Source organism: Oryzias latipes, chromosome 16, assembly GCF_053564925.1.
Source record: "Oryzias latipes strain Hd-rR chromosome 16, Olatipes_Hd-rR_3.1".
Taxonomy (NCBI): Eukaryota; Metazoa; Chordata; class Actinopteri; order Beloniformes; family Adrianichthyidae; genus Oryzias; species Oryzias latipes.
In genome coordinates this window covers 20,096,802-20,167,847 of record NC_136252.1, presented here as the reverse complement: position 1 = coordinate 20,167,847, position 71,046 = coordinate 20,096,802, and the positions used below count along the sequence as shown (strand labels likewise).

Genomic DNA, 71,046 nt, shown 5'->3' with positions numbered 1-71,046 from the left:
AGTTAACATGCCAACAAAACTCTGGTGAATGTCAAACCCCCCACCATGGGTGTCTTGGTCCTGTGGGGTATCCAAAGTGATGAAGGATGAAAAATAGGGGTTTAATGTTTTGTGCACTGTTTGCAAATATGCAAAAACAATTGAAAAGCATTTGACAAAAATACATTTAGATTTTAAGTAATTATTACCTGTCCTAAAATAGCCTTGACTGTCCCAGTGATGGATCCAGAGATGATAAATCTTCTGATTGAAGGTAACCCATCAAACCATATCTGTACCAGTCCAGTCACAGAGTCCCATGTGGTGCAGATCGAGTGCCACATGTTTGGCTTATAGTCCCATCCTCCATATTCAACCCTTTCACTTTTGACATGGGGATCTATCTCTTGGTTCTGCCATAAAATCAGGAAAGCGCTGGTGTCAAAGGGAGTTGCCAAAGAAAAAAAGGTGTGGTCTCTCTTGAGGTCTGTGAAAGATCTGTTGGAGGAGACAAAAACATAAGTTGCTAAATTCAAATCAAATCAAATCATGCAAATGCATTACATTTAAACATAATCAAATTTAAAAACAAAAGGACAAGACAAAGAAATATTTTGTCTAAAACCTGCACAATACCCCCCCCACACACACACACACCATGATAAAAAGAAAGATAAAATGATGCAATGTAGAAGCGTGGCTTTGTACTGAACTGGGGAAATGATGTTTTGGGGACATGTCCACCTCAGTGACCCCCCACTCAAGCTCACAGAATACACTACAACAGCACCCCCAGATCTAAACAAAGAGCCAGACCAAAATATGACGGGTTAATGTGAAGTTCATAGATTTACCTGTGACAGACAGTTACAGCGTTGTAATCCTGTTTAATTGGGTTCAGCCTCACGTGAGCTGTGTCTGTTTCTCTGGGAAAGGTAAACACTTTTCCGGAAAGATCTAGAAAAAGACAGCAAATGACAAAATGGACAAAAACCCTCTTCAACTTCCTCTTCCTGTTCTCTAAATTCTGAAAACTAACCACAAAACCTTAAGTGGCTTCAGACATAGGACACTATGTACAGAAAATGAACAATGTTTTTATCATTTATTTATTATAGTTTCATCTATATGGTCAACAAAAATAACATAACCAACCTTGAATCTCTGCAGATACTGTTCCCATGACCATAAGGAAAAGCAACAACTTCATCTGTTGGAGAAAAGTAAAACATAACATAACATAAAAAAGTGGCACAGAGAGTCCTGCACTGTGTGACAAACTAAAATTTGAAACAATACAAGTAAAATATGGAAGGAAATAATAAATGTTTAAAAAATAAACATCTTTTAATGTAATAAAATGAATCATATCCATCCACATTAAGTGCCGCAATCTTGCCTTGAATGATCTTCAAGCTTTGCTATCTGTGAAGGTTCTGAGCTTTTGTACTCTCAGTCTTCTATTTTTATCACTTCTCTTTCACGTACCCCTTTCAGTTCTCCTTTTTTTTCCCTTTTTTGAGCCCTTAAACTTTCTTTTCCTAACAGACATTTGTTTTTTATCAAAAAGATTTATCCTCTGCCATAATTATAGGAATGGATAGAAACCAAAGTTGTTTAATTTGATCTTAAGTACAATTGGTAATCAGTGCAACATGAGAAATAGTTATGTTGTCAACTCCAGTCCTCATTATTACTCTTTACAAGTTCTGTTGTTGCATGATCTAAATCTTCTTCCGCCTGCATGAGTAGAGCAGGGATCCAAGCCAATATGGTGAAGCACAGAGGTGAAGAAGAGGAAGAAAAGAAAAGAAAAATGTGCATTTCAGTTTCTTCCACTCCACTTTTAACACCTATTGATGCAAATATGCATCGAACAACTTCAGCTCCAAAATTATTTTCATTTAGCATCTACAAAAAAAACCAAAACATGAGTGACATTTTGAGTTTTTTAGAGGAAATAAGTTCATCATGGGGTTAAGGGCCAGACAATGCCAAAGCTTCATTCCTAGTGGAAAGGATTGGAGAAGGGCTGGTGAAACCGTCTTGAATGCAGAGTAATAGACATCTTTGAATTTATAGGCAAAATATGTTTGTGATTGGCCGTAAAGATACTGGACAATTTAGCTACTGGTTCAGTATGAAAGTGTTACGAGTGGTATGTGTAAAACGTAGCCCAAAGTTCATGGAGGTATGCTGGATCTGCTTCATTAAAATTACTCCAGTGTCAAATTATGATTGACATGTGTTTTTTACAAGCAAAAAGAACCATTGCAATGTTTTGGAGAAGAACCTGTAGGCCCAAGTTGACTCACTGGGGGAAACAGATGCTCATAGTTTTTCCATTAGAAAGAATGATATGTATTAGGAAAGGAAAGTTGGAACTGTTCGAAGACATGTGGGGTCCTCTAAAAGGTTTTGTGAGGAGTCTTAATTTGGAGAATGGATCTGTGGATGACCAAGACGAACTAAGAATACTCTGTAAACCTTCACTATTTAAAAAAAAAAATGCAGTTGTATTTGAAAAATGTATCAAAAGATGGCTTTCCTTTAATTTCCTGATTAGTAGAGGTTGATCTGTTTTTTGTTCTTCTTGTTATTGCTTAGTTTTTTTTTCTCTGTTATATTTTATTTATTCTATTTTATTTCACATGTACACATTGGGTGTAAAGCTTGTGATTATGTTTGATAATGTACCAAAAATTAAACTAAAAACAATATTACAAATAAAAAATTACTCCAGTGCTTTACAATTCTATGGATTTCTGGCATAAACTTTTTGCTTTGTTTTGTTTTGTTCCCAGGTACTACGTGAGATACCGGCTTGCAGCTCACACTATCTCCCAGGTAGGGAACCTTACAAACTTGTATTAACCTATAAAAAACATCTTTTTAATGTTTTTTTTACTTGTATACAAAAAAACTAAACATAAATTATCACTCTCTTTTTGTTTTCCAATAAAGATAAGGGAGAACAAAACCTCACCATTTGACACCACCATGGCCTGGCGCACAGACACGTATTACTCCATGGGAATCATGGGATTCTGCTTTTATCTCCTGTTAGGAATAAGTTCTCTCCCTTCTGTCAGCAACGCTCTCAGCTGGAGAGAGTTCAGCTTCATTCAGGTAAATACCGTTTTTCTGAGTCACATAAGTTTTAAGTGTTCTGGAGTATTTTAGTCACATGTAGAAATTACGGACTCACATCTTATTTTGAAGTTGTGCAGCCCAGCGCAGTTCACTTCAATCCCTGTAATGTGTTGACTTAATGAAACAACACAAGCCACATTTGCGGAAGTCTAAATGTGGAATAGTCCTGAGGTTTTGGAGTAGTGGTGTCCAAAATAAGAATCACTCGTGTGTTTCTCTGTTGTTTTTATTTTATTTTCTATTTTTTTACAAGGATTCTTGAAAGAGATAATATCATGTTTGGAACTGTTTTCAGAACACCTAGTGGGAAGTTATTTTCTAAATTACCTAGTGGGCATTTTAGGAGCACATTAAATGAGCATAAAATAACAAAAAGTGAAATAAAGGACACACGGTAACATAAAGTGCAAGGCCCAAGAGCACAACTGGAGCTACAGGGCACCTGTGTCACGCACCGCAGCCACATTCCCATCAGGAGATGCTCATCAACAGCCCCCTGAATTATTCATTCATTCATTTGTTTTCCATACAAGCTTAATCCTGTTCAGGGTCATGGCAGCAGAGGGATTAATTATTCATCCAACTACAATATCATGACTTTGGGAAGAGGGGTTGACACAGACAGAAATCAAAATATTGCTCAGCTTGAGCAAGAAAGATGAATATTTCTAAATTTTTCCACCAGGTTTTAGGAAAAGCGAACGCTGTGGAAAAATAATGATCTTGTCAGGGGTTTAATAACAGCTCAGTGATGTGCTAAAAAGAAAAAAAATAAACAGATTGAAAAAGAAGAATCTTGGGGTTTGATTATCTTCCCAACTTCTCTAATATTTCTGTGGTTGTTCGCTCGCATGTGTTGTCTCCCTGTTTCCCTAAGCTGACCACTCAGACAGGAAATGAGCCCCACCACACATTCATAAATGTATCTGGGTCATGTCACGCAAATGTTCTCACCCTCCCCCCTCTCCAGTCCAAATTAGAGCAGCGCTTTAAATGTTAAGTTATTCATCAAATGTAATTTGGCAGCATACATTACCCTTGAAAACAATATTAAGGTTTTCTTTGTGCGCACACACACCTAAAAGTGATGACCGGACACACACTTGCATTATGTAGAGATGGAGTTATAGAAAAGAAATGAGTATGCTCTAAGATAAGATGGAGTCTACCCACATGCATTTAGAGAGCTTTTTTTCCTGCTAAAGGTCAGTTACATTTTTGAGCTCTTGACCTATTCTGAAAAGTTCAGAAGTTTATAGTCATATTTTGTTGGGATGTCATCAGGATATTTATATAATTGTGTTTACATGTTTTTTTTTCCAGTCCAAGCTGGGATACATCACATTGTTCTTCTGCACCTTTCACACTTACCTGTACGGTTGGGACAGATTCCTCTACCCCTCTACCTACAAGTGGTTCAGTCCTCCTGGATACATGCTTTCACTGGTGGTTCCCACAGTGGTGCTGGTTCTCAAACTGTTGCTCCTCCTGCCCTGTGTGGACAGAAGCCTCACTCGAATTCGACAGGGCTGGGAGAGGACTGATCCTGAAGAAGAAAGCACAAAATCACTGCTTCGGTAGAGCCGTCACAATCACAAATTCAGTATATATAAACCGAAAACACAAAAACAAAGTGATTTTATTTTTAATAGATTTGTACACCTACACAGCTACATATTCATAATGCCAAAGAGAGTCAAGTCCTTTTAAACCACAATAAGGCACCTGATTTACATTATACTACAGTGCTTCTTGTATTTGTTTTGTATCCCTTATTTTGTAAATTTCATCATTTTTTTCTTCTTAAATTGTATAACCAGTTTAACACATGTAAAAAACAAAGACTAAAGATATCTATAAGTCTGCAGAGCTCTGTCTTTCTTTTCTTTTTTTCGCCAATCCCAAATCTCTTTTTATCTGGATGTTCAGTCCAATGTGATCATTTCCCCTGAGTTGAGTGTGCTCTGGTTAATTATCTGCACAATCCCTCTCCAGACTCCATTTCTTTCAGCTGAGCATTTTCAGAAACATGTGCTGTGAACAACCATTTTAGATATTAAAGCCTATAGAAAACTTGTTATTTAATTGTTTTTAAATATTTAATAATAGAAATTAGGAAGTGACAATTTGGTTTTTTAAAGAAAATAAGTCTATTTCAAAACAGAATGTTTTTTAATTTTTATTTGCATAAATCTTTATTTTAAACTGCCTTAATGCTTTTTAGTTGTAATAATGTTTTGGTATATGTTTAATTGTATACATGCTGTGCTTTCCTTGTTTATTTAATTTTTAATGCAGACAAAAGTCACTGTTAACATTTGTTATTTACTACTACTTTATAGACTAGTTTTAATTTTTCCACTGCAATTAACCAAATAATTTAAACAAATTACTTTGAAATTTGTCCTGTGATTTAAACAAACTTTGCTCAAAACAGCCAATGGATAAATTATAGTAGATTATCAGCCAGAATAATGCTTCATTAGCTCCTTTAACAAACTAAGAAGACTTCAGCCTTCTGTAGAATATTGTTCATGCAGCACACATCTGACTTTGTGGTTAGAAAAATCCTTTTTTAAAACCTTTATTGCTGGTTGGAAAGCAGGACAATCTTTGATGCAGAAAGCCCTTTGGGATAAACCCAAGAGCAGACAAGCCCATTGTTTGAGTTGATTCCCTTATCTTTAGAACACCTTTGTTGAAGAAATGTAATACTAAAATAAAAAATGAAAGGGCACAAAAAATGAACAATATCACATGTTTGAACTTTTACTCTAGAGCTTTTTCTTTACAGCAAAGCTGAGGTTCACAGGAAGCTCTCTTGGGAAGCCAAAAGGGCTGAACGATTGTCATTGTCAGTAATGTGTTAAAGTGGAGGGTGCTGGACAAAGACATAACTTGACTTCCATGACAAAAAAAAAGTGTTACAGCTATTTCTTTCCACATTCTTGCATTTTCTTTTATCACTCTTTGTGACACAAAAAGACCTTGAAATAATACAAAGAAGAACATTCTCAAGCCAAAGAGTGTTTGCTCTTCCTTGAATTGTATTGTAATTTCAGTGAATTTTGCAGAATAATTACCAGATTCCCGCCTGTGATATGCTGAAGGCAGAGAGTTAGTAATAAAGTCTATTTGTCCCTTCACAGGGTCACAAGTAAAGAGTCTGACAATGGACTTAGCACTAAAAATCCTCCTTTGCCACTGGAATGACAATTGCTTTCCCCCCCCATTCTTAGCAGTTATAATCTTTGTGTTTTTTTCAAACTGTACTTGACCAGACATAGTTATTATGGTTTCATACTGCAACAGTTTTAAAAAGCACCGAATTACTAGTGCACCTTTGTTGTAGTGTAAAAAAATAGACTAGTGGTGGCTTTTATTAACCACTAATTCCCACCTGTGCTATAACTAACAATTATGTTCGCTTACATTGCTCAATTATGCAATTCAGCAACCTAAAATCCTCCTCAACTGTCTTTAGCAAAAATAATGTCTTTTTTGGCTATCCTGCTTTTACAATGATTCAGTTCTTTCAGTTTTCAGTGACTGTGTTGTTACTCACACGTGGAAGGGCTTCCCTAAAGACCTGAGAACTTTTCAAGAGTTTATAGCTCTTATTGCATGTATATATGCTTTTTAGTAATTTACTTATTTGACTTAGTGGATCAGGCGGTTGAGCAGGTCGTCCAAGTGTCGGCGGTTAGATCCCGGCTCCCTCCAGTTAACTGTTTTTGGGTCTTTGGACAAGAAACTTCCCCCTCCCTGCCTCCAGTGTTTATCCATTGGTGTGTGTCATGGTTTGGGTTTTTTCCCTTAGGTTTTTTACTCCATTTGTCATGATTTGAGTTCTGTTTCCTGTTTTATTTTGAAGGTTTCTTGCATGTTATGGTTTTCAGTTTTACTTCCCTGGTTCCAATCTCTCCTGATCGTTGTCACCTGTGTCTTGTCAGTCCTGTCTGTATATACTGTAAGTCTTGTCTCTGCCTTCCTCTTGGGCTGGTCCATACTGTCTCTTCCATGACCGGCATTTCCCTGTCCGTCTTCCCACAGTTAGTTTTGTTTTGTTTCCCTAATCTGCAGCGCTTTTTGTTAAGAACAAATCCCTTGCCATGGAACTGTGTGCTTCCCGTCTCTGCATTTTGGGTCCTTCATGCTCTCCAGCCCTCCCCACCTCAAAGTGTGAATTTGTAGGAATGTCCCGGTGATGGTCAGAGGGGGCCGTATGGCGCGAACTGGCATCACCAAGTATGAATGAGGAGTGAATGAATAATGGACACATTGTAAACACTTTGAGCGTCTGAAAAAGCGCAGATATATTCAATAATTTTATATTATATCATTATTATTATTAGCTATCTCATGCTAACATATGGACCAGGGAGGAGCAGCATGGACAACTGTGTTGGGGGAAAATATGGGTGACGATAAGTAATTGCCTTCTTGTTTTGTCAGCCACTTGCTAAAAGAACCCTGGCTTTTCATCTGCCAAATCAGTAGATGGTTTTATTGGTGGGTTAGTCTTTAGGGGCTGAAGCTTTAGCTCCATCCACCTGTGCTTCATCAGCAGCTGATGAAACACAGGTGGCGCTAATCAAGCAAAGTCAGACAGAGGCAGATCGAGAGTGAAAGTCAAAGCAATACTGACAGACAAGGAGATGCAAGGACAATAATATTGTAGTTCCTAATAAATTATACTTTAAAAACTCTCACAATATAAAAGTTAAACTTGTTTGATGAAGCTTTAGCCAGAGAAAGTGGACATTCCTTTAGTTGTGTCCACTGACGGACTCAGCAAATTGGGGGCTACAGGGGAACAAAAACATGGGGCCTAGGGGTGTAACAATTAACTAATTAATCAATAAATCAATTTCTATACATAGGAACAAACTAGATCAATCTGTCTGAGGCAAAATCTAATTGAACCGACCACTAACATTGGATTGAATTGTGGTTAAAATGGGGGCCTCTGCAGCGGTTGTTTTACTATGTATTTTTTTAATTCTTCCTTGGGGTAAAATGTATATTGAGTACAGGTAACTTGTCCACTGGTCCACTTTTAAGCATCATTTACACCGTCCTCAGGAACGAATGTTCAAGCGACCATTTTAATGAACAATCTTTATAAACGCACATCTATGAACTTTTTGGTCTTCCATTCTAACGTTCACGCATTGCTAAGCCCATTTTCATGACTTATTTTGGGCTTTAAAAACTTATGGCCATTGAAATGTTTAACCAGGTCAAACTTTAATGCTCTGTTTTTTTGCAGAGACTTCAGGAAAATGTCTTTGTTATTGTGTCTTTTGGAAGTGTAGATTCGGACAGCACTACAAAATGGTGAATGCACAACACAGTAAAGTGCATTATGTGTAGAGAGTAGTGAAAGAATTCGGACACAACCATATTCATTTCTCTCTGCTCGCTAGCTTGCTGTTGACAGAATCGTCCATTGTTGCAGAGGGATGAGAGAGGACATGAAACTTTCACATAAGCAGTCTTTTGCCATTTCATTGATTTGTGTTTGTTTATTTGAGAAAGTTAAAAAATAATAGCAAATTATTTTAGACATTTTTATTAGGTGTTCAGTTCGGAGGCCTCAAAGGGCCCAGACAATTGCCTACCTTTGCGTAATGGTAAGTCCACCCTGGTTGTGCCAACACTTGAAGGGCTGTGTGATGCCCTTAACTGTCATTTTCTTGATGTCCAAGCAGGCATTTGTCTTCCAAATTCCATGTTTTCTGTCATCATATAATCTCTCACTCTTTCTAGTCCTCTCTGGTGCAAAACTTTTAGCAGCCAGTGACTCTTATTTTCAATCGCGTTTCTTTCATTTTAGTATAAATCATTTATTTTCAATGCAGCCTTACTCATGTTTAACATGCTGGAAAGCACCAAAAGGTTTTCTCGCTTAATTTAACAATTATGTCATTAAACACATTTTTGATGATTTGATCCTTATTAAAGAAATTTACAGTAATCAAGTAGAATGTAATATTTTTATTCTTCTTTTGCTTTCTGAGATTCTTGAAGCCCTATCCTTAAATCAAATGGATATTACCAGTTTTTTCTCAGCTGTGGTCTCGTCCATTCGACTTTATTAGCCAGAGACCTCAGAGTTCCCATGACAATCAAGAAAAGAAATCGTTTGAGCTGCCTGCTCCTTGCTCTCCATTTTACTTTAGCCATACACCTAGTACATCTTCTCTTCTATTCATCTGGGATGTAGGGTCTTATACCAAGCAGTAGTCAGGCTTGAAAAAAGCAATCACCTGCTCCCTCAAGTAAGAAGCTCTTTTACTGGTAACCCACTTGATAAAGAATATGAGAAGTATCAGCTGATTTTATACCTTCAGGAGTACAACATTTAAACAAAATCTACAGTTTTATCAGTACATAAACACAAAATCTATCATACTGGCATAGATTTACTAGTGCAAAGTGTTTGTTTTCAGAAAGCCAAGATCTCTGTACAAAAACATTAGTAATGTAAAAGACAAATTGCTGCCTGTATATATGATTTATCAACAGATGCAAAATAAGTACATAACTAAAGACTGAAAAAAATGGAGACAAATGAAACTCATGAAAGGTTCAGAAACCCCTAATGTTTTCGCTTCAAACTGCCACGTATGCTGATTTTTTTTCAATGTGGCAAAAGGTAAAATCTTTATTCTGAAAAACAAAAGTCTGTCAGGAAAAGTCAGTTTAAGGGCTCATAAAAGATGGAAAAAAAGGAGAACTGAAAGAAGGAAGTGAAAAAAGAAGGGATAGAAATGCAAGAGCGATTGAGTGAAAAACTTAAGACCCTTCAGCGACGGCACAGCTCGATGATCATTCAAGGTAAGATTCCAGCAATCAATATGGACGGATATGATTTATTTTATTAAATGTATGTTTTATTTTTCCATTGTTGTCCTGCTTTTTATTTAGTTGTATGTTTTACTTTCTCCAACAGATGAAGTTGTTTCTTTTACTTGTGGTCATGGGAACAGTATCTGCAGAGATTCAAGGTCGGTTTTGTTCGTGTTTTTTTTTTCTTCCCCCATATTGATACAATTATAATGGCTCTCTTAACTTTTTAGTTGGTCCACTTGAAACAGTATGACGTGAATAAAACATTGATTTTTAAAATTTAAATTAGCTTTTATAGTATCCTAGGATAAGTAATAACTGGGCAAAACATTAACAATAAAAATGAAAAAAAAAATCAGTTTTTGATTAAATATTTAGGTTAATTTCTGTATTTTTAAATGACATGAGACATGTATCACACTTTTAGTTTGACCAGTATCTACGTTTATTTTACTCATGAGAACCCATTGCTTAATCCAACGAAACCCATTTCAAGAATGTTGTTCAGTTGAACAGAATTCAAACTATTGTCAGAAGCAACTTTAAGCTTAATTTTTAGTGTTCATAATTAATTGATTACTGTATTAAGACCCTGAAAAGGATTTTTTTAGATTTTAAGAGAAAAAAACATGAAGATCAGGAAGAGGGGAAAGAGGAAGTTGAAGAGGGTTTTTGTCCATTTTGTCTTTTGCTCTTTTCTTTCCAGATCTTTCAGGAAAAATGTTAACCTTCCCCCAGCAAACCAAAACAGCTCATGCAAAGCTGAGGCCAATTAAACAGGGTTACAACACTGTAACTGTCTGTCACAGGTAAATCTATGAACTTCACATGTACCTGTTATATTTTAGTAACTTATAGTTTTGTCTCCCCCAACAGATCATTTACAGACATTAAGAGAGACCACGCCCTCTTTTCTTTATCCACACCCTCTTCTCCCAACTCCTTCCTGATTTTCTGGCAGAATACAAACGGTCAAATACAACCCCATGTCAGAGAAGGAAAGGCTGATTATGGAGGATGGGACTACAAGCCAAACATGTGGCACTCCGTCTGCACCACATGGGACTCTGTGACTGGACTGGTACAGATATGGTTTGATGGGTTACCTTCAATCAGAAAATATGTCACCACTGGATCCATCACCGGGTTAGCCGTGGCTATTTTAGGACAGGTAACACTTACACAAAACCTACATGGTCTTTGTTAACAGCTTGACAGTTATTTTGCATACCTGTGTACACTCATCAGAACATTAAACCTTTGTTTTTCCTCTTTTATCACTTTGGATACCCCACAGGAGCAAGACAGCCATGGTGGGGGGTTTGACATTAACCAGAGTTTTGTTGGCATGATAACTGATGTCCACATGTGGGACTACACCCTATCTCCATGTGAGATCCAGCACTACATGGGTGAACTGAGCTTCACTCCAGGAAATGTGCTGAACTGGAGTGCACTAGATTTTGAGATTATTGGCAATGTGCTGACTGAAAATAAAATTACAGTTTGTCACTGAACCTCAAAATAATCAAGTTGTCGTACAATCTTAAATGATCCTTGTTTGGAAAAAAAAAAGAAATGGATTAACATAATTCTTCCAAATGTTGTTTATTGACTTAATTGTCAGAGTTTTGGATAATCACATACTGCAACAGTTGCAATTCCTTGTATTTTGCATCATAAAGATTTTTCTTAAACTGAAATTTGTTATCTAAAGTTTTTTCCCCATTTTGGTAACCTCCGTTAGGAATATTCACAGCATATCATCCTTTATTTGGCTTCTGTTTTATGAAAGATGCCTCTCCTGACCCAAATGTCTGCATTTACCCGGACTTGGGACAAGCACCTAAACACTGAAGTCCCCTAATGCAGTTGTTGTAATTTGAACACTTTGTAGACCCTATCAGTCTCCATTCAAAGACCAACCCCACACAGCCTTTCTTGGATTAGGAGTTTAGACACAATTTGGATGGTGGCAGACTGACTGTTTAAAATTTATTTGTACAAGCAAAAAAAAATACAGAATAATTAAGAAAATTGTGTATATTACACAAACTGTACTCTTTATTTTGCTTAGCATCATAAAATAAGGGTTCAGACTTATTTTTTTGCATGGTACTCACTTTTTCTGAACCATCTATTTTAACAAGATGTAAATGCATCCCACTGTATTTGGGTGTCTGAAGCACACCCATTTTTAGGTCTCAGGACCCGTATTGGCGGATTTAACAACAATGTTGGTTGGCTGTTTGTGTAATTCTCAGCACAATTGTTGCAACATAGGATAAATCAGTTTTTTAATCATCTCTGATAACTTCTTGTAGGATCAGAATAGCTGTGGGAGCTGACAGTAATCATCCCTTTAATGAAATGATTACAATTCAGAAATTTCAAAACCATTAAAATTATTTTGTGCTTTTCAATTGTTTCTATTCACATCTATACCAAATCCAAGTTACTAATGGATGTGGTACTTAAATTTTCTGTTTCTTCATGAGTTATTATACTACTTGTGTGCTTTTTAAACAAACAAATAAAAGTAATACTTTTAAAAAGAACATTTAGTATGACCGCTAAAAAGATGTACATAAATAGCTATGAAAAAAATAAATAAAGAAAAACACAGTTAAGACAGTTATAAAATGAAAGCAGTAAAAACATAAAAATAAAAAACAACAGCAGAGCAGTTATACATCATGTCAAATGCTTGTATAAAAAGGTTTTAGGACATGTTTTAAAATGGACAGTAGATACGTTTGGCCAACATTCAGGGATATAGAATTCTGCTGTTCAGATAGAAAAAGGTTGTTTTCCCTCCTGGACCTCCGTACTCAAAGGAGAAGCTGAGCTGAGGCAACATATGTGGGAAAGGAGAAGCTCAGGGAGGGACTGCTGGGCAAGAAGGATTTCAAAACAAATACGATTTCTAAAATGAACTCTAAAATGCACAGCCAGTCAGGAGGGAGGTCAAGATTGCCATAAAATAGTTTACTCCAACCAAACACCATCACTTTACCCTAATCATTTAAACTTAAAAAAAATGTAGTGTCAACAGATCTTTAATTTCGTGAGAAAATGACTTTGTTGAGTTGTTTAAACTCGACCTTCTCAGAGCAGTGCAAATTACTTGATACATAAATATAAATATAACAATGTGTTAATGAAAATTAGATTTAATAATGCATGCAAATCATTATGTGTAGTCCACATAGCAGAAACATTTTAATGACAGGCATAGAAAGTTGTTTTATTATTCGACATGATAGAGGATCTAAGAGACGAGCTGATGGTTTAGCAGTAATTGCACTGACATTAGTTCAGTTAGGTCAGCGGAACAGAAAGGTCACACTATTCTACATCGCTTAGTGATGAATGGTGCAGAAGTCATTTCTACATGTGTGTGCAAATTGGAACTTTTTTTTCTGCTGGATGAACATCAGTTATTAAAAAAAGGAAAATACAGCTACTTAGTGATGAATAGCTGTAGTTTGCTAATTAGTGCTGTAATTCCAATACCCCAAAGGTCTGGTATGCTTGACAAGTTTGATTGCTTTATTTTATCCTTGGGTATGACTTGGTTTTGCTGTGACTTAAGACGAGGACCATAGTACAATTCAGCCGAAACCCTGGACGGACATCTGCGCACATCAGCGAATGACGAAAGCAAGAAACACACATGAATTACGTATGTCAAACATGTATCTCGGAAGACTGAATTTTCATACGTGGAAAATGCACAGATGGTACATATGACGGCAGTACTCTGAATAAAATTCAATAAAGCGCAGGTTTACATGTTCCTCGCATGGTTAATTTGTACTTCTTCTGTGGTTTTAACGTGGTTCTTATGTGAAACATCTTTCAAAATGTCAAGTGAAGAACCACAACTTCTCTCACTTTTTCCAAGATATTCACGTATGACCTGTTTTTATCTGAGGACAATGCAACACTTTATGTAGCGGAAGTGTGACCTGGACCTTTATATGAACAGCTATTAACAGCCAGGGATCATTATAGAAACCTGAACTTGGTGTGACTGTGTTAGCGGAAAACCAAATATTTTGGAATTTCATAGAAATTCAGAAATTTCCATTTTAATGGAAGTCTCAGTGTGGAAAAAAAAAGGTAAAGACCAACTAAATGCCATAGGTTAAAACAAGACAAATAACATTGCTAAACAAGAAAATGTATTGTTTTAACATCTTACATAAAGAAGCTGACTTAGCTTGAAAATAAAAATTCATAGTCCATTTTAAAAACATTTTAGTCATCATTAAAATTGTGTCTATTATTTGTTAATAGTTATGCACAACTGTTCCAACACACATGAAAGTATTAGGGGTAACAGTGCTTTCTAGGTATAGAAGAACTTAAATGTGAACAGAAATAGGCTGTGATAAGTGATCTTATTTCACAGTTTCCCTGTAAGTTGTCATAATTTAATACTTTTCCCAGGGCAAACTTTGAGAAAACTTTGTTTAATATACCATGGAGTGCACTTACACACACATCCACACATATCTGAAGACAGCCCAACAGCAGGAAGGAGGCTAAAATCAACAGCAGCTCTTTGTTAGCAGGAGCATAACACAGTGTGAGAGGGTGAATGAGATTACAGATTGTGCGAGGAGATAATGATTTTAGATGCAAGATAACAAGATGTCTGACTAAATGTTTTGCTGTGGGCATGAAAGGGAAGGCACATTATTCATTTAGTGCCATGCTTTGCCAAAGAGACAGCTACTCCATCTTCTTCTGTTTCATCTGCTATCTCAGCATCATTAGTTTTAGCAAAACAAACATCTCTTCACCAGTCTGCACTTTTTTTCATTAGCCTTTTGACAAAGAGCTTCATTTCTGTTATCGACTATCCAATCAGAGAATTTTTGTCTGCTCATCTGCTCTCCTTTTTTTTTGTTTACTACTGCCTAAAACGTTTCTTTCTCTGAAACCAATTTGTCTCTGAAGATTTTCTTAAACAATAAAATCATCTATCCATCTCTGTGCTTTGCTCTGTCACTGCAAAATATGCATTTCTGTCTGAACACGTCCTTATTCTGGTGATGGAAGTACAGTGTAATTAGCTTAACAATGCCATATTTCACATGGTGAATATTTAGACGCAGCACAAGTGTGCAAGTCTCAGGGTGTGCATTTGCATACTCTTGAGTGGGAGACGGGTTTAGAGGGAGTATTTGTATCAGAGGGAAGATCAATAAAACCTGAAAAGAAAGCAACTTGGGGGACGTAATAGCAACACTCTCAGGGAAAGAGAAGTGGAAAATAAAAGCTACTGCCCGTGTTTATCAAAACAGTACATTTTCACAGGATATCAATCAATTTTCATCACACTGGATGAACAAAGATGATAGATTCCTTTCATGTCCAAACAATGTTGGTACAAAAATATCTGAGATCTACCCATGAAATATGAAACTCTGTAAAAGTAAACCACTACGTCAATGGATTAAAAAAACATTAAAGTCAAACAGCAGACTTTTTTTTGAAATACATGGCAACCAAAAATCTGTGGGCAAACATCAAACTTCCCAAGTTGGTGATTTCGTTTTTATTTTCTCGTCTAGTTCCTCTTTTAGCCATGTCTAATGTGAGTGTGTGATCCATGCAGGGCAGGAGAAGCAGCGGTTTGAGCAGCAGCACCACAGAAGGCTCGGTCAGACAGAGCATGCAGCCCGGAGGGGTGTACCATTTGTTGGTGTGGGTGCAAAGAAATGTATTCCGTCCAGAGATGTAGCTGCGTGCCGTGCATAAGAACAGAGTTAGGGACCCTAGTTTAGACCAAAAATTACAAAACACTGCCATGTTGAACAAAAACATAGATAACAACAATTAACTGAATTGCACTTTTGTTTTGTGTCATTGATAGTCAAAAGATTTAACAAATCTTCCCATTTGTGGGAAAAACATCAACACCCATCATTTTCGAATTTCATTATTAGTTAGAAAACATAACTAAAATTAGGTTCCATTACTTTTTTCGCATTATGGGGTGATTAAACGGTGCACCGTCAATAAATTGATCTATCTTTGCACTTTTGTAAACACGTTAGCCATATTAGCATACATCCAAAGTACCCAACCTTGACTGCAACTCCTAAAAAACCATACTGACATTTCGACAGAGCGCTGAAATCGCTTCAACATCAGTAAGAACAACCTAATTATTCAATAAGGCGCTTTGAATTATGAAGCACACTTTCATGGTTTGAAGAAAAGCAACTAAGGCTTTTAAGTATGCCTGATAGTGTGGAAAATTAAGTACTTTGTAACCTTGACATGGGAGAGTTTTGATGGTCTTTTAAGAGATAAAAATAATTTAACATTTATTTTATTATAATTTCACATAAATTTATTTATTTAGACTAGTTTGATTCTTGAGGACCTCTTTCTATTTTTGTGTAATTTTCTTTTTGTTTGTCACACCTGGTTTAGGTCTATGATGACCTCGGCTGTTTAGTTAGATTATCCTTCTGCAGTGTAGATTGATCTTTTTATAGCAGATCCTCTTGTGCTTTAATCCCTTTCTGCCATGTTTTGGTTTTGTTACAAAATAAAGTTTGGGCCCTGATGGTAGATGATTGCTCATAATTTTTGAACAATCTTTGTGAACTCTCTATTGGATGTATCACTAGTTAAAGATTAATTGAGAATTGCAGGCACTGCCTTAAAGGTTTTTGAGCTTGGACACTAAACAAACACAAAGGTAAACAAAGGTAGAACGCAATGCACTCTTGTGGGAGCTGCAGTGTGGTTGTATTTACTTATCACCAACATCTAAAAGTCCTTAAGAAAGGAAGAATGCAATTAGTACGCAACCAAATGGGATTATTCGGAGATTGATTGCTTATACATATATATTATCCTGTCCTATATTTCCATTAAATAAGACAGATTTTTAGAGCCGTGAAAGAAAAAGAAAAAAGCCATGAAATTATAAGAAAAAAAATCAACATTTCACATGAATAAAGTATTAAATTATAAGGGAAAAAATCATGATTTTACAATGAAATAGCCATGCCTTTTCGACAAAAAAGTTATTTATGTAAGCCTTCATCCACTTTACGTGCCGACTAAATCCATCAATGCACCCATTTATGGTGATGCCATAAAGCTTTAGTTTTCCACCTCTGCAGCTGTACTGCTCTAAACGGCTCGCCCACCGGAAATCCACTCCTTGTGGGTCAAGAATCTTCTTCTGAAGAGACAGAGTTTTTTTTTAAAAATAATTTTCAGCTACATTTGACATACTAAAAGACTTAGTATTTCCTTCTTTGTCAAACCATTGCTAAAGGAACCACCTATAATGTGCTCCATCTTTTATACTACAACATGATATTGGTTCTTTTTTGTTGTTTTTGATCTCTTCCCTATTAAACAGGCTTTTGCCTCGTAAATAATTGAGTTTACAGTAATCTTGTAAAGTCTCAATACATAACTTATAAAGTTTTAAATTTATTATCTTAAAATATGTACTTTTTTACTCATAATTTTACAACTTTATTCTTGTAAAATCTTGACATTGTTTTTTTTATGGTGGCCCTAATACTCTGTCGTATTTTAAAGTCGATGTCCGAAGTAAATCATTATCTTCATCATCAAAATGACAATAAAGATAGATAACCTGGACAAAATGTTTGGCACAGTTCTCCAGTATCATAAATGTGCTTGTTATATATTTTTTTAAAAACATCAGTAGCTGCTGACATTGGTTGAGCAAGCCCAGTAAGATCTGGAGCAACAGATCATGACCTCCTCCTGTTCAGTAGGATTAGATAAAGTTAGCTTATTTTTTTCCCAGGAGGAAGAACAATGTGTTTGTGGTGAAGATACTAGGCATGTCCAAAAAAGTAAACTAAATAGCCATAAAATTAAGGTAACAAGAGAAATGTATGGACTGATCAGTTAAAATTTACAACATAAAAACAATTCGATTGGAAGATAACCTGTATATTTAGGTGTGACAACTTTGTAATTAATTGGATAGAGTAAGTTCTCCATTAAAAACCCAATCTCAACAAGAAAAGTTTGTTTTGCATCTGAAACGCTCATACAGAAACTAAAACAAGCTCACTGAATGCAGGAAAAACAAAGTTACAAGATCTGGTGAAAAGCATTAGGGGCCTATTTTTGTACTTTATTGTACAGTATAATGGGCATTTCAGTAAATTCTGCTGTTGTGGAAAAATAGATTTTCTTTAGATGAATAATGTTTTACCAAACAGGCAATTTTTAATCACAGCTTACAATTCAGTTGCTTTTAAATGAAGGATAAAAATAAGAATGTCATTTTTTTTGTGCTTGTAGAAGACTTAAGTGCAACAATGAGCTAAAAATACAAAACCCGTCTCAGCCATTCCAGAATAATTGGGTTTTTTAGCACACCAATTGCCTCTGAGACTCAGTTATCGTTAATTACCTGGATAATGCGCTTTCAGTTACATTTTTAGCATTTGGCAGCTGATGTGTCGAACAATAAATGCAAACAGCACAGAAGAGGAACATTTATAGCACTGCAATGTGCTTTAACCGTCCCGCCTTTATGATGATAAACCAGAGAATCTTCTTTAATGAGTTTAGAGCTTTGACCATTAACAATGATTCATTATTCTGCAAAACACTGTGACAGGAACTAAAAACACAAGTTCATGTTAACTGTTATGTAATGTATTTTTTTTACACTCCTTTTTTCCAGATCATATAATCTCTATTTTGTCCTTCATCTCAGAGCCTTATTCTCTTTCAAAGACCATCTGTGGACTTGACCTTTACACAAATGGGCATGTGACCTGTTTTAATGACCTTCCCGCCAAGAATTTTACCAGGTATCATAATTCTATTTAATGAATAACTTAACATTTAAAATTCTAGGCAGAAGTCCACCGGGCTTTCACTATGTGTGCCTGCGTTAGGTGGTTAGTCAAGTCAGCTCCTCAGAGAGGAGTGCCTGTGATATAGTGCTCCTGAAACATTTTAATAGCTCTGAAAAAAACTTTGAAGCGCAGGACGTTGATTACTAAAAGCCGTTAAATGATACTTTTACTAATATCTGTACACTTAAAAGTAAATTAGGAAAAAGACTTTTCCCACAGCGCCTGACCTGAACAAAGCTGATCTCCTGCTGAGGGTGGCACCCACAGGGAGCAGAGATGTTGACCGGAGCAGGGCAAAAGGAAAGAACCCCAGGATTTTCACAGCTGGAAGTTTGTCAGAACTCCAAGCCGTGGTAATATTAAAGAAAAGTGAAAAGTAAAAAATGAAAAGAAGACAGAAGAAGCACTGTTTTCTGAATAAATCTACCACAAACCACATGTGATGTTCTTTATTATAAAACAGGAGCACAGGAGCAGTTAACTGTACCTGATCGAGTGCAGGTGGGATACTTGAAATAAAGTTTTGCCTGGTGGGATAGCAAATACAGAGGGGAAGCGTGGAGGAAAGGAAAACTCAAGGCACAGGATCTAGCAATGTAGGCACTGGGGGAAAAACATTTAGAATATTTAAACTTCACAGCCCCAAGAATAAGGCAAATGTCAATCGTGTCAACTAAGATTTATTATTATTTTATATATTCATTTATACTAGATTCATATAGCCACCTGTTTGTGTGTAAATATGTGTATGTATGATAGAATGATAGCAACTGTATGATTTTTTCTTAACTGTGTTAACAATCTTGTTTTTCTTATTTTAAACATATGCATTGTTGAGATTTCTAATCATCAGGTATAGGGAGAAGAAGGTAACTGCTCTACTTCCGTCTATCTGCAAAGGCATCCTCCATTCTGGAGACAGTTGCAGGGGGAACCCATCCAGTGCTTGAGCTGCCAACAGAGACTCTTTATCTACAACGGCGATACCCAGCTTGGCTGCCATCTGTGCCACTGCCTTCTTTGTTCCTACAATCTCCCCACACAGCAACACCTGCTTCAGGATTGTAATTGTTAGTTTTAACATTTTTAAAATAACAAGACTTAATAAGTAATATCCAAAAAATGCATAAATTAACATGAAATCATTTGTAACATAATATTTGATTAATCATCATATGCGTCTCTCTTTGTTTATTAATTTGGTTAAATAATCGTTGGCTACCCTTTGGAGAAAAATAATAAACAAATGCTTAAATAGTTTTAAAAAATACACGTTTTCTAACACCATTTTGAGTTCTTTTGTTTCGCTTTGGGTAACTTATACTAAATGTTTTGTTTTGTTCTAAATAAATCACACAGATCTTACATTTTGACTATGAAATTGCCTTTGGGGGAATTTTGTTGAGCAAACAAAAATTATGTCCTTCACAGACCTGTAATTGCTTTAAGAAACACTTCTATACTTTGCTTATATAAATGGCTCCTATTTGAACTTATCGTCTGTATAAAAGACACCTGTCCACACCCCTAAACAGTCAGACTACAACCGCTCCACCAAGACCAAAGTGCTGTCAAAGGACAACAGAGACAAGATTGTTTACCTGAACAAGACTGGAAATACAGTAAATAAGCAGCTTGATGAGAAGAGATCAACTGTTGGAACAATTATTACAAAAGATGCAAAAAGATCTTGACAACTGTGTAGAACAAGCCTAGAAAGGGAAACTGGTCCGAGAGCTGAGAGCACAACAGTACCCTGCAGTGCTCACATGCTCCTCCTACTTGACCAGCACATGTCCAGGTCCGGCTAAAGTTTTCCAGAGACCATCTGGATGATCCAGAGGAGGATTGGGAGAATGTCATTCAATTCAATTGCAATTCAATTTTATTTGTATAGCCCAAAATCACAACAACAGTCGTCTCGATGGGCTTCGATGTGGTCAGATGAGACCAAGCTATAACTCTTTGGTATAAATGCCACTCACAATGTTTTTAGAAGAAAGGACGACAAATAGCATTTCAAGAACACCGTCTCCACTGAAGTACGATTTTGGAAACATCATGCTTAGGACTTACTTCATCAGGGGCATAAACATGTCTGGATCTTCCAGTATGACAGTGATCCCAAACACATCATCTTAGTAACATTAAACATTAAACATTGTTTTATGTGTTATAAAACGTGGTTACTTTGTTCTGTAAAATAAAGTGTTAGTGAAGTTGTTTTTATGATGAGGATATGTACCGGTATATTATCTTGAAATTTGGCATTGCGGCTCTTATCTATTTGTTCTGCCTCAGCTGGAAAGGACAATTTAAAAAAAGAGTTTTGTGTCGTCGTGCAAGTAATTTTTGAAATGCAACCCATGTAGGTGTTTGACTATGTAACGACACATGTCCCCTCTAAATACACATACTCAGTATGTAATCCCATTTGTAGATCTTGGCTTGCTGAAACTGATTACCATACTTACAGCTAAGACGATTAAGTTGTTTGTGAAAAAGAAGAGATACCGACTGCTGGAGAGGGTTTGTGGAGGTCTGCATGACAGGCATATAAGGGATTGAGTAGTTTTCCCCAGGTGTGTATAAGTGGACTGGGCAGCCAGCCATGTCTCCCTACATTACGGCACCAGTAACAGCAGGGGACGGCCGACAGACTAAATCTCCATCAGAATGTAAATGTGACAGAGCCGCAGCCCCGATGCGGATCTAATCAAATTGCCGGCCAGGGAATAGTGCAAACCTACGAGCACATGTGTGTGAATCTATACTGTAAGTACAAGACACAGACCCTCAAACCCACCGCTGCTGTTTGGGAGCAGTTTTCAAAGAAGTGGAGCACTGCAGTTGTGTGAGGGTATGTCAGCGTGTGAGTGTGCTTGTGTCTGCGTGTGCATCTCTGAGAACTTGTTTGTGTTGAAGAGGATTTGAGGCAGATTCAGGTTTGGTCTCCAGAGGTTCCGGTGTTTGTGTTTCTTTTTGTAGCAGTGAATCGAAGGCTGTGGTAAACAGTTTTTTTTTTCTTTACTAACTTCGTATCATCACAACGTGTGTTTGTGTGTGTATTTTTAAACAATGTCCTCATTTTGTCTGTCTTACATTTGCCGAAATGGCAATATCCATCATCAGTTATAAGAAAAAGGAGCTGTTACCTGTTACTCAATGAAGTCATCTATTAAAATACAAAATCAGGAAGGGTTTTAAGGTTTTCTGTCCAATAGGTATAGCTATAGCTATCTTACCTGTCAGTGCTCTGCTGTTTTATGGAAGTTTTCTGACTTTTTCACACAATTGGAGTCACTTTATAACTAACTGACTTGTTTTCCAGGCAGACATCACCTCCGCAGGGCACAGAGAGACAGTCCTTCCATGACATCAGCTTTCTGGATTGATCTGAAAACGTTCAAGTGTCATGATTTTAGTTTGTTATGTCTTGTTTTTCGTTTTAGTTCTTGTTCTGTCTTGTTTGGTTCTGTTTCCTGTTTTATTTTGAAAGGTTTCCTGTCTTGTCTTGTTTATTGAGTTTTACTTCCTTTGGTCCCCATCTGCCCTTATCATGTTCACCTGTGTCTTGTCTGCCCTGTCTGTATATAAGTCTTGTCTCTGCCTTCCTCCTGTGCTGGTCCATTAACTCTGTCTTGGTGTTCATGTCTTGCTGTCTAGTTCCTTGTTCCTCGCCACGCTTTCGTTTCATGTTCCTCGCCACATCAAGTAAGTTTTGTTTTGTTCTGAAAACCTGCTCTGCAGCGCTTTGTGTTCGGTTTTGTTTATTAAAACCACTAGTCCCTGATCCTCGTGCCTCCGCCTCTGCATCTGGGTCCTACCGGCTCTCGAGCCAACCCCACACCGTGACATCAAGATTCTTACTAAACACATTTGAGCGTCTAAATAATGAAAAATCAATGCTTTATCTGAGATAAATTTGAGACATAGCATGCCATCATGCCAAAGAATGTTTACACATTAAAAAGACATGTTTAAACTTTTTTAACAAAGTAAAACTTTACAAAATATAGTTCAACCACATTTGTTGCATTTTTTTTCAGTTTCTAATATACTATTTAATTTTCTTGCATGAAAACCAAACTGCTCAGATTGATCATGCATATTATATATAAAAAAACAAGCTTTTATCATTAAGTTATCATTAAATCAAGCTATAATATGTTGGCTTACTGCATTGGCTGCTTGATACACCTTCTTCATATAATTGTTACTAATTGCTTATCGTTGATTGTTGCTAAGGTCCTCCAAAATCCAACCACCAGTTTTTTAAGATGAGAAAAAAACACTTTTTTAAAAAAATATTACTGAATTTACAGACCCACACAATGTAATGGTGGTTTAAAGGTTTAAATGTCGATTTTTCTTTAAATGATCATTTTTTCAAGACTTGTTTCACTACATAAAAATTGATTTTTTTTAAAAAAAAATAAAAGTAAATTTGAAAAAATCTAAGTTTTCAGTCATAAATAATACACCAAAAATCTGTTTCTCTTTGACATAAAGAATAAAATGTAGATTCTTTAACTTTACTGCGTTTTTTGATTACCGGTAGTATGAAAAATAATATTTTATGAAAACGTTTCTAAATGTATTACAAAAGATCAATTATGTTCTAGATTTTTATTTCCACCATTTAAAGCCTATAGTTTATTGTATTAATTCTTCTTGAGCAGATAAAATAAAATGTATTTATAATCTGCAGTGGATACACATAGAAGTTGAGATTGTTGCATTATTTTTCTTGATCATTCTACTTTTAAATATAAGGGTTTAATTGTCTTCAGAAATTGCTGGTGTTCTCAGTGAACCCAACTACAGATACAACTTGCAGAGTTGTCTGCTTCCTCACTGAGAAAGAAAACAAAATTTCTAAACTTAAATGAGACATTTTTGCACAGTTTTAACACTCATGCTTATCTACCAGAGCTCCCTAAAGCAGAGGGCAGCAGCTGCTGAGCCTGCGGCTGCTGTACACCGCACTGAAGCTAGACTGAAGCAGGCGCAGACCCAGAGAGCATCGTCTCCAGTTCCAAATATGCACTGCAGCTCTGGCTTTCAGGCACCTTCCATATACACAGAATGTTACAGTATGCTGTCTTGCTTCATTTCCTCCAGCATATCGGTTAGGTTTGTGGTAACAATGCACTTGTACAGTCGTGGAACCATTAACTTTCAATTTCTGTGTGTGTTATTGTGTACATATTCTGCATTTGTTTATTATTCCTCCAATTAGCAGCCATGAATGATTGCTAATCCCCAGGGATGGCCTTCCGGCCCCACCCACCAAACTAATGTAAATCTTTTTTATTGCTTTTTGTTTTTGTGTTTTGCAGATATTTGCTCTCACATTATTTCTGTCCATACACATGTTTTCCTTTCTTTCTTTTCTCCAGAACAGGTTTTTATTTGACAAAAAGAAAAAAACATTTACAAGCAACAATAACAACAAAAAAGTCAAATCATACCACTGCTTTCCAGTTCTGCCTTTTTTGTGCTTTTCACAATTGAAATGAGGTCATGTGGGAGATTCTGGCCCACTTCTTCATTATCATTTCAAAACCCTCTGTTCCAACCAAATGACTAGAAAGAGAATTTATGAAAACGTGCGAACGTATCCCTGCGGCTAAAGCGTTTGTAAAGTTATAACGGGAATAAAAAATCAAGATAGGCACATGTTGTGCAGTGGTTTTGCGGCTTGGTTTACAAAATTTAAATAGTTCGTGTGTGTGCTCTGAAGCAATCAGAGCTGAAAAGAGTCTCAGCTGTGATGTGCAGCACCTGGGGAGTTAGCCCTGCAGACAGGGAGACAACCTGGCTGTAGAAATAGCACACAACATTACAGCATGTTTACTCAGTATTTGCACCAAAATTCCTTTTTTTTCATGACAAAGAAAAAGCTGAGCTGAAGGCACACATAAATATATTTGGCAGTAAAGCAGCATGCTACTTTAGTAGGTTTGACTGTTGGGTCCAAATCTAAAACACTAATGTCTGTCTGGGGGGAGATAGCTATAAAATGACACAATCATTTTATGTCTAACTTGTAAAGCACCCATTCAGTTGTAGTGTTGTTAGAAATATGTGATAGCAGATCCAGTCTGATGAGTCATTTACGAGCATTGCCCGTGGGAAATCTCTTCTGTCTGGTCCTACGCTTGATTCTTGCACTAAATGCAGGAGCATCAACACTTTTCCGCCTTCGGTTTTTCCCTCTCCGATTCCTCGCATTCAAGTCTTTCAACAAAAGACAGAACAAGTTCTCAGTAGTAGAGCTGTTTCTTTTATAAAAACAAAGTACATTTTACCAACATTAGTAACACTATTGACAAAATGTCAAAATTTCAACCTGTTATTTCTGTCAGACTGAAGCTGTGGAAGCTATAAAAAAAATGTTTTTTATGCAAACGTGCAAGACAACAAATTACCTTCCTGTTATATAAAGAACCTAAATATTGCTGTTTTTTTTTTTTTTTCTCTTAAATATACCAAGACTGGTAATATTTTCCAGGACAATATCTTTCAGTGACAAAGAGTTCAAGTTTCTCATCAGTGGAGCAGCTATTGGCAGAAATTCTCTGTTCACTGCAACCTCTATTTCACGTCCTCTGAACCCTCTGATGCAATGATCCATTTTCTCAATCTGACATAGCAAAGTCCAAAGAGGGCAGGAATCTTGGAAGTAATGGAATAGAGAGGCCAAGCAGAAGAGGCAAATGTATAAGACCAAATGTGCAAAGAGCTGCCACAGTAAAAAAAGGCGAAATGTCTCTGATGATTTGATGATCTGAAGAAAACATGTTCAAAGGCAAAGCAAAGCACAACCCTGGAGGACTCTGACCATCTCAGTCTGGGAAGATGAAATCGTGTAAGATCCGGGTGGGATAAGAGCGTCAATAGAAATGTCCTGAACTTTCTGGATAAATGACTTGATCTCTCTCTGCAAGTGAGGACAGGATAAAAAAGACCACAACTTACGTTGTCCACTTTGAAACTGAATTTTATGTTTGTTTGTTCTCTTTAATAATAAACTTGACTTTTTCCCCTATTGTTTTATCCAACAGTTTTAATTTTTTCAATATATGGCCTGAATGAAAAGAAGCAGCAGAGAAAAAGATGAGAAAAAGTAGTCTGATAAACCAAAATGCTTCAAACGAACAGGAAGCCAGAGCTTTATTATGCATGTCCGCCCAATAAAATGACAATAACCTGCTTGTTTTTCATATCTCCACACACATTTGTATCTTTAAAACTTGATTGAGCAGACTTGAGAACATTGCTTTCAAACATGCAATTGCAGTAACTCATTAAACGTCCCCATAAGCAGACGTAGCCTCCATGTTTGGGTCAATTTGTCTTCTTTTTGCATCACCATAGTTATTAAATAATGAAAGTCAAAAGATCTTGTTCTAAATGTTTTAAATATTATTTTTATCTCATATAATTGTCAGAAATTAACATGCATAAAGCTGTGAATATAGACTCCTTTTTTACCCTCTTAAAGGCTATTCCAATAACACAGCAATGACTCTACAGCTGAGTTCCTAATAGGATACACTTGGAAGATTATAGCAGTTTCCACTTAGAAGACGGTCCAAAGAAGAATATGCTGTTAGATCATGTGTGAGTTCCACAGATCCACGCTGCTGCATGGGAAGAGGAAAAGCCTGCAAGTTAAATAAGATCTGTAGGAATGCTCAAGAACAGTTTGTACAACAATGAGGCTTGTGAGCTTCAGATTATCGTTCTTTCTGAAGCCACTTTGCAACATAGATGCAAAAGCAGAAAGAGAGAGAAGGGGGGATGCTGTGCATAAAAAGATGCAAATAAAGAACGGTGAAAAAAAATGAGGAGAAGTGCAATAAAGACAAGAAAGAATTCCCTCCTCAGCAGCACAAAGACATTTGTTAAAGCTAGAATTTCCTGCAAATGTTTCCAAAAAATATTCCATAAATATCCCATTAGCAGCTTTCCAGACAGACACTGTTGGGATGTTCATCATGAAATAGTCAGAATTTGTTTAAGGAGAAAGTAGTCCCGAAGATGCGTATTACTGGTTGGAGGTTGAAGTTATGTGAGCTTGAACCATTATAGATTTGCATGGCCTCCTCCTCAATCTAAGCCTTAACAGGATCGTTACTGAGTGCATGTTTGAAGTTCAGAATCTTGTCTGCTGAGCCAAGTGGCAGAAACTAGAAAGCAGGAAAGGGTTTCACCAAAGTGCATGTTTGGAGACATTTCTTTTTTCTTTTTATTATTGCAGATTTGTATAACCAATTGTTTTTTCTCGATGGGGGAAGGATGCTGCTTTTAAAGTCTTTCCTAAGACATGTAAATGGAATTGTCTTCTCTTTTTTCCTTGGAAAGCAGGGTTTGGTGATACTTTTATGTTATTTTCTTCCTCCCTCTTTCTTTGGAGGATGATCATAACACACAGCTTTTGGTTCTTTTGAGCTGAGGGCTGAGATTAAAATCTGTGACATCTCCACGTCATACCATATGATCATATCTTTCAGAAACAGCTGTGATCTGCAAATAGCACCTGTCCAGAGCTTGTTCTTTGAGACTGCGTTGGCCAATGAAAGACTGAAATACAACTAAACAATTTCTTTTCTCATCAGAGATGCTTGCAGTCAAGCGGGAGAGCCGCTGAGATAGGGGAAAAAGCTGACACAGACTTATAACTGCACAAATCAAAACCTCCAACTCATCAGAGGATCAATTTCCCGTGTGTGCTTTTTTCATGCAGAGTGGCTGATAATGAGGAGAGCGGCTCTGACACTAAGCAGTTAGCTCAAGTTTAACAATTACTTTAATGACTTCTGGTCAATAGTTAGATTACTGTTGCCAAAAACACTTATACACCAAATCTGTAGTCAACGAGGGGAGGGAATTTCTTTCTAAAGGACAAAGACCTTTTTGATTCAGGTTTTCTCATATTTTTCCAGACGACTGTGCCTGCATGGAGTGTTACAGTCACATGATTTTAAAGGTATAAAACGTTGTCACACAGGAGCCATTTTTCTTAGAGATTGTTAAATTTCTCTCTGTTCCTTTGATTTACAGCTGAATACAAAGACTTTTTGAGCTTTTATTTGGCTGGAAGTCTCAGGTTCTAATCTTTTGTATCTGTTTCCACAGTAATAAGTCGAACTGTAGATTTCAATAAGAGTTAAACCAGTATATTTATTTCGATAACATTTGTACTCCTAAATTAGGAGTCTAATATTATTTTCATAAGATGTAGTTTTTTCCTGGCATGTTTCCAATGGTTTTTAAAGGAACTCATCTGGGATTGTAGCCATAGAAACAGTTCAGAGAGGCAAGAACTTTAAATATTAATTTTGCTTTAATTGGCTCTTTGAGGGAAAAAAGCATGTACTTGAAAATAGCATCTGAATTAAATGGATTAAATTTATCCATGATTATTTTGTCTATAACTTAATTTGTCATCAAAGTAAAGCACTGTGATTTTGAACATCTGGGATTCTCTTTTTTTTAAACAAAAAGAAGAATAAATATGATTATCACCGAACAGGCTCCTGTAAGAAATTGACTTGTCCAGATTAGTCTGTTTTTTTAGTTTTGCTGTTTATTCTGATTTAGACAACAATTTGGGTGTTTGGCAGATATAACACCTTATTCATGTGCATGAAGACGTGCATTACTAAGTAGAGTTTTGCTGTATGGGCCACCTGTGTCCAGGTTTCCCATTTTTTCACCTGCAGTCAGCTCATATCCACCTGTAAAGGGCAGTTGTGACTAAAGCATTTTGAATATGCTCCTTTGGCGAAAATACTTTGAACATCAGGTTTACCACTTGAAACTGTGTGCTCTTCATCAAACTCTGATGATCAGACGATAAACTCTTGTTTCTCGTAGTTAACCTTGGTCATTCGGTTCAAGGTCAAGGCTCACCGTGTGGCTTTATAATTTTTTTTGCTTAACACATTTGAGAATATAATTTGATCAGACTTCCTGATCACAAAAAACAGCAAAATTGGAAAGTGACTGACAGTTAATGGCATTTTGACGATCAAGACAGCAAGAGCACTACATTAGCTGGGTCACCTTACGTGGCACATGCTGAAAGCATGGAAAGAGACAGAAACAGTCGCCGCATTAAAATTCAACAACAGGATGTGATTCTACATCACTTAGAGAAGTGATAATTATGAGTGAAACAAATGACAGGACCCTGCAGGGGGAATCTAAGACACTCTTACAATTTCCTGAAGAACTTATTTTCCTAGAGTGTCTCAGAGTCTGCAAAATATCATGGTACATAAAGTCAGAAGCTTTGATACACTGTGGTGACTGCTGTAAACAAGAATTTCAGCTTCTGGTGTTTTGCGATCAGACGTTACTTATAAAAGACCACAAAATGATAAATTTTAACTGAGGGCACCCCAGTGGATGTATTTTATGCACATATTCCTACAAAAAGGCTTGATTTGCATTACACTGGAGAACTGATGGAGTAGAAGGAGACGGATGAAGCTACTGGGATGAGCGGCGAAACGATTCAACAAGAGAAAAAATCACGTCCAAATGCAACGACTCACTTTAATACGTTGCTTTGAAAAATCAATAGGTTTCAACCAAATTTTGCAGCGATACAATTGTGAACCAGACCGTCCTGTTGCTGGAGCATGTTTTAGCACTGTCTTCCCCAATTCCCCCAAGTTCATGAAATAACTTCAATTTCTGAAAAATAATTCAATGTCCCTTCAAACAAGACAACAGTCTTTCTACAAACTGAATGTATGCCACAAGGAAAAAGGATTTTCTCTGAATTCCACTTCCTAAACTTTGGTCCTGCTTCCAGAATGACCGTCTTCATTCAACGTCAGTCTCTGTCTCTAGTGGATTCATATGTGCTCCTATTCCTCTGGTTTAACCCTCATATTATCCTCAAAAATTACTCAAAATTTTCACTCTTGGAGTCAATTTGACCCCAGGGATATTTGCCTTCAGGAAATGATTTATATAAAATTATTAACCACGTTTTTTGTGTCAGGCACATTGTTTATTTGTTGAATACATAAATAACCCCTTGATAATGAAACAGATGAGTGGGGTTGACCTGTTCTCTAGCGCCACCATCAGGCCAAACTTTTAAATTAGAATTAATGTATCTTGAAAAGTTTTCTCAAATTTACTGACAACATTAATAACCACAAGAGTTTGAACCCTATTGGTTTTGGTGACGATATGACCTTTGCTGTAGTGCCACCATCAGGTTAAACTTTCAGTTTTAGAGTTAGTGGATCTTGAAAAAATTTCATCTAATTTTTTTTCTAATTTGGGGTGCACGTTAATGTCTCTGACAAAATAAAGCATATTGGCTGATGTTAGTGAACCACTTTCCTTTTGTGAACATATTTATTTATCTCCTTTTCTGTGACATGTTTGTGGTTGGTCGATATGAAGTCTCACTTCACTGGCAGTGGCAGACTTAGAGAGTTTTTTCTTTTCTTTTTTTAGTGTTTTTGTGTGAAACAGAAAATCATACTGAGAACATAAGTCAGACAGTCAGAACATGGAACAGTTCTTTATGCCCAGAGTCAAGCTTTTGGTCTGCACTACTGTACACAGGATGTGCAGAGAGTTTGTGCATGCTCCTTGCAGACATATTTCTTGCTAAGATGGGTCCCACCAGTTCTAATTACAGTTGGTGTTTTACTTTGAAAACCTGATGAATTCTTCATACATTTCTTCAGATGCATACATGACCATTGTCCAGTCCAATCTGCTCTGCACAGAATTGTATGACTAAATGCCAAAAAAAATGTTGATCCAAAGATAATCGACAGCAATCTAGATGAGTAAATTGTCTTTCACAGAGGACACATGAAGGCTGCTTCTGAACTGTAAAGCAGTAGGAGCCTCTCCGATTGCATAAAGTGGCTGCAGTTAGTGATGGCTGGTGTGACTGACTCAGCTGGATTGTTGAGGGGAGCAGTCAGGAACATCTGTTATCTGGAAGCAGTGCCTGAGGCATTAAACTCCAGTGAGTGTTTTTCCAAAATATCCACAGCAGAAGGCCTTGAATATAGATCCAAAAACCTCTGAAGAGATTATAGCTCATGACCTACGTAGACACGCTTCAGCTTTCCTTAAATGAGTTAGAGAATGTTTTTAAGGAGAAAATTCTACAAGGATTTCTGCTTTCTTGTTTTTGACAGTTACCTTTGTGGTCTAAATTGAAGACTCTGATGTAACAATTCTACCACATAAAAAAACTGTTTTTAGCAATCAAATTATTTGTGTATATTTAAAAATATGCTGTGTTAGAAAATAATTTGTATTTTCTGCTGTTGTTCTGCTTTTTGCAGTCTGTCGTTCTTTAAAGTTTTCTTTCTGTTCTTGCAGATGTTTGCTGATTTACCAAGAGCTAAACAGGAAAACGTGGAGAAAAACAGGATTTTGAGGGACTTCTGTCATGTTTCCATAATTTCAGTCAGACAACTCTTGCAGAAGAATATTTATTTCACAACATCTTTAGGTTGCCATTCACAATTTGATTCTCAACTTCGTTTTGGCATAAGGCTCCGTTCAATTCCTTGAGACAATTATTTTTTCCATACACTTTCGGGTAACAAAACCCCCAACACCAAAATCATCCAGAAGAAGAAAATGTGAATGTATAATCAGTGTGTAAATAAGATGAGGTGTGTTTTCGGCGGCATTCCATTTTCACTTCATTTCATTTTCAGTATGACTGCTATGTGTTTACCCGGCACCATTGACCGTTGGGCCGCTTCCGTTCACCAGGGGAACACACTATCTGAAGAGAGAGGAAAGAATGAAGGGGAGCCAACAAGATTACACAACCTGATTCAATTTTAACACCAATGCAGTTAATACTCCTCATTCTCGGCTTCCACCTGACTTAACATATTCATCATTCAAACCAGACTTATTTTTCTTTGAGCCGCTAATATTTCATCAGAATTTAATCTAACATATCTCTGAAAAGCGGAGGAGGACCACCTTCCCATTGCTTTTAGCGGAGATGATGGAACATGAAGAGCAGCAGTCGTAGCGGCGCCTATTCTCAGGGAGTGCAGGGTGTAAAGGTCTGACGGAAGACCGCAGGACAAGCAGACGTCTTTGCAGCACCAGATCAAGGAATGCAGGGGTGACATCATTCGCCGGAAACGGAGAGCAGACAGGGAAGTAGGGGTTCGCAGGCTCAGGATGCAATGCAATAGATAAAAACAAAGCATAATTAGTCTCGGCAAAGAATATAGAAATAACCCAGAAACCGCTCAGTATTAAATTCTGGATATAAATGGAATAACAGTGCTTTTAAAGAACAATTCTGAGAAGTGAAATTTAGTAGGTAATTAAGTAAAAGTCCCTTTATGGATTCATTGCACCATAAAAACCGCCAGAATCACAAATTCCAGGAAAGAATTGATAGAGAAATATAGAACCTGCACGAAATCTTAACACCAATTTTATGTACACTAATGTAAGAGAAGTAACCTTTGACAATTCCAGAGGGACGCACCTTCAGAAGGTCATCGAGGAGCAGGCGATGGAAGGGTAACCAAAGACCAAGAATATTTGTAGATTAGGAAGGTCAACATCCCACGTAGCAATGGATCGCAGGTCGGCCGGTTATGATATCAGTGGTCCTCAAATAGGTGGACAACAAAGCACAGACTATTGAAGTTTTAATTAGCCAAGGGCGTCTGGATACTGCAAAAGAAGAACTTCAGATCCACGAGGGATCGTAGGTTTAAGTATTTTAGCTAGACTGAACCTTAGCATTTAGAGGCGGAGAATAACGAGCCTCTAAAGGAGATGCCTCTAGCCGAGTGTCATCTGCTTAAGCAGGGCAGATAGAAAACTAATGGACACAAGATTTAACTCTTGAACTAAGCTTGAGAGTGTAAGATATAATGTCTCTGGTCAGGGTTAAAATTGCTCATAGTGTTATTAAAACATTACCCAGTCAACCGATGACACATAAGATTATCATCTCACATTGAAACAGTTTCAATATAACCTCCATGGCTGAATTCTTAAATTGTACTATGCACAATGACAATAAAGCAAATCTAATCTAACCACATGATCCCTTACGAACCATTAGAGCTGTGAATTCAGGCGGCCGGACATACGGAAACCACTCGTCATAAATCTTTCCCCCCAAAACCAGAGGGCGCAGCCTCAGAAGAACAAGTGGAGGGAGACCGAAGACACAACAGTCATCATAACAAACCACTCCAAGCATAGAGAGGGAAAGATCAACGCAAAACACGAAAATCCAGAACAGGAACACAGGGCCCAGGATTGAACTACCCAGAACAATAACACAAGATTAACGGATGACCGTGGTACCAAAGCCACAGCAAATTTCAGGTGGCCCAATCATTGACAAATCATATTCAACCGAAGAATGAATAAACAACACGCTGCACAAAAGCCGGAGATGACATAAAGGGGAGAGGCAAGCATCAATGAACCAACCAGGGGGCCTGTTTCACAAAGGAGGTTCAACCAACTCTGAGGTCAAACCTGAACTCTGAGTTGGTCAATCGAGAGATTGACAACTCTGAGTTTTCAGTTTCAGAGCAGCTGATCCGCGTTAGATCAATCAACTCTGAGTGGACTGATTCGGAGGTGAGCGTGCGCACCGCGTCTATAAGAAGCCATTATCAATGGAGCGCAGATATCACGAGTCACCATGGCAACCGTGAAAACAAAGAGGTCTGCGTATTTTTCGCCAGCTGAACTTGACGTGCTGCTGCAGAGTTGCAGTGAATATGAGAACATATTCCAGAAGAAAAGCAACACCGCTGCATCTGCAAAACAGAGACAGTTAGCGTGGAAAACATAGCTGCTCAAGTTAATGCCTAAGTTTGCATTTAAATCATTGTTATAAATATTGACTGTAATAACTTTTTAAATAGCGTAAGGTGTGAAATAAAAAATGGTGATATTTAGGTGTACTTTTGAAGTGTTATTCCTGGTGTAAATGCATGAAATGCTGCATAGTGTACAGAACCAATCTGGGGGAAAATGCATTTAACGTCGGTAATGTTTAGAGGACTTTTTTGTTAACCTTCCCCTCTAGCAAACGTTGGTCATTTTAATATTAATACATGCAATTGTGTTTTTAAAAGTGAACTTTTGTCTACTGTTGAACCTTTCGCTGCGCAAAGACTTCCTTCTTTTCTCTCGTCTTTCCGACCGTGCGTGGTCAGAAGCGCAGGGGAGATTTCCTTCAGGGCTGAAGGGAATTCTCCTTCGGGGTTCACTTCCCGTTGGAAACCCTCAACCTCCAGAGCGGAATAAGAATGACTCCAAAACAGTTATTCTGGGAATGACACCTTCTCCGTCCTCCTCATCCGTGCTCACCCCACCCCCCCCCCCCCCCCCCATCTGCACCTGCAATCGCCCCTCCCCTTCTCTCTCGTGGATCGCACCCCGCTCAGCACACACACACTGCAACACTACCCCTGTATTGATCAAGTGGTATAGGTTTATATGGGATTAAGAAAGTAAGCAGTGCTAGAAAATTGTGTTTCCAAAAAGTAATTGTTACATTAATCTAATTCAATGTCCCTGATTTCATTTTCATGTAGATGCAATCCTGCAGGAATTAAAAGAAACATGGCAGCAGCTAAAAATGAAGTATAAAAACATAATTCAATCAGGTCAAATGTGAGCATGTCATAGATGTAGGCTTTGTTGACAATATTTGACATATGAAACATCTACATAGCAGGACCTAATGTCGTTTTCATTTTGTATATGTAATTGACTGCAACGAAAAACGGTAACGCTCAAACAAAAACGTATGGGGAAATGACAAAACATCGAGTCGAGGTCTCAAAATCCTCGTACGACGTAAATGTAATTCTCTACGAATTAATGCAGCCTCCTCATCTATTGGGTCCTCCAAAAAAGGACAAGCCATTCTTGTCACTTAGCTCGCGTGACGGAAATGTGGGCAATGAAGGTTGAAGCCAAATATAGTGCTTCGTCTTTAAAAAGGGGAGGGGACCGGCAAAAACTTCGAGTTTGGAGAATAAAACCTGCTCCCGACCAGGTTAGGTTCACAGCATAAGTAACCATGGATACTGACTCCGAGTAAAAGTTACCTCTCTTTCAGAAACGGGTTTGACTTACTCTGCTTTCTCTGGTTTGACAAACCTCCGATTCTGAAACGGAAAACCCAGGGTTTCCCTGATTTCCGGGTTTATGAACTCAGAGTTTACACTTAACCTCCTTTGATAAACAGGCCCCTGATCCATAGAAGAAAAATAAATCCGGATGGGTGGAGAACCATACAGTATAAACAACGTGGAAACCCAGATTCGAAAATAAAGTTCTTCCACAGAGATTCAAAAGACCAGGGATACAAAGGAAATTTGGCCACCGAGAAATCATCAATAACTCGCAAAATGAAGGGGACCCATCGCCTACAAATATCCAGTACCGGGCTTCTGATAATAAAGTTGATATGAGGACTGCCATGACTGCTGAAAGGTAAACCGACAAACACTTTGAGCGCCAACTGAATGCCAAGAGACACCACTGAGAGGCATAGAGGCAGAACAGTGAGAACATCAGCGATAACAGTCATCCTCAGCCTTATATTGCATTCGGAGGAAAATCGTGGAGACAGCATGGGCAGCTGAAGAAAATATATACTAATACTGAAAGCGCATGAGGACTAGGCCACTGATCCCCAGAAAGATGAACTGCGAGGCGCTAACAGGTCTAAATCAAGTCACGTCAACCTGAACACTTCCTAGGTGCCACCCTCAGTGGCGGCTTTGAAAATGATGCCCCGGAAGAATCCATCACGTAGCCCCCACAACCTCCAAACCAAACCAGAGAGAGAATAACAAAGTAACTGTCCAGCCGAGAAAACAAGGCCACGACGAGACTGACACACTCACTAATGCGGCCGACACCAGTCCCCGAAGCCAGGACAGGACCCACTGGGGTACATAGAATGGGGAGAAACAGGCAGAGCAGAACCAGATGCAGAAAGTGCGGGGGAACGAACGAGGATCGCCGAGTGAATAAAATGAGCCATAGACGCTGCATAAAAGAGACTAATCATAGGGAAATTGTCCACAGAGGAGAGACGGGTCCAAGAGAGACTAATTCACATTCTGACTAACCAGCAGCTACAACAACGAAGAAAACAAACAGAAGAACCGCCATAATAAAGCCAGCATCGAATTAAAGATAGTCAATATTCACATTCAGCTCCCAAAGAACAAAACAGCAACAGAAAAAAATGCTAAAAGCCACAACAAATTCAGCCAGCATGAGAAACCTGTCCAGACGAGGACCGCCAGCCTTCACAACCACAGAAAAGACCCCACAACCCTTGAAACAATAACCGGACGACGCAGAACTATGGAGTGATATTTCTGCCACCATGTTGCACACAAAACTATCTAAGTTGAACACAAAACTTTCTAAGTTTTTTGCTCAAAAATTTTTTTTTTTTGCTTTCTAAAACGTTTTTTTGCGTTTACAAAACACATTTTGCAAACGCTTTTGTCTCATCTTTGATTTTGCTGACTACTTTGAGCACGACTTAGCGTGATATGACTGCCACTGGCATCGCCAAAAAGAAATTCGCATGCGTTGTGTGTCATCTCACTTTTTTCCTATCTTTGCTAAGTTAAGTTTCGGTTTGACGTCACCAAGCTGCCAACTATGGTGTCAAATTAGCGCCTAAAGTATTGTGCATCAAAACCCCAAATCTGCGAATCAAAATGCATAAATTGAGAACCAAAACCCACAATTTGCAACCAAAAGCTATAACCCAAAGCACAATCCTATTTCTCAGCTGCTGATTTGTTTTCTCGCCATTCTGAAATCCTGTTTTTTGAGTTGCAGTTTTATTTTGAAATTGTCTTTTTGAGTTGCGCTTTTATTTTTTGAGTTGCGCTTTTATTTTTTGCGGTTTTGATTCTAAAACCTGTCGACACGTAAAAACAGCGACATGTCAGTCAAGGGTCGGGGAGGCGGGACATCCCTGAAATCCAGAAGCTCATTGGCTGCCGAATAACACCGAGTCTTACGTCAACAGTACAGTTTAGAATGTGCCGGTAAGTTTTTCATGTTTTTCATATCTTTTACTATATTAAACGATCAAAGTTGTACTTTATTTAACCAGAGGACGCCAGCACAGTCAGATGAGGAGCTCCACCAGTAGCTGCTAGTGAAAAAAGATGTTGGAAAGTTAGTTGTTGCATGAAAAACTATCATCATTGTTCTCCTGTGTTAGCACGCTAGCTAGCTCAATGCTAGCGGGCTTTCCAGCTCTTTTCATGACTTTTATGGATTAAACGAAGTCAATTTTTTACCACAGTGTCAGGATCAGTCTTGTAAACCTGGGAATAATTGCCCGTGAATTGTCACTAGGATTAATCAAAGATTTTTTTCAAGAAGTACATTCATGTATAATTTATAAGGTTTCTCAATATATCTTTAGGGATTACAGATTGATTGAACAAAGAAACATATTTCTGTAAGAAAAGTGCCACCTTTCCTAGTTTGGGATCAAGTTCATCCCTATTTAAAAAAAAAAGAAAAGTAAATTTATGATTCAGAAACACATTATTTATTTGAGGTACCAGAACAAATTTCCCACATGTGTGATCAATAAAGTTTTTCTGATTCTGAACTGTATTCCCAAACCATTTTATTCTCAACCTTAAAGATTGCAGGTTCACAAAGGAAGTTAACTTTCACAATATGCAGCTACTGAGTATCATTTAATGTGTGTGTGTGTGTGTATATATATATATATATATATATATATATATATATATATATATATATATATATATATATATATATATATATATATATATATATATATATATTCTGATTTTAACTGTCTTAAATACATTTTTCTTTGTGTGCAGGATGCTGTGGACATTGGACGACAGACTAACTTAAACCAGGCAGAGCAGGGGCCTGTTTCAGAAAGGAGGTTCAACCAACTCTGAGGTTAAACTTGAACTCTGAGTTGGTCAATCGAGAGATTAACAACTCTGAGTTTTCTGTTTCAGAGCAGCTGATCGGAGTTAGGTCAATCAATTCTGTCACCATGGCAAGTCACCATGGCAACCGTGAAAAAAAGAGGTCTCCGTATTTTTCGCCAGCTAAACTTGACGTGCTGCTGCAGAGTTACAGTGAATATTAGCACATATTCCGGAAGACAAGCAACACCGCTGCATCTGCAAAACAGAGACAGTTAGCGTGGGAAAACATAGCTGCTCAAGTTAATGCAGAAGTTTGCATTTAAATCATTGTTATAAAATATTGACTGTAATAACTTTTTAAATAGAGTAAGGTGTGAAATAAAAAATGGCGATATTTAGGTGTACTTTTGAAGTGTTATTCCTGGTGTAATTGGATGAAATGCTGCATAGTGTACAGAACCAATCTGGGGAAAAATGCATTTAACGTCGGTAATGTTTAGAGGACTTTTTTGTTAACCTTCCCCTCTTGCAAACGTTGGTCAGTTTAATATTAATACATGCAATTGTGTTTTTAAAAGTGAACTTTTGTCTACCCTTGTATTGATCAACTGGTATAGGTTTATATGGGATTAAGAAAGTAAGCAGTACTAGCAAATTGTGTTTCCAAAAAGTAATTGTTACATTAATCTAATTCAATGTCCCTGATTTCATTTTCATGTAGATGCAATCCTGCAGGAATTAAAAGAACATGGCAGCAGCTAAAAATGAAGTATAAAAACATAATTCAATCAGGTCAAATGGGAGCATGTCATGGATGTAGGCTTTGTTGACAATATTTGACATATGAAACATCTACATAGCAAGACCTAATGTCGTTTTCATTTTGTATATGTAATTGACTGCAACGAAAAACGGTAACGCTCAAACAAAAACGTATGGGGAAATCAAGTTGAGGTCTCAAAATCCTCGCACGACGTAAATGTAATTCTCTACGAATTAATGCAGCCTCCTCGTCTATTGGGTCCTCCAAAAAAGGACAAGCCATTCTTGTCACTTGTCTCTGTGTGACGGAAATTTGGGCAATGAACATAAAAAAGAAGAAAAAAAAAAACATAAAATTGAGAATAAGATGCATAAAATTAAAATAAATACAAAAAATAGCGTATATTAAAACTAATAGAATAAATTAGCAGTTAAAATCAACTAAAAGCTAAATTAAAAAGGTGAGTCTTGAGCCTCTTCTTAAAAACCTCTACAGTCTCTGCGGCCCTGAGGTTCTCCGGAAGGCCGTTCCACAGGCGAGGACCATAATGGCAGAACTAAGCCTCACCATAAGTTTTGGTCCTCACCTTGCGAACAACTAAGAGGCCAGCACTGGAAGACCTCAAGGTCCGCGAGGGCTCATATTTTAAAAGAATATAATTTAAATAAGAAGGCCCAAGACCATAAAAACATTTATAAACCATTAAAAGAATTTTAAAATCAATCCTGAAACGCACAGGGAGCCAATGCGGCGATTTTAAAACCGGTGTAATGTGTTCCCGCCCTCTGGTTCTCGTCAGAACTCGTGCCGCTGAGTTCTGTAGAAAAAGGGGAGGGGACCGGCAGAAACCTTGAGTTTAGAGAATAAAACCTGCTCCCGACCAGGTTAGGTTCACAGCGTAAGTAACCATGGACACTGACTCCGAGTATAAGTTACCTCTCTTTCAGAAACGGGTTTGACTTACTCTGCTTTCTCTGGTTTAACAAACCTCCCATTCTGAAACGGAAAACCCAGGGTTTCCCTGATTTCAGGGTTAACGCACTCAGAGTTTACACTTAACCTTCTTTCTGAAACGGGCCCCAGGAAACTGTTGGAGTTGTTGTTCCCTCTGTGGCTTGTCCTCTCTCCTCTCAGACCTGTCACTATTGTTCAACCCTTGTGGGACATCGGAAAACCATGGCCAAGACATTAACATTTATGTACTGATCTATGCATGTCATCTCAGCAGGATGTAACAAAAACTAACAATGTGAACAGATCTCATCTGCCTTACAAAATACTGCACCCCTTAAGAAAAGAAATGGCTAATAATCACCACTGGTATTTTGTAATGCTTCATTTTTTAATCTTTGACCATTAAATGTGTTTTGTACAAAAGACTGATGGTTTTGCAAAGATCTTTGAAACACAGAGTCAAGTGTTTTACATTCTGTGAAATTCTGAACCACAATTCAGAGAAATTAAAATAACTGTTTTTAAAACTCCTCAAAAGACTTGAGGTGGAAAAGTCACTGTTTTCGTGCAGGTGGCACTGAGAAATGGGAAGCAGACAGTGTGCCTGGGCATGTTGTCAATGCAATCATGGTCAAAATGGACAACTATTTTAAATGCTTCTCTTTCAGTTAACAGGAGATGTCTGTAAGCCTGCTGGACAGCCTTTGCATCACACCAGGGACGTCTTTGGAGCCTGCATCTGGAAAGAAACAAAGCCAGCAAAGTCAATTAACCAAAAAAAGAAGAGAAAAAATAAGATTAAAATTGTTTTCTTTACCTTAAAGAAGTTGTGGACATCCACTTCGTTGCTACCTCAGTATTCCTGCCTTTTTTGTTATGGCATGCATAACAACGGCCCTTATAGAAAACAACAGACATACAGCAATAGTCCATTTTAAAACCACCACCTAATTAAAAAGAAACTAATAATTCTATTGATGTCTAATACTGGAATAATTTTATGGGGAATAAAGCACGTTTTTGCTGGTCTGCTACAATTTACTCTGCTCTGATTCACTGAACCAGAATTCTGCCTGTCTGCATAGTGCAGACGCATACATACCCCGCTAGCATTGAGCTAGCTAGCATGCTAACACGGGAGAACAATGCTGATAGTTTTTCATGCAACATCTAAATTTCCAACATCTTTTTTCACTAGCAGATACTGGTGGAGCTCCTCATCTGACTGTGCTGGTGTCCTCTGGTTAAATAAAGTACAAGTTTGATCGTTTAATATAGTAAAAGATATGAAAAACATGAAAAACTTACCGGCACATTCTAAACTGTACTGTTGACGTAAGACCCGGTGTTATTCGGCAGCCAATGAGCTTCTGGATTTCAGGGATGTCCCGCCTCCCCTGCCCTTGACTGACATGTCGCTGTTTTTACGTGTCGACAGGTTTTAGAATCAAAACCGCAAAAAATAAAAGCGCAACTCAAAAAATAAAAGCGCAACTCAAAAAGACAATTTCAAAATAAAACTGCAACTCAAAAACAGGAATGGCGAGAAAACAAATCAGCAGCTGAGAAATAGGATTGTGCTTTGGGTTATAGCTTTTGGTTGCAAATTGTGGGTTTTGGTTCTCAATTTATGCATTTTGATTCGCAGATTTGGGGTTTTGAAGCGCGGTTTTACTGTTTTGATGCGCAATACTTTAGGCGCTAATTTGACACGATAGCTGCTGATTGGTCCAGATTCTAACCAATCATATCGCCATATGAATCTAACATGGTGTCTGCTGCCGAGGCTCAGAGGCTGAACCAGCTCTTTTTACGCTCATTTTTGGATGAAGACGTTTTCATTTTTTAAATAATTCGTACTTTCTTTTTTTTTTTAGCATTCGTTCATTTGTATGAAGTCAGATTTGTGAATTTATGGCTGAGGATCTCCTGAAACTGTAAAGTTTATCTGCTGACATTACATCAACAGGTCTGTGTGATCTGTGAATCCTGCAGAGCAAAATCTTAGTGAAAAGTGTGATTTTCTTTAAGGTCTGTTTGTTAAAACAAAACAATAAAAAATTTAAAGCACATATTATTTTATGCTGCACACGTGTTTGGGATCAGATGAACAGCAGTAATAAGCAGAAGAATGATGGCTCACCACAGGAGACTCAATGCATTTATCAGAAGAAGCATTTTTAACTTTTATGTAAATTTTCACCAGTGTCTCATGTTTTAGAACTTGTGAGCGTTTGTCCAAAGTTTTAAAATATTATTCATCAAAAATGCTATTTTCTCTTAATATTTCAACAATTATTTATTAAAATAAAACAAAAGTTCAGATACAAATCTTAAAAAGTTTAACTTCTTCCAGCTGGATGGAGTCAGAGCTCGGACGTTTTTTTTTTTGTTTTTTTGCTGCAGACGTTTTAAACACGGTCTCTACACAGACATGAATAAATACTAAACTCTGTTTTATTTTAGTTGCTTTGCTGCTTCTTCTGGGTTTTACTCTGAGACAAACGGGCAAGAGTGGTTGAAAACGGCAGAACCCCGTACGAACAGAACCGACACAAAGTGCAAAGTCAATGTCAGCCTCGGAGCACCGTCAATATGAGACAGAGACACTTGATTGGTTAGAATCTGGACCAATCAGCAGCTGTTTGATGGCAGCTTGGTGACATCAAACCGAAACTTAACTTAGCAAAGATAGGAAAAAGGTGAGATGACACACAACGCATGCGAATTTCTTTTTGGCGATGCCAGTGGCAGTCATATCACGCTAAGTCGCGCTCAAAGTAGTCAGCAAAATCAAAGATAGGACAAAAGCGAGATTTGACACAACGCACGTAAAAAAATGTGTTTTGCAAACGCAAAAAACGTTTTTGAAAGCAAAAAAAAAATTTTGAGCAAAAAAAAGTTTTTTTTGAGCAAAAAACAGAAAGTTTTGTGTTCAACTTAGAAAGTTTTGTGTGCAACATGGTGGCAGAAATATCACTCCATACAGAACTACACAGCAGAAAATGAATCAGAAGTGCATCTTGAAGTGGACCATGAGTCTAAAAACTACGATTCCCAGGGTCCTTAGGGGCTTGACGTCACCGAAGTAAACAGGAAGCAAGAGCGAAGCCTTAGAAAAAACACGGGAAAAGAACCGCATGCATGAAATTCGGCTGACCACGGCAGACGAGAAGACCCGGACTGCTTCTGCGGAAAGCACACCCCCTGCAGATGCACGCGACCGTGGCGAAACGAACCCGCTGTGCGCCGACAGCCGCCCGCTGATTGCCGCAAAAGAAAAGGAGAGCAGACGCGGCGAAACAAAAACCCCACATCAGAAAAATGGGGATCATCCATCCAAAGGACGGGGGAACATAGCAAGACGCCGACAGAGAAGGAGAACCGCGGGCACGGAGACCGGCGAAGAATGAGCGCTGAAGGTAAGAGAGAATGAACAATTGTACACCTGACTTAAATAGGACACTGAGCAGGTGAGTTAATTGACTGACCCGCCCTAGGGGAGTAACCTGTAATTCTGCAGTGTCTGCCCGAAATGCGACGAGTCGCTATTTAAACTCATTGTAATGTTAATGTATGATATTCCCAGTATTCAGAACCATTTGGCTTTGTCTTGCTTTCAGCTTCCTGAGTGAATACAGATTTACATATTGTCAACACTGATAAGCAAAACTGGACAGTTGGTCTTTTTTCTGTCTCAAGCCTGAATTTGAAATAGAAAAAAAGGATTCCATTGTCTCCTGCAGAAATCTGTTTTTTCACTTGTGTCTGTAATGCTGCATTCCTGTTATGTTCTGTTGTGCTGAATATTACAATTTGGCATTTTGTTTAAGAATAGCAGATTGCTTCCTAACAGCGATAAGAGCCTCCCATTAAGCAAATGCATTAGGAAATAGCAAGTAGTGATTGGATATAATGTTTAATACTCAATTAGAGCCAAGCTGCAATGCAGCAACAGATTTTGCTGCTATCATTAGATGGAAAAAGGTTTGTGCATTGGCTTGTAATTCTTGATACCCAAGAGTTAATGTTTGTTCTTAAACTGTTTGATAAAAAATAAAACAAGAGCAAAAAGGCAGAACTCTATACACATAGAAGGTGGATATAGTTGCCGGTTGAAAGATGTAAGTGTCCCTTCCAGCCTCCTTTAAAAATTATTCTGTTAGCTTTAGGTCATTTAGTCCAAACTTGGGAGATTTTGTAAGGATTGGTGACATTTTGGTTACGTTTTCATCAGTCATTGTTTGGTTTCCAAATTCTGTTTGGTTTCCCCTTGTCACTACAAACCTGATTGAAATGTGCACATATTCAGCTATTTCGGTTTGTGTTGATTATCCTCAGCCTTATTTTGGTATGTTGTTTTCAAATTGTCATTGTCTTTTATGATCTTTTTAGTTTAACTCATTGAGGTTGAGCTTTTCTTGGTCGTGATGGAGAACAAAGCTTTCGAAACCACTGAATCAATTATGTTGAAATGGTTTAGTGTTAAGATTCATAACACCCCAGGAACTTCAAGATAAACATGGAATAAATAACTTTTTGGAATAACAGCAACTTAAATCTATAATTACTAAAAAATTTAAATACAAAGACAACAAGTTAAAGCTACCAGAACTAGTTGCCTCTTTAATTTTTCAATGAATAAAGCTCTCTCCAAAATATAAAATATCTTATGCAACCTAGATAATACTATTTCAATACCAATAACAAAATGGGATGCAAATTTGAGCATCACATGAAAGCTTCTGGTCAGATATTTGTCTATACACATTTAAACTGACAAAAAGTCCAAACTTCCAAGCAAAAAATCCAATTCAAAACTCTTCACAGAATTTACTATACTGGACAGAGGATGTTCATGATGGGTCTCAGTAACTCACACAGGGCTGGGGGGTTGGCGCTGTGGGGGCTGGGGAGACCTGGGTCCAAGGCTGGGAGGGGGTCTGGGGGACCATAACAGTCCACCAGCTGTCCCCAACTTACCCCATTCCTCATATAATTATGAGGAAATACAAAAGGGGTTCATTCATATACAGTATACATCTTGTATGTCAATAGATTCATTGTTGTAAAGCACTTTCAAATTTGTGATATCTGTGATATCCCAAGCAGGGTTAGTTGATGTTAGTCAATTGGAAACTGGGAAACTGCTCAAAGTTACAACTACAACATGGGACTTTTTAGTGTTTTTATGTGCTGATCCCGAGTTCAGGTAAATCCAAATTTTTGGGTCAGGAGGAGTAGCCGCTGTGAAACTGAAGTCGAATGACAGAGTGAAAAACTGCAGAGACTCCTGAACAAAGTAGCCAAAATGTAAAAAAATTCCGATACAGGCTTTACTTGAAGAAGTACTTTTATTATATAAAATACCATTAAAAGGGAGACTGCTGTAAATGTGATTATTCAATAAATTCAGACAATCATGTCAATCAACAACAATTGGAACATTTGTTGGTATCTTTTGTTTTACCCAATAAACATACATTGAGGTTGACAATCTGCTTGATTTTCAATCAGCACATTGCCAATAATTTGAAAGTCAAGTGCCTTCCAGTTCAGCACATTTCCTGGAGGGAAGCTCCCTTTGTTCATGTAGTTCTGGATCTCACATGGAGATAGGATGTAGTCCCACATGTGGACATCAGACATCATGCCAACAAAGCTCTGGTTAATGTCAAACCTCCCACCATGGCTGTCTTGATCCTGTGAAGTATTCAAAGTGATAAAATATGAAGAACAGATTTTTATGTTTTGATGAAGGTGCAAGCATGTAAAATAAGTGTCAAGCTGTTAACAAAAGACCATGCAGGTTTTGTGTGAAGATTACCTGTCCTAAAAGAACTATGACTGTCTGAGTGATGGCTCCAGAGTGAACAAATTTTCTTATTGAAGGTTTCCCATCAAACCATATCTGTACCAGTCCAGTCACAGAGTCCCATGTGGTGCAGATGGAGTGCCATGTGTTTGGCTTATAGTCCCATCCTCCATATGCAACACTTCCAGTTCCGACATAGGATTGTATTTCTTGGTTTTGGTTCTGCCAGAAAGTCAGGAAGCCGTTGTCGTAAGTGGGTGTAGATAAAGAAAAGAGGGCGTGGTCTCTCTTGAGGTCTGTAACTGATCTGTTGGAGGAGACAAACATGTAAATCACTAAAATCTAAAGACTTACAATGAATTACCAATGCATTTGATAGATCTATCTACCTGTGACAGACGGTTATAGCGCTGTAACCCTGTTTTGTTGGGTTCAGCCTCACATGAGCTGTGTTTGTTGGCTGGGGGAAGGTGAACATTTTTCCTGAAAGATCTGGAAAAAAATGACAAAACAGCTTGTCGTTCCTCCTGTACTTCCATTTTCTATTCTCCATATTTCTTCTTCTTTATACGATTCTGAAAGAGGACTACTGGTAACCTATATTGTACATGATACGTTTGTTATACTCTTTTTTATAATATTGTAAAAGAGTGAAGAAGTGTGAGCTTTTTGCGTCAGACCAAAAACATTAAACTGCAAAAAACACTAAAAGAGACATTACTCTCAGTAAGAAAAGTTTAAATTTAAATATTGATAGATTGAAAATCTGAGGGGTAACAATAAAGCCTCACACGGCTTCTGTCTAGAGTTGGTGCTGTCAAGGTCAATAAGATCCTGGAAATTGGTTTTATTGGATCCATCAATGGATTCTCATTAGTAAAATAAATGTAAGTTATGTTAAGTTTAAAGCAATACTACATTATGTCGTTTTAAAATCCAGAGAACAAAATGAATAAAATAGTAAACGAAAAAAAAAATAGTTTGTGTTTTAATAGAACAGCAGACATGTGGTTGTCACTATTTTTTTCCCCCCAGATATTTTTACCAGTTATTTTTTACCAAGACACTAAGTTTCAAAAAGTTCATTTAATATATATAACAAAAGAATCTTAATCACTTTAGTTAAGACAGACATCCCAGTTTTATCAATTTGGTCAAATAGAAATATTGATAAAACCAACCTTGAACCTCTGCAGATACTGTTCCCAGTACCACAAGTAAAAGCAACAACTTCATCTGTTGGAGGAAAGCAAAGTTTACAACTGATTAAAAAGTAGGACAGTTTGACCTGCACTGTGTGACAAAATAAAATGTGTCATTTGTCTGAAATAATAAAAGTAAAAACTAGAAAGGAGAAACATAAACACATATTGCTGCAATCTTACCTTGATTGACTGGCGAGCTTTGCTATCTGTGAAGGGTCGTAAGTTTTTTTCCCCTGTCATCCCTCCTTTATATGTATCTGTTTTCACTTTCCCTTTCGCCCCCCCCCCCCCTTTTTATTATTTTTGGATGATTCAGAAATGGGTGCGACTGTTTTGTGAGGTCGTAGAGAGATCACGTGGCATATCTTTTAAGATTAACTTCATTTAATAAGTCTTCGCAGAACAATATCGGCAGTACAGGCAATACACTTCTTTTTCTCATCTTCTCCTTCCACATCTTACATCGCCCCCTCGTGGCTACATCAGAACACAACATATTCAATTTTTTCTCAAAATAAAATGCAACGTACATATACAACGACAGGTGTTCCAGCAGGAGTATTTGGCTGAACCTCAACATGCAGCAAATCCAATGCAAAAGCTTCAAAACATTTTTCACAGGAATGTTGGAACGAGTCAAGCGTGAAGCAACCACTTACGCCCATCTTCTAAGAAATAAGTTCCCTGTTTTAATTGTTTTATGACTCGTAATGGCCCAGAGAATCTCTGGTGAGCTTTTGGAACATGGGTCGGCTTCAGAACACACTCTCCCTCTAGAAAGGCAGGAACACGTGCACCATGTCACTTTATCTGTGTAAAGTTTCATCTTGGGTTGTTTAGCAGCTACCGAGTCAGCCAAACGTATCCTAGCATTGTCCATAGGGTAAGGGAGCAGGACATGTACGCGAGTTTGCATTTTTCACCCGGGGAAGTAGTTCACAGGGAGCAACTTCAGTGGTAGAATGAGGTTTGGAACAATAGACTTAAAGGAAATCTGTCACAGTCTGACGCCAAGGCTTTTGCCTATTTACTGTGATAATCCACCAGTGTGATTGCATACTTACGGTCCCAAACAGCAGTCTCAAAAGGACCCACAACATCAACTGGTCGCCTTTCCCATGGCAAAGAAGTAAATGGCACCAGTACAAGTGGAGCTGCAACAGGAACTGAAGTTTTATCACTACTTTGACACAGTTGACACACTTTAAAGTGTTGTGTCACTTGATCATCCATGCCAGCCCACTGGAACAAATCTCGGAGACTCTTTTTGGTTCTTACAATGCTTTGATGACCTTCATGTGCCATAATAATTAGTTGATAATGTGAACTGACTGACACAGCCGAGAACCTCTGAACAAGCCGAGAACCTCTGAATAATCATGTTGTACGGAAAACTCTTCCCTTAACCTGAAGTATGGACGCACATTTTCAGGCAATGCAGCAGAGGAACAAGGGAAACCCTTCACGAATTGCAAACGTAAGGCACACAGCTCAGGGCATGCAGCAGATGCAAAAGCAAATCCTGCAAGCGGTATTGCAGTCATAGCATTTGCCAACATTTCAACAAATTCCGTCTCTGGATCAGCACAAACGGCTGAATCTGCACAAAGAGGCAAACGTGACAGGCAATCGGCAATGGAATTTTCAGAACCTGACCTGTACACCACATCATAGTTATTACACAGCAGGCGAGCAGACCACAGTCCAATTCGCATGCCCTCACGATCGGTTCCGTTCAAAGCGAGTAGTGTGGTTAGAGCCTGGTGGTCCATGCGCAGTGTAAATCTACGACCCCATGAACAGGTTCGCCAAAGTTCCACAGTCCAGACAGATCCTAGAGCTTCTTTTTCAATGATGGAGTATTTACCCTCCATAGCAGACAAGATCCTCAAAACAAATGCGACCACATGCTCTGTGTAACCATGAACCTGTGTGAGAACACCACCTAAGCCATAATCAGATGCATCGGTTGAAACAGTAGTTGGCAGAACTGGATCATACAAAGCGAAGGCTGGAAAGTCAAACAGAGTTATTTTTCCACTCTCAAAGCTTTGTTTTGCTTTATCTGACCAATTTAAACTCAACTCCTTGACAAATGCAAGCACGTCAAGTTTCAATCATGGTAGCAAAGTTTGGCATTAATTTATTATGCCTTGACAATAGTCCCAGAAAAGAACGCAGTGTGGCTACATCAGAAGGAGGTTGTCATGGTGCCGCTGGGAGTCCTCCCCCTCCCCTCTCTGCTCTGCTCTCCAGATTGGACTCAGCTGTTGGCACTCACCTCATCACCAGCCAGCTCTACTTAAGAGGAACCTTCACCAGCATTCATCACCAGTTCGTTGCCCCTCTATGGTGCTTACCTGGTCACCTAGTCAAGCTATTAGGTTTACGCTTACCTTGCTGCCTCGCTAATTTCAGTTTTGTGCCTCGTCTACAGGACTAATTCCACATCTGCCAACCTGGATCCTTTCTCCTCTCAGCCCAGCAGAAAATCCTCAGAGATCCTTTAACTCCAGCCACGCCACGGTTCCGAGCCACGTCACGGTTCCAGGGTTCGCCACGATTCTGAACCACCCCACAACTCCAATCCACGCCACGATTCCGAGCCACACCTCGACTCCAAGCTACACCACAACTCCAAGCCACACCCCGACACAGAGTCACGCCACAACTACAAGTCACGCTACAACGCAAAGCCGAGCCAAAACTGCAAGCTTCGCAACCCCACCCAACAGCTCCTCAAGAGTAACTACGCCTTTTACTAAACATCATTCATACTTACCATCTGGTCATTGTTTTTCAAATTCTGTTTGGTTCTCCTTGTCACTGCACACCTGATTTAAATCTACATGTATTCAGCTATTTCGGTTTTTTGTTTATCCTCAACCTTATTTTGACACAGTTTTCAGATTTTCATTGTCTTTTGTGATCTCTTTAGTTTCACTTACTGAAGTTGAGCTTTTCATTGTCGTGATGGAGAAACCAAAGCTTTCGAAACCACTGAATAAATTGTGTTGAAATGGTTTATTGTTGTGAAGCACATTCTAATTTGTGATATATGAAGCCAAGCAGAGGGTGATGTTAGTCGATAAATGGGAAACTGCTCAAAGTTACAACTACCACTCGAGGGTATGTGCTGGTACCAAGTTCATGTAAATCCATACAGTTAGGTCAGGAAGAGCAGCCGGTGTCAAATGTAAGCCGAATCAGAGAATGAAAGACTGTGGAGACTTATGAACAGAGTAGCCAAAAGAAAAATGCAGTTATGGGTTTATCATGAAACAGTATTTTTATGATATAAAAAAAGGGAAACTGTTGTAAATGTGTGTGATAATTCAATAAACCCAGACAATCATGTCAACGAACCATTTGTTTTAATTGAAATCTTTTATTTTACCCAATAAACATAAATTGAGGTTGACAAACTGCTTGATTTTCAGCACATTGCCAATAATTTTAAAGTTGCAATCCTAACTGAGCAACTGTATTCAGGAACTGAATGAGCATTGAGCTCTGACTGCGTGCTTGCTCTGTTCACTAGCAGTGTTCAAGGGGATGTGTTTGTCACTTGGAAACGGTAACCTTCCTGGGTTGTCTGATTGGCCGGAATTTGCAGGTCAAATCCGGCAAGGCAGCGGGGCAGGGCTTTCATTTTTTAAAGGCTTTAATAGAAAAAAAAAAACGGCTGATGTAACGTAGATTAAAACGTTAACAAACAGCCAGAAATGGGTAAGAAAGTGCACCTTTTTTTTTTTGTTTTTTTGTGTTGAATTTTTTTTCATATGAAAAACCATCTCACAAGATTAGTTGTTCAGTGATTAAGGGATTTCAGCTGGATTAAAAGAAAAAGCAGTTAGGATGCGTCCAGAGTTGAGAAAACTTCATCTCAGAAATACTTTAGAGGGTTTAACAGCTCCAAGTAGTAACGATTAACCACCATGTCTTTAACTAGCAATACAAAAGAAATTAAAGCAGTAAAACGAAGATTCATTTTAAACTACATGAGTGACATGCTGCTCCATTGTTTGCATTTGTTAACCACATATACACGCCTCCTGTACTTTGAGTTGCGTAGTAGCTCTGTCTCGGGCTAACTAAAGTGTACATGTATATTTACCTAATAAAGTGATTTTCACATGAGAAAAACTTAAAGCACAAAAACACTTAGTTCCTCAATACACTCGCTCAGTTTTCGTGTTGTGCTTGTTCATTTAATGGCAGCCATGAAACGCCATACTATCATGTCAATCAACAACAATAGGAATATTTGTTGTAATATTTATATTTTATTTTACCCAGTAAACATAAATTCAGGTTGACAAACAGCTTGATTTTCAATCAGCACATTACCAATAATCTGAAAGTCAAGTGCCTTCCAGTTCAGCACATTTCCTGGAGTGAAGCTCCCTTTGTTCATGTAGTTCTGGATCTCACATGGAGATAGGGTGTAACTGATCTGTTGGAGGAGGCAAATATGTTAATCGCTAAAATCTAAAGACTTACAATGAATTACCAATGCATTTGATAGATCTATCTACCTGTGACAGACAGTTACAGCTTTGTAACCCTGTTTTATTGGGTTCAGCCTCACGTGAGCTGTGTTTGTTGGCTGGGGGAAGGTGAACATTTTTCCTGAAAGATCTGGAAAAAAAGACAAAACAATTGGACAAAACCCCTTGTCGTTCCTCCTGTACTTCCATTTTCTGTTCTCCTTAGTTCTTCTTTAAGAGTCTAAAAAAAGACTCATGGTAACCTATATTGTACATGATATGTTTGTTATACACTTCTTTTTAATAGTGTCATGGAGTAAAGAAGTGTGAGCTTTTTAAGTGAGACCAAAAACTTTTAACTGCAAAAAACATTAAAAGAGACTTTGCTCACAGTGAGAAAAGTTTTATATTTACTTTAAATATTGATGGATTGAAAATGTGAGGGGTAACAATAAGCCCCATATGGCTTCTGTCTAGAGTGCTGTCAAGGTCAATAAGATTCTGGAAATTGGTTTTACTGGATCCACCAATGGGTTCTCATTATTGCACTAAATGTCAGTTCTGTTAAAGTAAAAGCTAAAATGCATGTCTTATGTCATTTTAAAATTCAGAGAACAAAATGAATAAAATAGTAAACGAAAAAATAATTTATGTTTAAATAGAACAGCAGACATGTGGCTGTCACTATTTCACTATCTTTATTTTAAATATTTTTACCAGTTATATTTACCAAGACACTAAGCTTCAAAAAGTTCATTTAAAATATATATATAAAAGATTTGAATCACTTCAATTAAGACAGACATTCCAGTATTGTCAAATTGGTCAAATAAAAATATTGATAAAACCTTGAACCTCTGCAGATACTGTTCCCAGTACCACATGTAAAAGCAACAACTTCATCTGTTGGAGGAAAGCAAAGTTTACAACTGATTAAAAAGTAGGACAGTTTGACCTGCACTGTGTGACAAACTAAAATGTGTCATTTGTCTGACACAATACAAATAAAAACTAAATAAAATGATGAGGAAAACATAAACACAGATTGCCGCAATCTTACCTTGTATGACTGGCGAGCTTTGGTGTCTATGAAGGGTCTAAAGTTTTTTTCCTCTGTCATCCCTCCTTTATGTTGGTTTTCACTTTCCCCTTTCAGCCCCCCCCCCCCTTCCTCACACACACACACACACTTTTCTTTTTAGATGAAGCAAAAATATGTGCAGCTGTTATGACTCCCATATGAAATAGATGAGGTTTGTCATCTTTTTATGTCTCCCCAAGAGTTAGAAAGACATTTGTTTCATTACCTTATTATCAATGGGAGACACAACAACACACTTCTTTAATTATTTTGTTGAATTTACTTTTTCATTAACAATATCAACCAAAATAACATTTATGGTGTTCACGTCAGTTTCCCAGTTATATTAGCTTCAAGAAAAATACAAAGATTTCTTGATTACAAAACATAAATATCAGTACACTGTATTACCATACGTATTCGCTCCCTTCCCTTGACTGATACATGCACTGAAGTGTTATCCCATTCATTACCCATACAGTTCAATATGATGTTTGTCCAACTTTTCAGCTATTACAGCTTCAACTCTTCTAGGAAGGCTGTCCACAAGGTTGAGGAGTGTGTTTATAGGATCTTTAGGTCATTCTTACAATAGTGCATTGGTGAGATCACACACTGAGGATGGTTGAGAAGGCCTGGCTCTCAGTCTCCCCTTTAATTCATTCCAAACGTGTTTTATGAGGTTCAGGTCAGGACTCTGTGCAGGCCAGTCAAGTTAATCCAGACCAGACTCAACCAGATTGTGGCCCTACGACAGACTGGCGACCTGTCCAGGGTGCCCCCTGCCTTCGCCCACAAGTAGCCGGGATAGGCTCCAGCAGCCCCGTGACCCCGAAAGGGATAAAACGGTAAAGAAGATTAATATATTAAATATATTATATTATATATTATATATAAATATATTAAATATATTAGGAAATAAACTCATTCCATACATTTTGCTGATAAAGTTGTAAGTTACTTTATGTTTGCTGTGGTTTATCAGACTGATATTAAAATTTCAGATGAACAATATTTGTCATTTTGAGAGTTAAACATCTTTTCCATCCGGTCACTGAACACTTTTAATGTTGACCCTGGCGACCTATAAAGTATGCACAGCTTAATGAAATGTTTCCCTAAATCATTACATATTTCAATTGTAAGACATTCCAGTATTCCATCTAATACAACTGACAATTTATCAATTACTGTAATCTTAATACTTCTTACAACTTCTCCACCTTTTTTTATTTACTGTGTTCACATAGTTTTCATTCTTTTATGGTGCCTCTGGCAGCGCTCTTCCCCCTCCCCTCTCTGCTCTGCTCCGGAGGACTCCCAGCTGTTTCCACTCAACTCATCTACCTGCAGCCTTCATAAGGAGATCCAGATCCAGCATTCATCGCCAGTTCGTTGCTCCTCCATGGTGCCTAGTCTGGTCATCTATGTTTTTGCTCTCGAACCTTTATTCCATGTTAAATATCTGTTTATGCCTTGCTACCAGGAAAACAAACCATCCCCGAGTGGAAACCTGGGAATGCTCCTTGAACTGTTTGGACCTCCTCACTACGCCACAATCCTGTTCTTGCCTATCCTCCAGCCACGCCACGACCTCGAACCTGTATTCCTATCTCTCGATCAGCTTCTTACCTGCAGCCACCAGCTGTCATACTTGCCAACGTCTCCACAACCTGCAAAGAAATAATTCATCTTCACTTACCTTCTCTCTCCTGTCTTCCTTCCGGGTTCTAGCATCTGGGTCTGTTTTCGTTCATTGCATATCATGACACATTCTGGGTTAACAGTTTTTAAAGTCATCTATGCTGTAGATTCAGTGCTTTGAAGACAGCATTTCACGATCTTAATTAGAGAGAAGTGGTTGATGAAATATTTATTGCTCTACACTACACACAACCCAGGATATTAATACTGATAATAATGTAATGTACTTAAGCCTATTCCCTATAGCTTTATGTATTTCAGTGTGCAAATTGTGCAAATATTCTATATAAAAAAAGCCTCAGAGTGAAACACAGTTCAAAATATGTTGTGGTTTAGTTGACCCTTGTGCTATTGGGCCCAAAATGACCCCCCATTACATTGACGTGTTCTCCCTACCATGACAAAGGTGAATAAAGGTGGAGAGGATTTCATGTAATCCATAGACACCAGTGAAGATCACAAATCATTGAAGAAAAAAGGTTTAGTGCACTGTCTTGTAGGGTCCAGATGACCCAACTCCCAACGTTAACGTGCCTTGGAAAGCACAAGGGTTAAATGTCTGTGTGTGACGGTGTGTGTGTGTGGGTGGGAGCTGAATAGAGAGAACAATATAAAAGGAGAAAATATGTTTAGGATGTCATGGTGAATACATTTAAAGAAGTAAACTCTGGACAACAACAATATATGAAATACTCATATTGTAAAAATAGTAAATACAGAGTAAGGGAAAACTAAAACAATGGTTTGAAAAAAAATTAAACCCGCACTCATTGTTAACAAAACTAAATTCATGATTTTCAATGATTTTCATGAAATCGCCATTTTCCTGCAGATTTAGAAATAAAAGTTGCCATTCAGAATCATGGTTTGGAAAGAGTGTCTGAAATCATGTTCTAATTAAGATTGTGAAATGCTGTCTTCAAAACACACATATCTCTGATTCAGTCAAATGGAAGGATGAGCTTGGGTCAAAAAAAGAAAACTTAAAAAAAATGACCAGTGTTATTCTATATAAGGACAACAAATTAAGCTTGAAACCACAGATACAGTAAAGCATGTCAGAGCTAAACTAGCTAAAAGCTTATCAGTGTTGGGAAGAACGCGCCATACACTCACACACAAAGCACATTCACTAATATATTCACCCATAATACTACCATATTTACAGTACAGTGTAAAAGTTTGGGGAAATACTTATAGAACAAAATCTACAGTGTTTGTACGTCTTACAAAAAAAAGCTGTTTGAATTGTTCATGGAGTGGTTTATGGGACGCACACAAATGCACTATTTTTAAAGTCGGGTTCATTGAAATTAGGGGATCAAGTGAAACTGAATACGGCTCTCATTATGTATAAAGCCAGATACAACTTACTTCCAATAAACTTACAGCAAATGTTCAAAGACAGAGACAGGAGTTACAATCTAAGAAAACAACTGAATTTCAAAAAGCAGTGCATTTGAACTACAAAGAAGAAAATGTGTTTATCAAATTGTGATGTGGATTTATGGAACGGATTCGATGAAGGTTTAAAAAAAAGCAAAAGTTTACAAATATTCAAAAAAACCTACAAGAAGTCACTAATAGATAAGGCCTGAAATGACAAAAAAAAGTCACTTTGATCAGTTGCCATGCAAAAATTGTACCATGAATGTTTTGGACATGTCTGTAAATTGAATTATGCGCATCATCAATTGTTGTAAAAAGGGGTGGGATCAGACAAGATTCCTCTTCAACCCACTCCTTTTTAAACACACTGTATTGTTTTATGTCTTTTTTTTCATTTGTGTTTGAAAATGAAAACAATAGAATGAAATAAAAAATCTGGCCAGGCACAAACAGATTTTTCCTTCCTGATCAATTTATGAATGTTTGGTGCTTCCTTGACTTAGATGGGACGACTTTCCTATGTCACTACCCAATTCGAATCCTTGATTGGTCACTCAATTACCCCAAACGGTTATGGAAACTTGTGTAGCTTAACATAAAGATGGGTATCTTGAACGAGGAAGTCCAGAAGCATGTTTACACGTATTTACTCATTACATAGACTTTTCATTGTAGCTGCCTGAACATGTTTTGCTAAGGGTGATGCGGATGTAGAGTGGAGTGAGAATGAGAGGAAGACCGCGAATGGGATGGACAGAGGGTGTAAAAAGAGCGCTAAATGCTAGAGGGATGACTGTGGTGCAGGGGAGAGGGGCTGCTCAGGACAGGGATGGGTGGAGAGAGTTTGTGTATGAATGAATGGATGCGTGTGGTAGACGTCTGGTCTTGGAATGAAGCGGCAAGGGGAAACCAACCTTAGCTGAGGCCCTGCTGTGGAGGTGCCCACACTGGGCTGTGCAGCTGACCCTGGTGCAGTGTGGTGTGGCTTAGACCAGGCCTTAGACCAGTCACACACACGCGTGCACACACACACACACTGAAGGAGGAGGGTTTGGGGAAGAGAATGAGGTAAGAATGTGTGCCCTGTCTAGGCTACCCCAATTTGGTGGGACACAGCCTGGGTGTATAGATAGATAGATATAGATAGTTTGTCTTAATGGTGTGCTTGTGGGGACCTCTTCTAAGTCAGTTTGGGGCAGTATCACCCCAAATACGTGCTGAGGAGTACAAGAGTACAAAAGAAAAAAATGAGGATGATTAAAACCCAGTGAGTTCACATCAACAACAACAGACCTCTGACCATCATACATTTATGCAATAATAGTTTGCCCACTATGAGATGTTTAAAGTAAATATGTGTAAAGCTTTAGCCAAAACTGCCCTTAACCCTCCTGTTATGTTCCGGGTCAAATTGACCCGTTTTAAAGTTTGAACATCTAGAAAAAATAGTCAAAAGTATTTTTTCAGCATGAAACTTATTCTGCTTGCCTTAATTTGCGTAATCAACATATATTATGAAAATGGTTCATCTCACATATATGCAACCCCCCCCCTGCATGTTTATATAACATAGATGATGTTCGGGTCAATTTGACCCGACAATCAAAATGGAGGAACAAGGATGTCTTATTATAAGTAGTATTGCTTTCTTTGCAGCTGTGAGACATATTTCAACCCAATCACACACACACAAACACACACACACACCCACACACAAACACACACACACAGGTGCATAGTTGTTATGACTTTTGACAGGAACCATCTATGTTCTCGTAGGAAAACTCAACCCACATTCAGTGGACACTCAACAGGGGAGGGGCAAAACATGTAAAAGATTCTTTGCATGGGAGTTCTTCCAACATTACACAGGCAGACCTTTACAAAATGAGCAGCAGAAGCAGAATAATGACAGTCCAGGAGGCTCTGGAAGTCATCACTGACCATGATCAGAAGAGGCTATCTTGAGCTAAATTCTGATTCTAATGATTCTGATTTTGAAACGGATGAAGGAATTGCTATTCCTGTTCCTCCAAGCAAGACATTCATGTCAAAGAATGGTGAAATATATTGGTTTTCGTCCTCAAATATGCGTCAGACAAACCTGTCTTCAGAAAACATAAAAAAGACAGTGCCAGGGCCCACCAGGATGGCAGTGACTCATGTGACTGTCAATTCAATTCAACTCAATCTAATTCAATTCAATTCCGTTCCATTTTATTTGTACAGCCCAAATTCACAACAACTGTCATCTCAATGGGCTTCGTATTGGTAATTGAAAAAGTAAAACATAAAATAAAAAGGATCATGAATACTTAGAATTTAATAGGAAAAAAACTAAATTGAACTAGAAGGTGCTGCATTTCCAGAAGAAAATGCAGGGTTGAATGCTGTATTGCTGAATGAAAGCAGAAATATGATGAAAAAGCTGAACATTGTATAAGTAGAAAGTCTAAAATAGGTCAAACATTGTAGAAGGACTTAAGCATGAAAGCTGAAATTGTTGAAAAAATAGCTGAAATGTCCTGGAAATTCCTGGAATATTTTGAAAAGTTAAAGGACCAAAAGTCAAAGGTGAACATTGTAAAAGTAGAATGACCAAAACAGGTTAAAATTTGTAGACAGAGATAAGCATTAAAGCTGGAATTGTTGAAAAAATGGATGTACTGTTGAAAATTTGAAGATGATGCTAAAATGGCTAAAAGTGCTAGCATCAGCATCATCAACTGACTCAAAAAACCACATTGTTTGAGAGTGTCATATTGTTAAAAGCTACATGTTCTTAGTTGACAGAAAATCCACTTTTTTCAAAATGGTGGCTTTTCTATTAATTTTATCTCCATAGCAAACATTTTATGTTTGGGTCGGCATGGGATGAGGAACAAATCGACGTCAGTTTCAGACAAATCGGAAAAAGTAAACCTTTGGACGTCCTTAGCAACGAAGTTTGTTTGCTAACCACGCCCACATTCCTTATATGTCCAGATCCAGTGAATTTCAATCTGTTCAGTTCCAGCCATGGATGAAGTTTATTGCAATATTTGCTTCAGATTTTGTCATAAAAAGGCCACCAACAGTAGGTTGTGTCGACATCCCATAATGATTTCTAAATGTATTGTATAGTCCAAAGCCTTGTGATCATTTTAATGTTTGAACTGTGTCTCTAGCTAGAAGTATGTTGAAGTTATATTCGTTTAAAGAAAAAAAGTCTTCAGATTTGAAAAACACAATATGGCTGCCAAACTGTCTCCATCCCATATTGACTTCAAACCTTGATGTTGTAATCCAAAGCACTGATTATTGGAAATTAAAAATGGAGTCACTGCCTCCACTAGGGGATTTCCTGTTTATTGCTGAGCCTCAAGATTAATTCTCTCAGCTATTCATGTGCCATCAAACAAAGCACACTCATCCACGAAAAATGGCAAGACACATTGATCATCAGCTAGCTAGCTGTATGACACAGCATTATTGTATCATTTAACCACTAACATATGTGGTGTAACAACATGATAGTCACTTCTCGTAACAGCCACCTAACTCATGGTTTGGGAATCAACACTTCCCATGAGCCTTAGCAGCCGTGGGCGACGCTTGTTCACAAGATGGCTGAAGCACATGTTTGAACTGCAGCTTCCAGCTACGAGGAGGAAAATAAAAAATACATCAAAACTAACTTAAATTTGCTCCCCCTGTTTTTTCTAACATACATTGAAACGTCAAAGCTTATGAGTAACCCCACCTCAAAGAAAATTCTTCCATGTAACGAAATCTAACTGAATTAGTCAAACTCAATTTTATCAAGAAAGGCAAGGTAAAAAAAAAATGCAGCTAAAGTTGTAAGCAAGCCTCAAACTCTGCATGATAAACCCCCTAACTAACCCATTGAGCTAACACTTTTGTGCTGATTAAGTGCAGCCGGTATAAATTAATCAGGCTCGTTGTGTATCATCTTATTGGGAGAGGCCGAGTTGAAACGATTTCATGCCACAGTTAGTTTTTTTACGTAGAAAAAACAAATGAAAGTTTTCACTTTTGAAAAGTCGAAGGACCAAAAGTGGTGGTAAAACATTTGTGGATGTAAAAAAAAATTGTAAAAGGAGTTAAACAAGGCCCGAAATTGTTGAAAAAATGGCTGAATTACTGAAAATTTGAAGATTTGAAGGAAAGGAATGAGCTGAACTGTTTCATACAATGGTTAAAGTAAGCAAAAACCTGTAAAAGAAGTTAAGCACAAGGATTCTCTATGTATTTTAATGGAGCAAAAAATCCTGGAAAATCCTGGAATATCTTAAAAAGTTCAATGATTTGAATGACCAAAAGTAATAACTGTAATAAGTTGAAAGAGCTCAACATTTTAAAAGTAAAATGGTAGAAAATTTTGAAGCGTCCGAACCGGGTGTCGAACCGGGCACCTCATGCACCATAACATCCCTATGCATTTTAATAGGGCAAAAATTCCCGGAAAAACTGGAATATCTTAAAAAATACAAGGATTAGAAGTACCAAAAGTCATAGCATCAATAAGATGAAGGAGCTGAACATTTTAAAAGTTGAATGGTTAAAATAGGTTCAAAATTGTAGAAGGAGTTAAGTGCCGAAAAACGGCGGAAGATAGCATAAGAGAAAAACAAAGGGTTGAATGCTTTACAGCATTCAACCAACTAACTAAGAAAACTAAACTAAACTGTCATCCCTGCCCTTAGACCCCCCTTCGCGGTAAGGAAAAACTCCTAACAAAAAAATGGATTCCGGAAAAAAATAAGAAACCTCAGGGGTGCCTACATGAAGGAGGGATCCTCCCCCAGGACGGACAGGCGATGTACCAGAACTCATAAAGAGGAATTAGTTTATCTAACTCTACAACTACATATTTAAAGTCCAGCAGATGAGCTTCATCCAGATGGAGTTGGGGGGACAGCGGGGGGAGCGAGACGAGCCGGAGACAGGATCCAGGTCAAGACAAGCGTGACCTGTGCGAAATGTGCAAAATTAATTTGCACAAAGCACAGTGTGATGACTTGTCACTCTTGTGCTGAGTAGATGTACAGACACACACACAAGTTCATATTGCGATTGCTTGTCTTTTGTATTGTGATTTAGTTTTTTTCTGGTTGATAGTGCATGTATGTAAAACAAAATTTCAAGATTATGTTTCAATGTTATGTAAAACTATTGTATTTTATATGTTAGTCTTTTAAAAGTAATACAGTAGTAAAAATTCAAAAAAAGTTTGAACATGTATATTTTTCAAGAAAAACTAGTGAATTATCAAATAATTGAACCACTTCCTGTTAGTGGTAAAGAAACACCATTTTAACTAAGTTTTTGAAAGAATAACTGGTAATGGAGTTAGTGATGATATATTCACACTGCTTGTTAGGATTTTCTGGGTTTCAGACATTTTTTAATTAATAAAACATGCACAGGGTCAAATTGACCCGGGAAAATCATCTCTGTTCCTCACAAATGAACAGAACAGGAGGGTTAAGGTGCAAACGGCCCATACAGAACAGCCAGGTGGGCTGCATCAAATAGGAGGGTTGTAGACAGTTCTATTACCGCGTAGAGTGAAAATGTTCATATACATTTCTTTGTGTGGGCATGCTGTGTGCGAGAGGTTGTAACAAAACACTTAACATGCAAGGATAAGTAAGAGTGAAGTGTGTGAGACACAGGCACGTCGTACAGATTTTTCTTTTTTTCAACCCCCTCAAATCCTTTGCGCTGTGCACAGAGCCCATTAGTGCTGTTCATGTGAAAGGTTTGGGTTCTTTGTGTGCAGCCCGACTGTTAGAAATGAAGAAATTACACAATCAGAGTGAGTTTGTGTGTCCTGTGGGCACTTGCTTGTCATGTGCACACACCCAGCATTTGTGCATGATCAGTAAGGAGCTGGTACTCGCACATACCCGCCTTTCTAAGGCTTAAGCAAAATCACCTCAGCTTTATGAGATTCAGCCAACTTTTCTCACAGTTTCTAAAATGTCATCACTATTAAGCCAGAAATGACTGGAAATAAAGTGTTATATGTGCCAGTTTAAAGGATGCTGAATTAAGTACTAAATATAAATGTAAATTTTTATGTATAAACTGAAAAGCAGTCAGTTTAATCCAAAGTGTTCAATCGAAACACTTATCCAAATGCAGAGCCATATTTGTAAATGAACTTTTAAATATTAGATCTAAATGTTTAGACGATTTTTTAAAATCCATGTTCTGTAATGTAATGTAAACACTCAGAACAAAATTTAAATCCTAAAAGTAGAGGATAAATAGTATATCAATATGCTGTCAACATACGTTTTTGTCTGTAAGGCTTAGTAGTAAATGTAAATGTGTAAATTCATGTAATGTTTAAATGTAAAAAGTAACTCTAAATGTCAAAGTGATGTTAAATGTAAGCGTAAATATTAATGGTAAAACTCTTTCCTCAGCTTTTCTTTCTCACACTGAAGCAAAATTTTGGGTGAGCTTTTTGATTTCACTCTGCGATAAAGTTAAAGAAAAGAAACCCTGGATTTATGTTCCTTTACCCATCCTAAGTGTCATGATCATGCGAGACTTGGCAGACCCAAATGCTGGAACCCGGAAGGGGACTCAGGGAAATGGATTTAATTCACAGGCCAAGGTTGGATAATGAGCGAGATGGAAGTCCAGAGTTCTTGAGACGGCGAGGTGATGTGGCTGGAGGGTCTTGGCGGCAGCAACCGGATGACGAAGTCTGAGCAGGATGCGAGGCGAGAGTGAGGAGCACGGATGAGTAACAGCAACCAGGTAAGCACTAGTGGAGAGAATTCCTGAAGGCGGGCAGACAGACAAGGAGTTAGCGTGGGGGAAAACAGGCATGAACATAACATGAGAAGGCCAGACTAAGAACCATAGGAGTACAACGAACTAGCATTGAATACTGGGCCTGGATCTCCTTAAGAGGCTGCAGGCTGATGAGGTGAGTAGCTTCAGCTGGTTGCGTCAGGCACAGAGAGACAGGGGGAGGTGGAGGAGACTGACAGAGGTACCAAGACACCAAGCCTTTTAAGAATTTACTAAACAACAATTTAATTTTATTAAAAAATAAAAAAAAAACGAATTACGCAATGACCTCTGAAAAGAGAGCCTCAGCAGAAGTGCAAATTTATGAGAAATTAAATTTGAATCAAACATAAAACAAACTTAACACAAAAGCCATAATGTAGAATAAAACATCTGGTAAAAAAGAAAAGAAAAAAAGACTGCTCTCTGTCAGGTTTGTTAGTGGGAGTCGGTGTGTGCACATGCATTAATGAGAACATCAATCCTTGAAGGTTTCAAATCACATGTTATTCAGGAGCTACAGAAATTCAAGAAAAGAACAATACCTGTCAACAGTTTGTTACTCGACTCCTGAGCTGAGGGTTTGGCAGCGACACCTTTGTATATAGCAGTGAGGAAAGTTGTGTTATTTGTGTCAGAATCAAGACATTTTTGGAGTTTGTTTGTATTTTTTCCAAGATTGATCGACTGAAAGACACCAAATCCACTCTTACTAGAAAAATAAATCGGCATTATAGATCCACTCCAATAAAAATATATGTTATTTATTTTTTAGCATGTATTTGTAGCATTTTTTTCCCTCTTGAAGGAGAACAATTATAAAGAAAAGTTGGATTAAAATTGCATTTCTGAGTCTTTTTCAATTCAAATCCTTGTGAAACAGGAGCAGACACACACTGCACTCCATATACGTCCACTTACAAACAAATAAATCCATGTACGCATTAGTTTTCCTCGTCTGAGCTGGCATCTGGCTCAAAACTGTTCTGCGGAATAGCTCCAACATTGCTCGCCATTTTTGTTGCACCTGTGATGTTGGGTTGCGGGTGTGAAGGGCTGTAACCTAGCTGGACTGAATGTAAACAGATGGGTGATGGGAAGTCCCAGGTATAGTACCACCCACAACTCAGAATTGAATTTCTAATGAACCATTGCCACTCTTCAGAAACTGTGTCCTAGAAAACGACACAGGTGTATAGATTTTGGCTAAAAACAGGCTATTCATGGTTAAAAGACCGAGAACACTTAAAATCAGAAGATTATGGGGGTGGGACTTTAAGTTCTCAATTCTACATTTCTGCGAGGACGCTTTGTGTTGATCAGTCGCTTTGTCCTTCATGACTGTTAAGTCTGTTTTGTGTGTCTTATAATTAATGCATCCTTGGGAAGATTGTTTTGGATATGATGATATGATGAAGCAGAAACACCTGCGGCTGTTTATTAGGTTGTGAGGTTGTAGAGAGATCATGTGGCGTATCTTTTAAGAAGAACTTTGTTCAATAAGTCTTGGCAGAACATGTTGGCAGTACAGGCGAAACACATTTCCTTTTCTTATCTCCTCTTCCTCTCCATCCACACCTTACATCGCCCCCTAGTGACTACATCAAAACACATGTTTCATTTTTTCTCAAAATAAAATGCAACGTAGATACACAACAACAGGTATTCCAGCAGGAGTACTTGGCATGTGAAATCACAACAGGTGGTTCCACATGCAGCAAATCCAATGCAGAAGCTTCAGAACATTTTCACAGGAATTTTGGAACGAGTCAAGCGTGAAGCATGCCACTTCTGCCCATCTTCTAACAAATAAGTTCCCTGTGCTAATTGCTTTATGAGTTGGAATGGCCTAGAGAATATCTGGTGAGCTTTTAGAATATGTGGGTTAGGATTAGAACACGTACACACCCCTCTAGAAAGGCAGGAACACGTGCACCATGTCTCTTATCTATGTAAAGTTTCATCTTGGGTTGTTTAGCAGCTACCAAGTAAGCCAAAGATATCCTAGCATTGACCCTAGGGTCAGGGAGCAGGACATGTAAGCGAGTTTGCATTTTTCTCCTGAGAAGTAGTTCACAGGGAGCAACCACAGTGGTAGAATGAGGTTTGGAACGATTGAATGTGAATATGTCAAGAGACTTTTGGAGTGAACATCTAATTTTCTCCAGTTTTAAACAGGACATGATATCTTGTAGCCACTGTGAATGAGACGGGGGAGAGGCATCTTTCCATTTAAGCAGTATAGCACGTCGTGCCAGGAGTGATGCAAAGGCTATACAGTGTTTTTTGGCAGTACCTGAAACAGCTTGGTCCTCCACAACCCCAAAAATGGCTGTTAATGGATTTGGTTTTAAATCAGTGTTAAATACACGAGACATTGTGTAAAAAATTGTCCTCCAATATACATTCAAATGTGGGCATGAAAAGAACATATGATACAGAGAGGCATCTGTAAGATTACATCTTGTGCATAGTGGACTAACTGTGGGGTACATAGAAGCCAGCTTTACCCTGGAAATATGGACCCGATGTACCACCTTGAACTGAATTAGTTGGTGTTGAGCACAAAATGAAGATGAGTTTACCAATTTAAGAGCAGAAACCCAAGTATCATCTGATATAGGGAGGCCCATATCTTTTTAAGGCTGCATATAAGGAGACTCTGTGCTCCACACCTCTTCTCTTGATACCGGATAGGTCTTTACAACTGCGAAGTGCTATAGCAAGAGGTTCTATTGCTAAGTTGAAGAGTATAGGGCTCAAAGGGCAGCCCTGTCTGGTCCCACGGTACAGGTTGAAAGGGGTTGATATTTGGGAGTTAGTGCGAATCCTTGCAGTGGGCTCAGAATAAAGTAACTTGATCCATAGATTAAAGGCAGGCCCAAAACCAAATTTTTCCAGTACAGCCAGCAGATAAGGCCACTCGACCCGATCGAATGCCTTTTCTGCATCAATAGTAATCACACATTCAGGTACGTCTTCAGGGGCAGAATAAATTATGTTAAAAAACTGTCTAATATTATGATATGCCTGTCTTCCTTTGATGAAGCCAGTCTGATCCTTGGAAAAAATGGTAGGGAGGACGCTCTCCAATCTATGAGCTAGGACTTTTGCTAAGATCTTAGCGTTCGTATTCAAAAGTGAGATGGGTCTATATGATGTGCAATCTGTAGGATCCTTGTCTTTCTTTGCAATAAGTGTAATGCAGGCCTCAGTAAAGGACTGGGGTAATCGATCCAATTTGCAAGATTCTAAAAAGACTGAACGGAGTATCGGTGAGAATAACCTGGAAAACCTTTTAAAAAATTCTGTAGGGAAGCCATCTGGACCAGGGCACTTGTTTGACTGCATTGACTTGATGGCCGCAACTATTTCTGCCTCCAATATGGGCTCTTCCAATTTTTTCCGTAAGTCCTCTGAAATAGCAGGAATATCAAGATTGCTGAAAAAGTTATGGATGTCACTGGCATCCCCATGGGACTCTGAGGTGTACAGTTTAGTGTAGAATTCTTTAAACGTCGCATTGATTTCTGAAAGGTCAGTTGTAGTTCGGCCAGCACCTACTTGTATTTTGGAGATAGCCTGTTTTGCTTTAAAGCCTTTGAGTTGGTTGGCTAGTAATTTGTCAGACTTATCTCCATAGCTATAGAACATGGTCCTGTTTTTTAGAAGCAGACGCTCAGTATGGTGAGTAGTTAGCAAGTCAAATCTGGATTTGAGTTCAACTCGTTTCTTGTACAGTGCTGGGCACTTGTTTTGGGCATATTGACTATCGTTTAGTCCATTTTGGTGAATGAGCTCATTTCTTTCTCTATTTGTTTTGCGCTTCAGGCGAGCAGTATACGAAATAATCTGTCCCCGTAGGTAAGCTTTGAGGGCATCCCACAGAATAAGATATGATATCTGTGGATCAACATTAGTGTCAATAAAAAAAGTAATTTCCTTTTCAATAAACTTAGTAAAATTAGTGTCCGATAGAAGAACAGAATTAAATCGCCACTGCCTGCTTCCAGAGATAATACCAGGGAAAGACATAGATAGTGTAAGGGGGGCGTGGTCAGAAATTACAATTGTTTTGTATTCACATGTAGAAACAAAGTGGAGAAGTAATTTATCAACGAGGAAATAGTCAATTCTAGAGTATGTGTGATGAACTTGTGAAAAGAATGAATATTCCCTGTCTGTAGGATGTAAAAAACGGCAAATATCCTTAATACCAAACTCCGCAAGATAGTCACAACCCAGATTGGCCGATCTAGTAGCTCCGCTGGGGTTACTAGAAGAGCGATCCATACTAGGGTCTAGCCAACAATTAAGGTCCCCGCCCAAAATAAGGTGGTATGTATTTAAATCAGGCAGTATAGAAAATATTCTTTTAAAAAATTCTGCATCGTCCACGTTTGGAGCATAAACATTGACTAAAACAACCAGTGTTTTGTGTAATCTGCCAGAAACAATCACATACCGTCCAAATTTATCTGATATCACATTATGGGATTCAAATGTGACATCATGACTGATCAGGATTGAGACCCCTCGTGCCTTCCCCTCAAAGGAGGAATGAAATCGTTGACCGAACCAACATGACAGCAGCCGATTGGAATCTGTGCTGCGAATATGGGTTTCTTGTAAAAAAGCAATTTTCGTTTTAAAGCGTTTAAGATGGGAGAAGACCTTTTTTCTCTTGACAGGATGGTTTAAACCCTTAACATTCCAGCTTGTAAAATTGATATGATTAGTCATACTGCATAATCAGAAAGATGTGGTGGAAAGAAAAATAAATAAATAAATAAGTCACAAAGACCCAGTAGTTGGAGCAACAGAACAATTTAATCAGCTCTTTTTTCAGTAGCATTATTGACAGTGACAAATCCCCCCTCCCCACCCTCCCCAACCAAAACAGCTACTAAACCAAACAGCAGCAAGCTCTGTAAAATAAACATCTCAAAAGTCCTCTTCAAGTTCCCAAAAAGAAATACAACAACAAAGCATCAAAAGCCAATGCTCCAGCCCAAAGAAAGCAAATAAGACAGCACCTCAAAGAGAGAGAGGAAGAAAAAAAAAGAGAAATATCACCCAGAATGGCGCTGAAGGCTGAAGAAGCGGCAGTCAGTGTTGGAGAAGTGATCCTTGACCCGGTTTATGTCAGCACATCCTTCAAACGTGACCAGATAGTTCAGGATGCTCATCGATATATTTCTGTGCTTCTTCAACGGTGTTAATCCACTTTCTGGCTCCATTGGGTGTTGTTATGCGGAGGCGGGCTGGGTACAATAAAGCCGGCTTCAAACCCAGTTTATACAGTCCAGCCATCACATCTCTGTACCGTGCTCGTTGGCTCGCCACTTCAGCGCTGTAATCCTCCACAATATGAATGTGCTGGCCTTTGTAGAAAAACCTTCCCCTGCGCCGTGCTTCTCTGATGAGCAGCTCTTTCGTCTGGAAGCGGTGCAGGCGGAGGATGACGGGACGCGGCGGCTTTCCAATAGTCGGCTTGGGAGCTAGCGATCGGTGGGCTCTGTCAATTTCAGGAAGCGATGGCAGGGTTTCCTTCCCGTATAAATTTTGCAGTAGTTGGGAGCATTACCGGATTACCGCTTTCGGTAGCTTCTGACAATCCAAGAATGCGCACGTTTTGACGGCAGCTACGTTTCTCCAAATCGGCAGCCTTAGCCTTTAGCTTAGCGTTCTCTTCCCGGAGAGAAGAGCAGGTGTTCTCCAGATCCATGACACGCTGGCTTAGATCATCAGTGGCAAGCTCAAGTGAAGAGATGCGCTGGTCATGATCGTCCAAGAGGAGTTTATTTTGGTCTAGTTTGGAGTCGATTGCATCAAAGGACGACTTGAACTCTGCGGACAGCTTTTCACAGTGTTGTTCAAGTAGCGCTTTAATGGCATGAAGTGTCAGGCTAGGGCTAACACTAGCGTTCTCTTTATCAATAGCTTTCTGTCCTTTAGGCTGCATTTTAGTTCCTTTTGTCAGATCCGGTGATATTAGGAAGTAATAATAGGAAAAACGTAGACAGGGTTAAAGCGTATGAGGGCTGAAAAGGTATGAAAAGTAATAGGTCGGCCGAAGCGTGCTCTAGATGCAACTACTCCATCCGCTCACCCCGCCAAGGCTTATTTTGTCTTATTATTAAAAGTTGTCTACCAACAGCTCACTGATTTTCTCTTATTAAACAATTCATTTGATGTTTTCCAGTCAGGTTTTAGACCCCATCATAGCACAGAAACTGCTCTTATCAAGGTAACCAACGACATCCGCCTGAACACTGATGATGGCAAAGTCTCTGTCTTAATCCTGCTAGACCTGAGTGCTGCCTTTGATACTGTTGATCATGGGATCCTTTTGCACAGACTCCAAGACTGGGTTGGCATCTCTGGATCTGCCCTAAGTTGGCTCAAGTCTTATCTAGAAGACAGGAAATATTTTGTTGAAATTGGGAGTTGTGTCTCAGACTACATGGCCTTGACTTGTGGTGTGCCCCAGGGATCGATCCTGGGACCCCTTCTGTTCAACCTCTACATGCTGCCACTAGGGCAGTTAATACACAGTAATAACATATCTTATCACAACTATGCAGATGATACTCAGATCTATGTGTCACTGACAACAGGTGGATATGGACCGGTGGATTCACTCAGCCACTGCCTCCTACAGATCAGTGCGTGGATGCAGAACAATTTTCTCCAGCTAAACTCAAACAAGACCGAAGTTATTATTTTGGCCCACAGAAACAAAGAGAAAGTATCAGCAGCTACCTTCATTCTCTGTCTCTTAAACCCTCAAATCAAGTCATAAAATCTAGGGGTGATCATGGACTCTGACCTGAACTTTAACAGCCATATCAAGTCAGTAACATCAGCTGCATTTTACCATCTGAAAAACATTGCCAAAATCAAAAACACAGTGTCAAACCCAGACCTGGAGATACTTATTCATGCATTTGTCTCCAGTAGGTTAGACTACTGTAACGGCCTGCTCACCGGCCTCTCCAAACGAGCTGTAAAACAGCTTCAGTACATCCAGAATGTTGCTGCTCGAGTCCTGACCAGAACCAGAAAGTATGATCACATTTGTCCTGTGCTCAGGTCTCTGCACTGGCTCCCTGTACCTCAAAGAATAGACTTCAAAGCAGCTTTGCTTGTGTACAAGTCTCTCCATGGCCGAGCACCAAAGTACATCTCTGACATGTTAGTGCCATATGAACCATCTCGTACTCTGAGGACCTCAGGGGCCAGCCTCCTGTTGATTCCCAGAGTCAGAACTAAACAAGGGGAATCAGCGTTTCAATATTCTGCAGCCAAAATCTGGAGCAGCCTCCCTGATGTCGTAAGACAGGCCTCTTCTGTGTTCATGTTCAAATCTAGACTTAAAACATTTCTGTTTAGCCGTGTATATGACTGAAAGGTCCTATCTGCACTTTTCTTTGCTTACCTTCCTTTATTTTTAAATCAATTTTCAAATTTTTTCTTTTCTTTTAAAGTAAATTTTACGTTGATTATTTCTATGATGTATTGTGATTTTAATGCATTTTTTGTTTTGTGAAGCACCTTGAAATACTTTGTGTACGAATTGTGCTATACAAATAAACTTGCCTTGCCTTGCCTTGCCTTATTTTTTCAAGAATGGCAAACTGAATTCAACTCTTGAGCACTCTGTGAAACCTTTCAACCACACCATTTGCAGCAGGGTGGTAAACAGAAGTTCTTAAGTGCTTTATGTGGAGGAACGCAGCAAACTCAGCTAAGTAAACTGACTTCCATTATCAGAAATGACAGTCCATGGATTTCCAAACCTGCTAAAAGCTGAAGTATGTAAAGAGATCACCGTCTCAGATATAACACAGACTGCAAAACCCTCTTCTGCCCATTTACTGTGATAATCCACCAGTGTGATTGCATACTTACAGACCCAAATAGCTGTCTTAAAAGGACCCACACCACCAACTGTGTCACCTTGTCCCATGGCAAAGAGGGAAATGGCACTTGCAACATCAACTGCAGTTTTATCACTACTTTGACACAGTTGACACCCTCTAACGAGCTGTGTCACGTAATGATCCATGCCAGGCCACTGGAACAAACATGCAGTCTCTGTTTGGTTCTTACAATGCCATAATGGCCTTAATGTGCCAAAATGACCAGTTGATGATGTAAACTCACTAGAACAACCAGCCGAGAACATTTGAACACATGTGTGTAGTGCACAAATAGTGCACATGTAGTGCTTTTTACATTAAGTTTGCGGACGACACTACAGTGGTGGGTCTCATCAGGAGCAGTGATGAGACAAACTGCAGGAGTGAGGTGAGCCACCTGGCCGGTTGGTGCAGAGACAATAATCTCCTCCTGAACGTGGAGAAGATGAAGGAGATGATTATGGATTTCAGGGGAGCGCACACTCAGCAATGTCCTCTGACCATCAACAACACAATGGTGGAAAGAGTGAGCAGCACCAAGTTCCTGGGTGTGCGCATCACAGAAAACCTCTCCTGGTCGGATAACATCACATCACTGGCTGGGAAATCACAGCAGCGACTCCACTTCGTCCGCAAGCTGAAGAAAGCATCCTGACCAGCTGCATCACGGTGTAGTATGGCGCCTCCAACGCATCCTGCCAGACCTCCTCCCCTCTTGTTGCCCCGTTGCCCCCCTGCTCTGCTGAACTCTGACACACACACGTCATCCATCTCATCAGCACTGAACTTCACCTTCAACCAGTCCACCGGTGCTGTAAAAAATGAAGAACTATACTACACTTCATTTTTTTCTTTTTATAGTCACCTTATTTGTTCAGTTTATTCTACCTATTCTGTAACATGAAGTTAGATTCCCCGTTTTACACTGGAGTTTGAAGAGAAACGGAATTTCAATTTCTATGCACGTGAAAACATTGTAGAGATTGACAATAAAGTTTACTTGGACTTTGACTTTGATTTGGCTGTTAAAGTTCAGGTCAGAGTCC

The 71,046-nt window shown here is 38.4% G+C and overlaps 4 protein-coding genes and 5 long non-coding RNA genes across 10 annotated transcripts in view; 4 read left to right on the top strand and 5 right to left on the bottom strand.

The window, feature by feature from the left end:
- The window catches only part of LOC101165585 (C-reactive protein), a 1,722-nt gene extending 255 nt beyond the window's left edge, over window positions 1–1,467 (bottom strand). The window contains exons 1-5 of one of the 2 annotated variants that reach the window (XM_004077857.5): window positions 1,379–1,426; window positions 1,135–1,189; window positions 834–936; window positions 189–477; window positions 1–60 (exon numbers count right to left, since the gene is read on the bottom strand). The exon at window positions 1–60 is cut by the window's left edge and continues 255 nt beyond it. In XM_004077857.5, coding sequence (XP_004077905.1) covers window positions 1–60; window positions 189–477; window positions 834–936; window positions 1,135–1,189 — 507 coding nt within the window. In that variant the 5' untranslated portion in view covers window positions 1,379–1,426. Of the gene's footprint in view, window positions 61–188; window positions 478–833; window positions 937–1,134 lie in introns of both variants that reach the window. The other variant, XM_020710160.3, reaches the window with a different exon arrangement.
- steap4 (STEAP family member 4) overlaps window positions 1–5,001 on the top strand; it is a 10,830-nt gene extending 5,829 nt beyond the window's left edge. Inside the window, exons 8-10 of the mRNA XM_004077856.5 lie at window positions 2,784–2,826; window positions 2,944–3,108; window positions 4,456–5,001. Of these exons, the coding sequence (XP_004077904.1) occupies window positions 2,784–2,826; window positions 2,944–3,108; window positions 4,456–4,713 (466 nt within the window). The 3' untranslated portion in view covers window positions 4,714–5,001. The remainder of the gene's footprint in view (window positions 1–2,783; window positions 2,827–2,943; window positions 3,109–4,455) is intronic.
- Window positions 5,002–9,883: 4,882 nt separating this feature from the next.
- Window positions 9,884–11,690, top strand: LOC101165093 (serum amyloid P-component). The gene is made up of 5 exons (XM_004077855.5): window positions 9,884–9,975; window positions 10,091–10,145; window positions 10,694–10,796; window positions 10,864–11,158; window positions 11,285–11,690. Exons 2-5 carry the CDS (start codon window positions 10,091–10,093, stop codon window positions 11,501–11,503), a joined length of 672 nt encoding a protein of 223 aa, XP_004077903.1. The 5' UTR covers window positions 9,884–9,975; the 3' UTR covers window positions 11,504–11,690.
- Window positions 11,691–31,358: 19,668 nt separating this feature from the next.
- On the bottom strand, window positions 31,359–34,266 carry LOC144984454 (uncharacterized). Its single transcript, XR_013648166.1, has 2 exons — window positions 32,404–34,266; window positions 31,359–32,081 (listed from the first exon to the last, which is right to left on the bottom strand). It is a non-coding gene; the product is annotated as an uncharacterized LOC144984454 (long non-coding RNA).
- A 2,081-nt stretch (window positions 34,267–36,347) lies between these two features.
- Window positions 36,348–40,003, top strand: LOC144984456 (uncharacterized). Its single transcript, XR_013648168.1, has 2 exons — window positions 36,348–36,979; window positions 37,802–40,003. It is a non-coding gene; the product is annotated as an uncharacterized LOC144984456 (long non-coding RNA).
- On the bottom strand, window positions 39,948–42,438 carry LOC111949004 (uncharacterized). The gene is made up of 3 exons (XR_002875014.2): window positions 40,887–42,438; window positions 40,396–40,475; window positions 39,948–40,317 (listed from the first exon to the last, which is right to left on the bottom strand). It is a non-coding gene; the product is annotated as an uncharacterized LOC111949004 (long non-coding RNA).
- Window positions 42,439–44,913: 2,475 nt separating this feature from the next.
- On the bottom strand, window positions 44,914–46,881 carry LOC101165759 (C-reactive protein). Its single transcript, XM_004078106.5, has 5 exons — window positions 46,779–46,881; window positions 46,575–46,629; window positions 45,783–45,885; window positions 45,406–45,700; window positions 44,914–45,281 (listed from the first exon to the last, which is right to left on the bottom strand). The coding sequence occupies exons 1-5, from the start codon at window positions 46,836–46,838 to the stop codon at window positions 45,045–45,047; spliced, it is 750 nt and encodes a 249-aa protein (XP_004078154.2). The 5' UTR covers window positions 46,839–46,881; the 3' UTR covers window positions 44,914–45,044.
- A 135-nt stretch (window positions 46,882–47,016) lies between these two features.
- LOC144984455 (uncharacterized) lies at window positions 47,017–50,388 on the top strand. The gene is made up of 2 exons (XR_013648167.1): window positions 47,017–48,950; window positions 49,036–50,388. It is a non-coding gene; the product is annotated as an uncharacterized LOC144984455 (long non-coding RNA).
- A 537-nt stretch (window positions 50,389–50,925) lies between these two features.
- On the bottom strand, window positions 50,926–52,098 carry LOC144984453 (uncharacterized). Its single transcript, XR_013648165.1, has 3 exons — window positions 51,937–52,098; window positions 51,137–51,239; window positions 50,926–51,054 (listed from the first exon to the last, which is right to left on the bottom strand). It is a non-coding gene; the product is annotated as an uncharacterized LOC144984453 (long non-coding RNA).
- Window positions 52,099–71,046: the final 18,948 nt, after the last annotated feature.

What these genes read in the sequence shown, in the direction of transcription:
- LOC101165093 (XM_004077855.5), top strand. Translation starts at nt 10,091, where the DNA reads ATGAAGTTGTTTCTTTTACTTGTGGTCATGGGAACAGTATCTGCAGAG. An exon ending in AGTATCTGCAGAGATTCAAG is followed by an intron (nt 10,146 to 10,693) that starts GTCGGTTTTGTT and finishes TTTTCTTTCCAG; the next exon opens with ATCTTTCAGGAAAAATGTTA. An exon ending in ACTGTAACTGTCTGTCACAG is followed by an intron (nt 10,797 to 10,863) that starts GTAAATCTATGA and finishes CTCCCCCAACAG; the next exon opens with ATCATTTACAGACATTAAGA.
- LOC101165759 (XM_004078106.5), bottom strand. Translation starts at nt 46,838, where the DNA reads ATGACAGGGGAAAAAAACTTACGACCCTTCACAGATAGCAAAGCTCGC. An exon ending in AAGCTCGCCAGTCAATCAAG is followed by an intron (nt 46,630 to 46,778) that starts GTAAGATTGCAG and finishes TTCCTCCAACAG; the next exon opens with ATGAAGTTGTTGCTTTTACT. An exon ending in TCATAGTTCTTTTAGGACAG is followed by an intron (nt 45,282 to 45,405) that starts GTAATCTTCACA and finishes AATACTTCACAG; the next exon opens with GATCAAGACAGCCATGGTGG.